Genomic DNA, 71,417 nt, shown 5'->3' on the forward strand with positions numbered 1-71,417 from the left:
GACGCTTTTAGCAGTGGCATCATCCAGCGCTTCACCCCTGGCTGCCCCAACCTAGTCACCAACTTCTCCAACTACTTCACCAATGGAAGCCTCAAAAGTAAAAGCAAGCAAGTCTTCCGGAGAAATAGAGAAGGTCTCAAAACCTCGAGCCCATTATTTTCACCCTTTAATTGTTCATCCTCCTTGAGCAAACCAACACGGACGCGTTACAGCTCAACCACTTCCTTCTTCAGACTTTCGTTGATCTTCAGTACACCTTAAAGTTCCAACACTTGGGATTCAAGCCTATCGATGATTCTTTTGAAGAGGATCACTTGGTTATAAGCAGCAATTAACTCTTCATCCTTTGCATAAGCAACAGAACGAAGCTTAAAAATGGCACCCTCAAGATCTTGAATCTAAGGTATGTGACATCCGATCGCATTCCCTGCACTTTCATACTTAACTTGGATTGCGTTAAACCTAGTCTTCAAGTCAACAATCTTTTGGCGAGTGGTCTCAAGTTGCAGAGAAGTGGGGGCAGAGATATTAGACCCATTCAAAGTGACGAGCTTATATTTCAACCTCTTGATCTTTTTGGCAGAAGAATAAACTTTAGCTACCACAGCCTTTGCCACCTCATCGGCAGCCTTGGTATCTTCTTGGTCAAGGAGCATAGACTCGGCTGCCAGAATAGCCATCTTCTGTATCATTGCAAATAGAGTAATCTTCATATACTCGGCTGTATGCTTCGCAAAGAAACTTGGGCAAACAACCTTTTTAACGCCATCAACAAACTTGGCACAAACATCCATGTCTTCAACCAGATTTGGTTTCAAAAGCACACAGATCTTAGCAGCCTTCCCAAAAGCAGGCTTAGTGGATTTCTCACAACTGCCCACGCGAGCAGTCTTCTTCTTCCCAGCAAACAAATCAATCTCAGTAGCAGAGGAAGTGGGCCTTAGTGCCATTTTAGCAGCAGAGTCCACCTTATCGCTTTTCATAATAGAAAGCTTTTCCGAATGAGAACCGGACTTTGCTCCCAACGGACGTCTTGGTGCAAACTTCGGCACTGGGGGCATGACAAGACCTTTACACTGAGCAATACTATCATCAATCATACAAGCCATTCTCGACATGGCAGGCGCCACATGCTCAGATCTAGCAGCCTCATTTTCCTTCCCATTGGAAGAAGTCATGTTAATCATAGGATTCTCGGCAATAGGCAGACCCATACAAGTAGCGGATGAAGTCTTCAATTTCCTCAACCAGTATCTCTTGAGTAGGCGGGGAAGATATCTTCTTTCCACCTTCATTCATAATAGGCTCAACGACAGTGTTCAGACGAGCCAATGCATTCGCCTCGATCCTCTTTACCTTATCTCTCGGAAGCAGCCCACCTTTCTCCCGGCGAAGAGAACTAAGCAGCCAACGCCATTCACGGTACTCAGCAGGGGAGCTCAACCTAGCATTCTAGCAGGTAGGCCTGCATGCCCAACATTCCAGCAGCTCATAAGGCATGCGACCTCCTTATTTCTCTCAATCGTCGGCCTGGCCTGCATCAGGTCCAAGAGCCCAAAGGACATGAGCCATGTGGTTCACCTAGCACTACATTTCAAAGCTTCAATCTGCGGTCCCAACAACGCAAGTTGCCCATGGCTTTAGCCAAGTTAAGCAGCCTAAAGCAGTGGTCCCTGCCACAACACCTCATCGGCCCATGCTGAGCTGACTTTTGGCCCCTGCCAGCCGACGTGCTGCACCACCCCAACGGCTGCCCCGCGATAGCACTATCCAAGAAGAAGAATTTTTCTTACATCGGTGCGACACGGAGAAGACGAAGAAATCAACGAAAGACGATCCTTTGCACATGCAAGATGTAGAAGATTGCTAGAAGAGGGGGAACAAATATCCTCTAAGCTCTCTCTCTCTTGTAGGGTAGGTAAATCGCTCTCCAAAGTTGATTTAATAACCCACTTAAGGTGGACTTAAATAGACTTTGAGAGAAATTTATTTCCTTTTCTTAGAAGGATCTAATTTCCTATTAAAGAGGGAATCTATATCAATATAGGAAGCAATCATACGTTTCCTAAAGCAAGATGATCTCTAGACTTGTTGCCCTTTCCTACGAGCAGCCCAACAGGTGTGGGGGCATTTGTGGAGCCAAAAATAATTACAAGGCGACACGTGGATTTTTGGACAAAAGATGACAAAATTACCCTTGAGGTACAACGGGATTCCTACGTGCGAGTAGCAAGCAATCATCCTTCAACCAAATCAAAAGTGCCCAAAATAGGTAACAAATTCAAAGTTATTTCATCCATCCTCATCCTATATTTTCCACAAGATAATTATTTCATAACCTTCAAAACATCCCATATAAATTACATAACCCCCAAAATATTTATTCCAAAAATGTGTTGATTAACCAATTAATGGATTAATTGCCTAATTAATCCATTAAATCACACATTAAACCATAAGTTACACCCTATCCCTATAAATAGGCTCCCATTTTCACCAAAAGATCATTTCAAGACACTTGCAAAATTCCCAATACCCTCCAAACACTTTTCTCTCTAAATTCTAACTTTGGCATTGGAGGTTCTTCGGCCAAAGCCCCTCCCCTCAATTCATCGTGGGCGCGTGAGGCTCTTGGCCTTAACCCTAAGGTGTTAATTGTTTTGTAGGTGCAATTTTGTCCAAAATTAAGGAGGAAGAAATTTGCATCCACAACGGTCTAGGAGTATTCCTCGTCATTTGTAAGTAAGAGCTTTTATGTTCGATTATTGCCAAATGTGATTTTGAACCACATTATTATTAGCCCACCATTTCCCCCTTAGTATAAGATAATATCGTTTGTTCAAAAAAAAAAAATTGACCACCTTGCAAAAAGAGGAAGAACAAAATTGAACAAGATGAAAAAAGACATCTCTTGATTGCTGCTTGCTACTTTCACTGAGGAGAATAAACAATTCTACAAGTATTCAATTTGACAAGCAAACAAGAATTCCGTCACCATCGTCGAACAAAGAACAAAACGTTAAACGATTTCATATTACGTTTATAGATTGCATTGAGGATTACAACACTAACAGTAACAGAAACTTTGACGGAAACTTAATACTTATTAAACTATATCAACAATATTAATATTTCTAATGCTTTTCATGCAACGTTCAACTCAACGGAAGCAAAACAAAAGCAAAACGCATGCTTTAACATAACACAAGGCCACTTTTGTGGGACCCAATGCATCATTAGTTTCAAGATGTGGAACAAGGACGAGTACTTTTGTCTAGGGTTTGGAAGGCTTCTTTCATGGTTGGTCTTTTTTGTGGGCTAAAACTAGCACAACTAAACCCTAATTTCAAACAAGCCAGCAAGGCATCTTCTCTCCCCTCCACCTCAGCCCTAATCGCCACGTCAACCATTACTAGAATCTGAATTTTCTCTTCCGTCAGCGAACCGGGTGTCCATTGGGTAATCAACTCTCGTTCTGAAGGTATCCTTCCCATGAGAAGCTCAAGCAAGACTATACCAAATGAATACACATCCCACTTGGGGTTTGGCTTCAAGTTCTTTAGGGACTCCGGCGCTTGATAAGGCGAAGATGCATTCCCTGCGGATGACATTGCCGTGGGGCTGCTGCCTATTGGGAGCGCGTCATGTGTACCTTCACGAGTGGCCGTGGATTTTAGGCTTCCGAAGTACCCCCGAGCTGACCCGCTAGCTTTATGACTAATCATGTTGCCTAACATCAGCTTATCAAGGCCGAAATCACTAATTATGGGCTCCATATCAGGATTTAAAAGGATGTTGCTAGGTTTGATGTTTCCGTGAACATGTTTCTTCTCATGGATGTAAGCCAGCCCCTTCGCAACCCCTCTTGCGATCTTCATCCGAGTTTGGAGAGGTAGATGACACGGCGACAACCCAGCTCTTCCTACAAAATTTTCATATATGTTTGAGATCAATGACACTTCTATAAGAATTGACACACCGAAAACACAAGGGATAAGTAACACTAAATAAGCAAAGTTCCACACTGGAACATATAACAATTGAACTATTGACTACAAATACAGAAATTTTTCAATGTGACCATAAGACACGAGTAATTGCCACATTATCTACCTTGTATATAGTTTGGTCCCTCTGGGCTCTACTATTTCAACACTTTGTAGCAGGATTTCCATGAATCTTTGTATATCATGGTTCACTAATTTGGAATTTGGAACTTGTGATTAAACAGAGTGTATGGTGATTAAGAAACTGACAACAGAGATTGATACAAATTTTTTTAATTTATTTTAATAAAAGATTAGCTAATAAAGCTAGAAAATGGACATTGGATTTACATAAAACACTCCAAAACAAGTTGATTAGTTTAGGAAAACAGAGGTACAAGACAACAAAGAATCATGACAATTTATTTATATAAAATTGTTCTTATAAAACATTAAGTTGTTGGCTTAATTTTCAATTAAACTTGGAAGGCAACTTGCTAGCTCCTAGCAAAACAATATATAATTTAACTAACATACGCCAAAAAACAGAGAGGAAACAGAGCTTACCGTTGGTGGTGGTGGCAAGGCTGCCATTGGAGACATAGTCATAGATAACAAGCTTCTCATCGTCCCCCCAGTAAAACCCACGAACCCTAACCAGATTCGGATGTCTCACCTTTGCAATGGCACGCACTTGGCTCTCGAAATCCCTCATCTTCAAAACCCTACACTCTCCTATCCTCCTCACTGCAAGCTCAGTCTTGTTCTCCAGCACTGCCTTGTACACAATGCTTGGGCCGCTGGCTCCCAATATATAAGCTGATGCTTTCAGCAGTGTCTCGAGTTCCAGCTCCAGTTGGTCCCCGCCTTCTATGGTCACTAAGATGCCACTTTTCTGAGACTCCCCGTTCTGATTCTGCAGACAACCCATTTGTTCATTTTTATCATCATGGTCACTGTCTGAGCTTGTTGCCTCTGATGTTTCTTCCCCTTTGATTGTTAGGCATGACCATGCCGCAGATTTTGCTGCGTTGTGTCAAACGTATTAAGTAGCGGTGTTCACAGAACTATCAAGAGTTCGAAAATACAGAACTACACACAATATTGATTTGGAGAAAAATTAAGGGAAAATTTTGTGTAAAATGTACTAGATTGTATCCAAAATCGTATATTTCAATGTCAACAGAAATATCGACTGTCTGAAAATAAAAAATTGCGCAAAATATTGAAATGCACTAAATTGTATCTAATGTCGTTAGTACTGATGTGAGGGGAAGGGAAGTGATTTTCGCACTGCTTTCTCTGCTCATGCTTTTTTTTTTCCTAGGCTTAATTTTCATAAATTAAAGGAGAAACCGAGAGTGTGACGATCACTACGCCTAACGAAAATATACAATATATCAAATATTGAGAGAAATCATATGAGAATTTTGAGTAAAATGTACTAAATTAAATTGTATCTATCTAATATCAATTCCAAAACTGAAAGTGCATACCTTTTTCATCTGGGTCTAGTTTTGTGACAATTTCTGGCTTATTTTCCAGGTCTTTGGCACTACCACCCTTTGACTTGAGACTTTTTCTCTTCCTAACTTGGTAGACATAGAGAATCACCAATCCTAGTACAGCTATTCCGGCCAAGTCTCCGACGGCAATGCCGGCGATCGTGCCAGGTTTCAACCCGCTCTGCGACTGATTCCGATTCCCATTTGCTCCCCCAGAAGTGTTCGTTTCCGGGCCGGTATCAAACGTTCTGGGAATGGCAGCAATCGCCGGAGAAGAACTGGTACTAGTTGTCATATTCGGCGGTGTGGACAGAGTAGAAGGAATGGGACAGAGGGTCTTCAATGGCTTCCCACAAAGCTCACTGTTTCCAGCAAACTGCTCTGTTTTCTGACTGAGCAGAGCCCGCGAGTCCGGTATCGGTCCGGTCAAATTGTTGAAGGAGAGATCAATAGTCGAGTTCTCCGAAACCCTTTTCGCGAAACCAACTGGAAATTTCCCAGAGATTTTGTTGTAGGAGAGGTTCAAGTAGCGCAGGTTTTCACCGCCGAAGTCGAGAGGCAGAGTCCCGTTGAGGAGGTTGGAGGAGAGATCCAAAACCTCAATGGACTTAAAACCAGTGGGTAGATTCCCAGAAAAGTAGTTACTCCTTAGAGAAATTACAGTGAGGTTTTGTAAAGAAGTGAGAATTTCTGGGATTCTTCCGGCCAATGCATTGTCGGAGACGTTGAGAAACTGGAGGCCTTTGAGGCCGGAGACCAACTGATCCGGCAGGTCGCCGGAGATCACATTGCTGGAGAGAGAGAGGACCTGAAGCTCCGAGGCATTGAAGAGGGCGACAGGCAGAGACCCATTGAAGAAATTGTTGGAAAGATCGAGTCTTTGAAGGTGTTGGAGTGAACCCAGCTCGGGTGAGATTGAACCCAGCAGCTGGCTGTTGGGGAGGACTAAGCTGGTGACTCTGAACATGTCTGGGGTCCCTGGGCTTCCCAGCTGGGTGCACGTGACGCCAGTCCAGGAACATGGGGTTTCGTCTTCGTAGTTCCAGGAGTCGAGGACTGAGAGCGGATCGCTGAGGATTGAGTATTTGAAGGAAAGCAGAAGGACCCCATCTGAGTTGAGAGCAAATGTTGTAGGAAGAAGAAGAAGAAGAAAATTGAAGGCAACCCTCCACCAGGTCATGATTGCTTCTTGAGCTGGGTGAAGACGAGATGCTGGGTTTACAGGTTCATGGGGTAGAAAAAGGTTTAGAGAGAGAGAGAGAGAGAGAGAGAGAGATGGTGACCAACTACAGATTGTTGTTTTGGTGAACAAATCTAAGAGGAGTAATTAAGGAAGCTGAGGTTGGGGGTTTGAGCAGAAGAGATGGTTTCTTTCTGCCAACTCTGAGTGAGGAGTTTAGGTGGAGTTTGTGAAAATTGGAAATAATTAGGAAGGGAAAGGAGGGAGGGGGAATATTGTTTCTGGTGATTACGGGAGAGTGTAGGGCAGAGGACACGGAAGTGAGTTGGAGCCCATAACGTGTTTTGCAGGGGCCTTAAATTCTACCATCCTGTTTGGGCATTCACATGGAAATTTGATCCATCTGTACTGGCTTCCCACTTTTTAACTGACGTAGGGATATCAATAATTTGTATGAAACGAGAATGTTAAGTGTTGTATTGTATTCACAACCAATCAGGTCATCATTTTCTGAAAATTTTAATTCACGTATAGTAATAGTGTTATCGGTATAAAATATCACGGTGTTATCATAGTGTCGTCTGGTAAAGAAAAGCGATAACTACATTTGTTTAATTATATTCGTTGTTCTATTCAATTGTTTCAATACCAGAAATAAAAAAAATAAAAAATGTGCAATAAGGAGAAAAATTATGTGCGGCTATCATATCCGGTTAATAAATCCTTTTTGTGGGAAACTGATTTTATTGGGATTTCATTTTTTTTCTCTCTTTCTTGACCCTTTTTCTTTGCCCAGTTGTATTATTTTTGCAGTGTAGACTACTCTTGCAGTCTGGCTTGTCTGGTGACTTGACCAAAAGTTTGTTGCACAATTTATGCACACTACATAAAAATCCATGAGTGACCGCAGGGCACAAGTCTAACATGACAGATGCTCAATGAATTATAAACTGTACTATTGAGGTCCGGTGTAAAACGAGAGAAAATCAATTCTATCATCAAGTGTAACATTCATAAATCTCATCACGTGACGAGAGAGATAAACTCATTAACATACATATTAAGCTTATACAACTTGTAACATCTAATAATCTCTGCAAAATTGATAATTGGACAATTATTCACTATGAGAATGGACCAATATCACTATTTTTTTTTTTTTTGGAGGGCATTGGTATTAGCTAAGCTTTAAAGACGAGACTTGAGCCACTGCAACAAACCTTTGTTCTCACCAGAAATGTAGCATCCCAATCCCAATAGCTAATCCACTGCTCCCAACTTTGCCCTTTATTGACTAATCTACTCCTCTCATTCTCCAACTTCCCTTTTAATAATAGGCTCACCTCACCTCATGTTTCCCCTTTATTCTAATTATACATTGTTATTGGAAAAAGGTAGAGTTTTGGTACTTAATTCTAAATGAAACATAACAATGTACTTAATCCTAAAAAATCAGGCCAGACTGATCTGGTTTGTTGCTTTGTTGGGTCATATGACCTTGAAGCAAATCCTCTCTAGATCTATACATTCGGAGTCCAATGATCAAATAATTATGGTCTTAAAAATTTGATCTCATGGTCAAAAGCAAAGAACTTATTAAAAACTTTTGAAAGCTAGAATAGTTTTTTACTATAAAATAAAATTTTAAAGGCTTGAATTATTTGATCCTTGAGCTTCAGATGTTACTCATATGACCTCTAAACTTATGTTACTCATATGCTCTTTTCATATGTGCTTATATTAATTATATAAATTACGAGGAAAGGCACAAGAGACTCAATGTATTTATTTATTAATTAAAGAGTTTCTTATAGGGATGTTGTTTAAGAGGGAATAGTTAGTCAAACAAGGTCAGAAGGTGGTTCCTGCAGGTCATTATGAAGTATTTTAGTTTCTCAAACAAACAAAAAACAAAACAATTTCATGTCACGCGTTAGAATAAGAGCATTCAATCTAAAATTAATTGATAATTAGTAGAATATATGCTTAACATGATGCACAAGCTTAGAGGATTGTAAACCAACCGAGTAAAAAAAAGTACACATAATTCTCTAAAAGCAAAATTTCTAACATGAATTTTCATTTCAAGCGAATAAAATCTAGTTAGAGTTGTCTTGTGAAAAAAATACCAACGTGCAAGATTGGTTGTTTCTTTCATGAACCCTAACAAAACAGAACACAAGATTTAATTGTTTTGAACCGACTTACAATCCTAGTTTTTGTTTTATATATACAAAAAATAGGCAAGCCGGGGATGCACAACTAAATGCATAAAGCGTTATAGTTAAAGTGTTGAAGCGACTTAAGTAGCATACTCTATCAACCTAACAGAAAAACAAATATTCTCATAATTGTGAAAGCGCTTTCTAAATTTAGAACCACTAAACGCATTAGAGGCTAGAGCTAACAAACATGGAACACAACGCGTTGGATGGTAATATGAATTTGTTGATAGGGTTGTGAAATGATTGAATGGTCTTAGTTCGTAAAGAATCTCAGATGGCAACATATCATAACTGAAATAATAGATTGTAGGACTCACTGCACCACTCAGAGGCAGTTGTCCTTCCTTCTCCCTATCAGAGTCAGATCCATGCACTGATCAATACATCATATGTAATGTACAAAAGTTAGTTGGACTATTGGAAGTTGATCGATCAAACTCGAGAGAGGTACACAAGAATATATGGGGCCATTGCAAATACTCTCATGAGGGGACCCTAAACTTAAATTGTAATGCTTCCAAGACCCAAAACAAGATACGTTCAAGATAGTGTCAAATTCGATCCACCCAAACTGCTACTTGTTTCCCATTTTTGTTGTTTGCCTATTTATCTTAATATTTTTTACTCACTATTCCGTATCAATCCACGTGTACATAACTTTTAAGACCTTGCAGAATAAGCCATTCATCCTTAAAATCATTAAGATCGATTATGAAAATAAAATTTATATGCATATGTCCGTCTGCAAGAAAGATAACTCGTTACATATGTGAGGAAGTATTTTATAGAAAGAACTCAGAATCCCCTCACCAGAAAAAGAGATGAAAAGAAAATGCCTAATAAAATGCTGATTGCCATTGCACTTTGTATTCCTTTTCCTCATATATCTTCTTTGTCAAAAGAATGGTCAGAGAGAAGTTGTAGAGTGAATCTACCTTTAAACTATGAGAGTTCTACCTTATTCTCATTCACGTTTCTCTTTAATTAAGGAAGCTTTCCTTTTGATTTACTTTATGAGTTCAGATGTTGATACCTTTGACAGATCCAACAAATAGGGGAAACTTATAATAAGACCATCAAGTTAATTAACCTGGTTTAGCTTAATTCAGTCTCATGTTTGGTATTAATCTCACCATAATCCCATGACCATGTGCCTTTTTTATTTCTAGTAAGAAAAAGTTGAGATACTGTTTGGGCCCAAAATATCAGCTTGGGCCGAGTAGAGAATCATTCTCGGCCTAGAAGGCCTTACGACAAGGTTATCAGGGATCGTTTAGTTCTAGATCGGTTAGGTCGTGGGCTTCCAAACCTGGGTCGGTTAAGTCATGCTGCAAGACGAGTCGAATCCTGGTGCAATGAGGAGTCTCGGTGAGATTAACAACCCGGAAGTGAATCCGGCTTGATATAGGACTGAGTTCAAAAGTATAGTGAAAAAGGATTGGTCAAGTTGGAGTTTGATTGGGAGAAGAAGTCCTAATCCGGGTAGGTTTTTAACTCAACCTTGAAGGTATCCGGTGCTATAAACAGAGGAGGCTGTGCATCGTTCGAGCCCCTTCCAATTCAACATACAACTGCCCTGCGCAAACTTTCTCAACAACTTTGAGATTTTTATTTTCTCCTTTCACTGACACATCTTTCGTTGGCATCAACAGCACTGTGAAAGCAACCGGTGACATCTTTAGTCGGCATAGATAGCTCTATCGCCGTAAAATCAGCCGATCTCATAGTATCTTCCGTTGGCATCAACAGCACCGCAGCGAGGACGGTTGGTTACCTATCCAAGTCTCGGTCAAGAAGGATTTCTGAATCCTTATTGATTGAGGTCATCTCATTAGCCTTCTCGGCGAAGCGAGGTGTTACAGCCTACTGAGCTCGGCGTATTGCACGCTAAGTTATTTTATGATTGGATACTCTCAAGTAGGATTCAAAGTTCGGCATTCAGACGGCCGAACCACGTTCATTATTAAGACTCATATCTGCTTTGAGTATTTGTGCCCTTACACTTTGGTGTCGATTCGGCGTGAGTTTACTCTGACGAATACCATCACTGTGATCGAATCCAACGACGGCGATTCGTGAACTTCGTAAGAATAGTAGCCTTGTCTTCAAGTTCGAGAACCCAAGAGGCCGAGACGTGTTCCTTCCTCGGTCACAATCGCGAGATGCAGAAGTCAGTTGCGCACCCAACGCAACATCAACAAATTTACTCCTCGGCCGAGCTCGGCCGACGAGTTGGCACGCCCCGCATTCATCGAATGACGTAGTTAGCTTATAGATTACTCAGCTTGCGCGCCACGTAGGCTTGGTAGTTTTTAGGGTCAACATTTTGGCACGCCCAGTGGGACCCAATGCTAAACTACGAAGTTCATGCCAATTGAAACGCGATCGGTAAAAAAGAAAACAGTTATGGGAAAATCAATAGCCGATTTGCCAATTCAGAACATAGAACAAAGTGTGCCGCAGGTGCAGAATCCCATTAGCGCCGTGACACCTGAGTCCACGAGCGCGACTCGTCGAGAAAGGGAAGTTAATCTCGGCGATCAGTTTCGCAGTCTTGAAATCCCTAATAGGAACACCTGCGTTCTTAATGAAGGGATAATGGAGGATTGTGACGAGGATGGTGGCGAGGGATCTGATCCACCAACAAGATCGTTTCTTCGAAAACGACTTGATGAGCAATCTCAGACGGTTGAACAGATGTTTAGTTGAGGAATCGATAAACTTCATGACGTGATACGCAATACCAGTGAGGCACAAACTAGATTACTCGAAATACTGGTTAGTAAGGTTAGCGACAGTAGGTCTTTCGATCTTGCCCAGCACTTGCCACCAAGAAATAATCTATTACCAATTGCACCAGCCGAGTCAATCCCTGCTCATCTCAAACCAATTAACTTGGAAAAATGAGGAGGATCAAATAGTAGGTCAGACGGATCCGACCAGAGAGTGGAAGCAACACCCGTCGATATGACCGAGGTCTAACGGATGATCGATTCGGCCATGAAGAAAAGGTCGAAGTTCCCTAAATTTATACATCTGTATCCAGCTTATGTGGAACAGTTCGAATACCCTAGAGGTTTCAAAATCCTAGATTTTAGCCTTTTCGCCGGAGAATCATCTTTATCCTCGTTAGAACATGTGGCTCGTTTCACCGCGCAATGCGGAGATGTCAATAGCGACTTTCACAAGCTGCGACTTTTCAACTTTTCGCTGACCAGTTCAGCATTTGCTTGGTATATCAACCTCCCACCGAATTCTGTCCAGAGCTGGGAGAAGTTGGTCGAGAAATTTCATGAGCAGTTTTATCGGCCAGGGATGGAAATGTTAGTGTCCTCATTAGCAAGGATGGCTCAAGCATCTGACAAGTCACCAATGGATTATCTTACCAGATTTAAATCAGCCAGGAATTGGTGCCGAGTACCTCTCCCCGAAGTCAAATTCGTCAGACTTGCTCTGAACGGTCTTGACGTAGAATACAAAAAGAAATTCTTGGGGGCAAACTTTCGGGATATGTATGAACTAGCCCAGCATGTCGAGCAATATGATTATTTGCTCCACGAAGAGAAGATTTCGAAAGCTCCATCTTGAGGGACGATCTACAAAAATCCCACTGTTAGTTACGCATCGACCGAAGGTGAATGCGTCAGCGTGGACGCGGCTGAGATAGTAATAGATAAGCCATATGTTTGCAAGGCACTGACTCAAATTGACTCTAAGGAAGTCAAAACCAGCTCGGCCACTGAAGAAACAATGAAAACCTCAAAAGTTTATACTTTTAATATTACAAAGGCCGATGTAATTTTTGATCAATTGTTATCAGTGAAGATCATCAAACTTCGGCCTGGGCATAACATTCCCAAGGCCGAAGAGCTTAAAGGAAAGATATATTGCAAATACCATAATTCAAGCAAACATACGACAAATAATTGCGTTGTGTTTCGAGACAACGTCCAAAGCTGGATTGATAATGGCAAACTCAGATTTCCAGAGAAGAAGATGAGTGTTGATACTGACCCATTTCCCACGGCAACAGTAAATATGGTAGATGCACGCCTACCTAAGGACAAAGGAAAAGGGAAGGCAGAAACCGTTACAACGCAACGCTTTGTGAATCAGAATTCTCGGCCACGTTTCACTGCTAATTTTCGTTCAAACAAACCACCTACAGCTCTAACGGGACTCGCTATTGTCAAGCCCATGACAGAATACAACATTGACGAAGAAGGTGGGTTGGCGCTTTTATGCAGAAATTGTAAAGCAAATGTCAACGTCGAGCCAAAGGAAAAGTTATCTCCAGCTATAATGGAACAACCTACAGCCGCAACACGGCAAAAAGTGCTCAACACAGGCCAACATCAAGGGGTTTTTGATAGGTTCGGCCCTAAAGTGCGGGTGGAAGAAACACCTTCGGTCAGACGGCGCCTCGATTTTAATGCTCCATTTTATGACGAAGATTATTACATACGCAATTCTAGCAGCTCGGAATCATCGCAGAGCCAAAAAACTTTCAAACCTCCCGAACCTCGAGACCAGCATTGGTATACATATCAATCTTCAAAAGGTGTCTACACTGCACTGTCCAAATCCCAGAAACGTTGGCACCAAATAATAGACAGCATGGCCCGCCGACGAGCAGCCCAAGAAACTTCAGTCCCTAAATGGCGGCCGAAGGAAACAGTTGCCAATGATGATGAACGACCATCTCCAACTATTATGACAGAGCTGGTTCAAGGGAAACGGCTAGTCAATCGAGATGTTGAAACCACATTTGAAGAGGCTGATAAATGGATCAAACTTCTTCTTTGGCCCGGAGAAATAAAGGCATGCTTCGAGCATTTCAGGCAAGAAGCTGAAAGCACACTGTCCCCGCCAACCACACAAGAACCTTTGATCAAAATTCGACGAAATTTACATCCACCATTTCTCAGGAAGGCTTTGGAATATATGCGAGAGTTTCATAAAAAACATTCCGCCAACGATCTATATGGTTTGCCGAAAGCATGTCAAGATACAATCGATCTCGTCCTAACTTGCCCAGATGCCGAGCGAATTATTCAGAATACCTCAGACCCAGGATTGAAAGCTAGGTTCCAGCACATACGAGAAGCTCGAGTCCTTGGCTTTGAAGTCGACCCATATACTGATATCGATGCAGCCGACCTTCCTTTCTCAATGAAGGACCTTTAGTATTTACGATACCACTTCGAAGTCTTTTCGACCGTTTCTCTCTTCGGCCTTACGGTCGATTAAATAACATGAGTTACACGGTTGGATGCCTATCTCAACACCAGGGATGCCCGTATAATGTACCAAGAGCAAGCTCGTATCCTGGCATCAATCCCAGGGACAATTCCGATTTCAGACGCACCTGAGGCATCTACACAGAACAAACAGGCTTCCGAAGAGACACCGCGGGAACAAACCATTGAAGAATGAGCAGATGAGTCTCTTAGTACAACTCCGACGGAAGCAGATGCCGCAGTCGGTAACCAGGAAAGAGAAGAGGCTGAAGAGGATGATCGTAACCCGATGGGCCCGTCGGTCCTGGATAACATGGAAATCAGTATAGTCCATGTTTTGCTCGTTGATTTTCAATCGAGCACACCTCAACCGAATTTCCTTAATGGCGACGTAATTACCGAGGAAGCCGGTCATATTGATTTTGTAACTGTTGCTGAAGTCGAGTCGATAACAAAAGATGACAACCTCAAGGCAGCTTTAGCCGAATTGTTTCCTCACTCATCATCAGCCAAACTTCATCATTTTAAGCCATTGTATGTAACGACCCATATCGAAGGGTATCCAGTCTCCAAAGTTTTTGTCGACTGTGGAGCCACTGTCAATATCATGCCTGTAAACTTCATGAAGGCATTACGTCACTCCAATGATGAACTTATTCCCTCCGGGATCACGATGACCAGTTTCGTCGGAGACAAATCCCAAACCAATGGGGTACTTCCTTTAGCGGTAAACATTACCGGTCGTAATCACATGACCGCCTTTTTCATCGTCGACTCCAAGACCGAGTATAATGCACTGCTCGGTCGAGATTGGATTCATCAAACCAGCTGTATTCCTTCATCATTGTATCAAGTGCTCGTTTTTTGGGACGGTAAATCGGTCATTGTTCACCTGGCCGATAGTTAGCCCTTCGAAGCTAACATGATCCAAGCACGGTATTATGATGACCACGTCGGCTACATCACCCTATAGAGTTTCAATGATGAAGGACGGCCGACTTAGATTTCTGTTCAAAAAGCTATCGAGGTTGGTGCCGAAACTGTCCACCAGGATTCGGCGAAACTCGGTTTAGCTAACTTCATCCCCGACCCCGATGTTTGATACCCATCAGGAAAAATGTCGGGCCATGGTTTCATCTACTATGGAACGACTGCTGGCTCATTGGTATACTATATCTAAGCAACCAAATTCAGGCATTAACCTCGTCGAGTTCCTCGCCGAATGAGATAATGGTCCTGTCTTATCTCTTGACAAAATTCAAGCTGCCCCGGCCGAGCTCGAAGACAATCGGCCCTAAGTTAAGGACCCCTTGGAAGAAATTAATGTTGGGGCGGTCGATGACCCACGACCTTTATTTATTAGTGCTTTGCTTCCCCAACCTATGAAAGATGAACTTCGTGCCCTGCTTGAGGAGTTCAAAGATTGTTTTGCTTGGAGCTACCATGAAATGCCTGGCTTAGATCGCACTCTCTGAAGGGAATTCTATGAGATTCATGTGGGATTTCTAGTGACTAGCATGCATATACAATTCAAAATTTATATACGAAAGCATGTTATCAAATAATATCAAAGCTCTAGTCATGAAAATCCCCTTCAAGATGCATAGGTTTATGTAAGATGCATAAAAAACAAATTTATATAAGAACAAAGTTTAGGAGTAGTTTTATACCTCTTGATCTAGATCTTAGACCAATGATGGACCACCTCCAAGCCCTTTGCTCCTTGAAGTCCTTGAGCCTAGCCTCCTTCCTTGCCTCCTCCACTTTGTTTAGTATGAGTGCTCCTAGGTTCTCTTCAAGTTTCCAAAATTGAAAACCTCTAAAGATCCTCATCCACTAGTGTAGTGAGAAGGATGAAGGAATAACCAAAGGGGTGAAAAGATGATTAGCTAAATCCCCCTAAGGTGGCCGGCCCTTTGAGTGTTAGAGAGATATTTTTCTTTTTCTCTTTGGTTCTTTTAACACTTCAAAAAACCCTAATGAAACATTTGCTATAAAGTTCCTTTTATAGCAAAAAGGAAACAAGTCAACATTTGACATTTCTCTCCCTCCTTTGGCCGGCCCCCTTTGTGTTGTTTGGGCTTTGGGCTTTTATTTATTTCAAGTCATCCAATGCTTGAATAAAAGCCCAATGGGTTTAGGCCCAATGGGCCCAATTAAACCCGAACGTTTCTTTAAGCCCAAAACGATCTTATATCGCTTTTATGATTTCTTTAGACTTTCTAATTAATCACAACACTTAATTAATCCAATTAATTATTTCCATCATCCATTAGTTACTCACTACAAGAGTGTATTGGTGAACAATCGTTTTAGGTTCTAATTAGCAAGGCAGTGAGGTGATTGGCACCAATCCAATGATTATATTTAATCCAATCACTTAGTGAATTAAAACTTACTTTTAATTCACCTTCTTCTTTGATGACTACATTTAATCATCTAGAAGAACTCACAAGCCATGAGTGACATCTAACCATATATCATGGCTACCCAAGCTAATGTAGAAGTTGTTCGGAGAACCTATTCAGTTGGAATTACAATGCAATTCGATCCTTCTCTAAAACAATACTCTCAATCACATCACTAGGGTATGGATATATTATGTTAAACCCCTAATGTGATTATTCCTTCTTATATGATTCAATTGAGTCGTATAGGAACGCTTTCCTTTATTACGCTCGATATTTCGACCGAAGATTCCAGAATCATATCTTAGAGTATTCATCCTCTCTTAACGAGGATTAGAGATTCCTTGTTGCGCATTCACTTGCCTTCATGACTAAGTGGCTTAACCCCGACTATGCCGTGGACACCCGCGGATGGAGTGACTTTGACATAATCAAAGATCAAGTACTTAACCACAAGATAACGATGATGCCTCAGGTCAAAAGACTACTTACATTATTCCAACTATTAGAGTTACTTGCTTGACATGTGAGTAGACCTCCATGCAAGTACTCTCGTTCGATTGTGTTCAGTGAACTCATTCCCTTAATGAGCACCTACATACTTGTCTTAGTGTCACTACATGAATGGGATGAGACTTTCCATCCTTCTAATCGAAGCGGACATAGTATGTACCGGTCTATGCATTGTCAGTATCCCTCCGACAATCCTATGACCAGGAACCTTTTGGACATGATGGTTATGTGAAGAAGGTCTCTGTAGTCTAACTTCATTAGATTACTTCTTCAATCGATCCATTGTCCATGGATTCACCATTTAGGACATATATCGTTTATAGAGATAGTCCTAAATAGTATCTTTGCCATTTGATGTATAAGAGTCATCTATACATCCATTTATTGTTCTGAAAGGTTTCTTCCAAATATTGACTTTCAGGGTATATTTCCAACAATCTCCCACTTGCACTAAAGTCAATTACTAGTGTATCTTATACATGCTAGTTGAGAGAGCTTATGCTCGTAGGTTAACTTGGTTATGTATTAATCCTTTTTATTTAAAAGGGATTCACTTATCAAATGTTTCCAAAACATTTGATGATGTCTCTTTCTTGTGTTCGAATACTTTGATGAGACATTGATTCCATGGCTTGAGCTATCGCCCCATTACGTCGTAGTGTCCTACTAACGACCTTATGGTTTGGATTCAATCATTGGTTCTAAAAGAACCCCTTCCATTCTAAACACCTTTTGAAGCAGTTTCTAAAACAATATATCGTCATATATTTCGTTTGTATACTTTATACAAACTTTGCTCCAACCTTGAGACCATTGTAGTACAATACTTACAATACATTCATATGATTAGTACTTCATCCATTATGAAGTTCCATTTGTTAAAATGGGTTATTTTCACTTTGGTTAATAACCTAAGTGAATGCACGCTTCCAGAGTCCTACTCTGATGTTCCTTTCTTAAAGGCAATAATACTTTATCAGTTGCTTTGGTTCTGATCCTGGGATATAGTAATATCTTAAAGTGACAACCCCTGTGGTTCCTCACTTTTGGATATCTACTCACAAGTCCATACATGTGTCCCTTTTGTGATTTTGTGACACATTCATTATAAGGGTTACGAAAGTGATTTTTCTATCATATAGGAAAATGCTTTCTTAAATCTTCAACATTTGAGATTTAATCTCCCCAAATAACATCCTTGAGATAGCCTTGCTATATCAATAAGTCCAATTTCACTATATCAATAAGTCCAATTTCAAGTCTATACTTCAAAATTGACCGTGTCATGTTTTGTCAATTTTCGAGTAACATCTATGTTCTATCAAGTATATCAAATAGACTTTATTCATATATTGTTGCTCAAATTATGACATCACTCCCACTGGCCTTGTTGTAACTTAGCAGTCATTCAAAAACTTAACAATTATATTTTCTTGATTTGAATGCATATTGCTCCCACTAACTTGTCTTGGATCTATTGACAATCATTAAGATCCATTAGCTTATTGATGATGTCTCAACTATTTTGAGACTATCAACAACTCTAGCTAACACAAGTTATTTAAACGAATCATACACAAAAGAATTCCTTCTCAAGTAATTCCTTTTGAAATGTGTGACTTGCTTTGTCAAGTCTATTCATTTAAATTATATGGTGTCATACACCATACTACAAGTTTTAGTCATACTAAGACCTTTAATGTAGTCATATAAGAATTATCCAAATCTTTAGTGGAAGCATGGCTCCTACTAAGGATATAGAAACTCAACCATTCCTTCTAGGTGGTTGATATAATTCTTTATCAAAACTACATAGAGCGTTATAGTTACATAAGATGTTGAATTTGGATTGTCTTGTTGTTAAACTATATGTTGTGACTCATTTTCCCTTTGTTTCATCAAATTTGTCCATGGGCTTTGTTATTAGCTTGTTCTCATAAAAGAGAATGATGGACAACTCCCAACATATAACCATTTTATGTTAGGTTGACGAAACCAACATTCAAAGACTATTCTTTAGAATGTTACACAACATAGAAATTTAACGTTTGAAGAGCTTGAGTCCTTTAACAATTAAAATTACAAACTCTTAATAATAGTCAAGTACTATTATTCTTTAGACAACTATAAACCAATCATATTTAAGTTTATATCCATTTTCACACCTCCCACTATTTCTCATGACTTTAATGAGAAATCACTTCATACATTCAAAATGTATAAACGTGGAGTATACGGGTAGAGGACATTGTGTAGTAGCTTTAAAACCTTTCAAGCTCGTTTGTTTCAATCTTCACTAAGTTAATGTCTCGTTATTAAGTGACTAAAGTCTTTAAACATTTTATAGATTTAGACACTTCTTTCTTGGTTTAATCACTAACACAATTGACATTTTAAAACAATTTAAAGAATGCCCAATTAGTTGTTCAAAACTACTAATTGAATCAAGAATGATCTTGATTATTGTGGTTTAAGTGATAACCATATAAGAAACATTTTTCTTATTACTTATATCATTATAATGTGATCTTCCTTTTCTTCAAGAAAGGAATCTCTAGATCTTTGTCAATTCTTATAGGACTCATAGGTAGACAATTGGAACCAAATCTAAAGATTCATTGTATCCTTCTATGTCCTACATGTGAGATCTATCCATAATTGATAAGCCTAAAGTTTGGTTATCACATTACAATAAGTGATATAAATCTTGTATCTCAACTAGGATACAACAAGACAATATTCAATTCATAACACTACTTTAAGGAAATAATATATTAGAAGGCATTCATCACATTACATTAATATGATAATTCAAACATTCATAATGTTTAATACAAAAAGAATTAGCTCTATACATTTAGAGACTAATTAAATACCTTCATACATTTAGGCATTAATAGTGGTCTTCCATCATATGAAGCCACTTAATAAGTTCTTAACAAAATAAGAAAGTTTAAAGACTCTTTAAATGCCTAACAAACTTCCTAAGTAGTAAGCAAAAAACATGGTGGCCGAACCCTTCTCCACACTTTTCTTTGCTTGTTCCTCTTCTACTTGGCTCCTCCACCTATATACAATTATACAAGTAATTAGCCCTTTATATCAAATATAAATTTTAGAAGATCTAACAATTAGAATTGACAATAAGAACATAAACCATACCTTGTGGCTTGTCCTTAAGAGTTGCAAGGTATAACCTGCAATTCCTCTTCCAATGCCCCTCCTTTCCACAGTGGTGGCAAGTCCCCTTGGGCTCCTTTGCCTTCTTTTTCCTCACTCCTCCTTGCGGCTTAGGAGTGGGAGACTTCTTCTCCTTCCCTTTGCCTTTGCCTTGCGGCTTGGCCTTGGAAGATGATGGCTTGTTGTAGGCTACTGCAGCAGTCCCTACAACGTTCTCTTTCTTCATAGTCTTCTCGGCAGTTACTAACATGTTTAGTAACTCAGAGAGAGTACTATCCATCTTATTCATATTGTAGTTCATTACGAACTGCGAGAATGAATCAGAAAGAGAAGCCAATATGAAGTCCTGGGCCAATTCCCCGTCAAGTGGAGTACCTAGGTTCTCCAATTGTTCAATGAGTCCTATCATTTTCAGTACATGTTGATGCACTGGAGCCCCTTTGACCATCTTGGTCTTCACAAGTTCACTGATAGTGCTAAAGCGACGGTTGCGCGTCCTTTCACCATATAACTCCGTAAGATGGAGTATGATGGAAGATGCACTGTCCATGCCCTCGTGCTGTCTCTGTAGCTCCTCATTCATGGAAGCCAACAGATAGCACTTGGCTTGTGTATCATCCTCAACGTGTTTATCATACTTAGCACGTTCATCCTCAGTGGCCTCAGGGCCGAGAGGTATGTGAGGTGGGGCATTGTCTAGCACGTAAACAATCTTCTCCAATGTTAGGAGAATCTTGACATTACGATACCATGATGGGAAATTGTGCCCCTCTAGGCAATGTTTGTCGAGTATTTTCGTGAGTGTGCTTCCAACCATATCTAAATACATAAACAATAAAATAATTAGTTTGATTGTTGATTAAGTCAAACGATTCGGGTCTTTAAACCGAATGACACCACCCACCATTTTTGGCAAATTCCATATCCCTCAAGATGGAATCTGGGAGATTTCAAAGAAAGCTCCTAGCGGGTTATGGGAGGCTCACTATTACCAAGCCCACCTCACGATGATACGATGTCGGCTAGCAAAAATAATAATGAGAGGGTATTATTACCCATTCACAACAACCTCTTGTGATTACCCATCTTTTTGGCCTCTAGAGAACCATGCCTCACGATGATACGATGTTGGCACAATTTCTCTTAGTTAAGTTTCGACCCACCATGCCGGTTTAGATAGGGGTTCAAGTATGACCTCACGATGATACGATGTTGGCCACACTCGTTGCCTACCTTCACCTCATCAAATGTTTATATAGACTCCTCCTGAGTATAAGCATGCATTTTGCACTCCCCCATGATAGGGTGAAGGCGGTGTACAAGTCATAAACGATTGGAGCCTACCACGGTGGAAGGCCACGAAAAAGTGTTCAAAGCACTCTTACGCTTTCAACTTAATATTGTATGTTGGTTGAGGGATTTTAAGGTCTCATCAATTTTATTTATTTAATCACATTCAAATAAATTGTGTCCTATTATAACTACTAGTCCAATAGTTAATGAAATTAGTAGCATATGATATCCCCACTATTCGTTTTCATAAAACAAATCAATATCAAAACATTTTTCAAAATATTGGAGATATATATAACTACTAATTGTATTCATTATAGTTTAGTAGCGTATGATACTCCCACTATTTGTTGTAAGAAAAACAAATCAATATCAAAAACGAACTTTTCAAATATTGGAAGTAACTACTACTACTACGGTTTTTGCATTCCTTTCAATTTGGACTTTATAGTTATCTTAGGCTCTTGGATGACCATGGACTTATTAGGTTATTGCAACAACGAGCCAACATTGTTAAATAAGAACTCGGGGAGGTTGTGTCAATTTAATTACGTGCTTTTCAATCCAATTAAAACATTTTCATTGAGCCATTAGAAATGAAAGACGGTCATTCATTGCTAATTAGGGCGTTGGACCCAATTAATCGTTAATCTCATGACAAAACCCTCTTTTAATCATGTCACCTTACCAATAGTTAAAGAAACTCTAGTCTAGCACTAGAGGGAATCAACTAACTAAAAGAGATTAAGAAGTAATAAGAATTACAAACCGATTTGTACAAATTCCTACAAATTACACATACTAAGAGGGAGAGATAGATTAATGTCCAAGGTGACAAGGTCCAATTGAAACAGTAATTAAAACACATTCTCAAGGTTCAAACAATTTGAGTTTAGCACCTTATCTCATAGCTCAATTATCGTTTAAGGCATAAGTCCATAGTCACCCATTTTTCTAACTATTTAATCACATTAAATAATCATATGGAATGCAACATAAACATTTAGATTTAGTGCATATGGGCATAATATTATTATGAGTTTAAACAACTAATAAAATTAAAATCAAATATTTTAACTTTTCAAAATAGTAGGGGCCTAAATGCAAATATGAAAAGTTAGGGGTCAAACCGTAAATACTTGAAAGTAAATATCAACTTTTCAAAAATTACAAAATAACCCCACAAGTGGGTAATCCACTAGGGGAGGCCGGCCACATTAAGGGGAGATGGGAAGTCTCACCCATCTTGCATTAAACCAAGTTAAAGTAGAAAAAATTAAATTTTGCTTGTCACTTAGTTTTGCTTTAAAGACTTTAGAGAAAAAGGTGATGAAAATTCTCCTAGTCAAGTCTAGGATTTAATAAATTTTGAGATGGCTATGGATGGTATGTACATCATCCAAAACCACAAAACAATGCATAAAATCCAAATAAAACCATTTTCACCAAAACCCAAACCATGAACACCAAGAACAAAACCATGAACACATTTTCAAGATTTGTATATTCTTGGTGACTTTTCAAACCCAAAACAAAAGTGACAAGAACTCTACCTTCTAACTTTAAAGTGTGTGTGTGTGATTCAAAATAAAAACACAAACACATAGCCAAAATCCCCTTTTTGCCGTGCCCCCCCAATGACTCAAAACCCCAAAAATTGTTCTAAACTCATTCTTCATTCATGCATACAAAACACCTTTTTGCATACATATATTTCTCAACTATTGATTCATATTTTTCAACTATTGAAAAACAAAAGATAAACATACTTTGAATGAAGCAATAACATGTCATACATAAAATTAAAACCCATATACATAAAATCCAAAAGGACACATCATACATAAACCTTTGGCTCTGATACCACTTGAAGGGAATTCTATGAGATTCATGTGGGATTTCTAGTGACTAGCATGCATATACAATTCAAAATTTATATACGAAAGCAACGGAAGCATGTTATCAAATAATATCAAAGCTCTAGTCATGAAAGTCCCCTTCAAGATGCATAGGTTTATGTAAGATGCATCAAAAACAAATTTATATAAGAACAAAGTTTAGGAGTAGTTTTATACCTCTTGATCTAGATCTTAGACCAAGGATGGACCACCTCCAAGCCCTTTGCTCCTTGAAGTCCTTGAGCCTAGCCTCCTTCCTTGCCTCATCCACTTTGTTTAGTATGAGTGCTCCTAGGTTCTCTTCAAGTTTCCAAAATTAAAAACCTCTAAAGATCCTCACCCACTAGTGTAGTGAGAAGGATGAAGGAATAACCAAAGGGGTGAAAAGATGATTAGCTAAATCCCCCTAAGGTGGCCGGCCCTTTGAGTGTTAGAGAGATATTTTTCTTTTTCTCTTTGGTTCTTTTAACACTTCAAAAAACCCTAATGAAACATTTGCTATAAAGTTCCTTTTATAGCCAAAAAGAAACAAGTCAACATTTGACCTTTCTCTCCCTCCTTTGGCCGGCCCCCTTTGTGTTGTTTGGGCTTTGGGCTTTTATTTATTTCAAGTCATCCAATGCTTGAATAAAAGCCCAATGGGTTTAGACCCAATGGGCCCAATTAAACCCGAATGTTTCTTTAAGCCCAAAACGATCTTATATCGCTTTTATGATTTCTTTAGACTTTCTAATTAATCACAACACTTAATTAATCCAATTAATTATTTCCATCATCCATTAGTTACTCACTACAAGAGTGTATTGGTGAACAATCGTTTTAGGTTCTAATTAGCAAGGCAGTGAGGTGATTGGCACCAATCCAATGATTATATTTAATCCAATCACTTAGTGAATTAAAACTTACTTTTAATTCACCTTCTTCTTTGATGACTACATTTAATCATCTAGAAGAACTCACAAGCCATGAGTGACATCTAACCATATATCATGGCTACCCAAGCTAATGTAGAAGTTGTTCGGAGAACCTATTCAGTTGGAATTACAATGCAATTCGATCCTTCTCTAAAACAATACTCTCAATCACATCACTAGGGTATGGATATATTATGTCAAACCCCTAATGTGATTATTCCTTCTTATATGATTCCATTGAGTCGTATAGGAACGCTTTCCTTTATTACGCTCGATACTTCGGCCGAAGATTCCAGAATCATATCTTAGAGTATTCATCCTCTCTTAACGAGGATTAGAGATTCCTTGTTGCGTATTCACTTGCCTTCATGACTAAGTGGCTTAACCCCGACTATGCCATGGACACCCGCGGATGGAGTGACTTTGACATAATCAAAGATCAAGTACTTAACCACAAGACAACGATGATGCCTCAGGTCAAAGGACTACTTACATTATTCCAACTATTAGAGTTACTTGCTTGACATGTGAGTAGACCTCTATGCAAGTACTCTCGTTCGATTGTGTTCAGTGAACTCATTCCCTTAATGAGCACCTACATACTTGTCTTAGTGTCACTACACGAATGGGATGAGACTTTCTATCCTTCTAATCGAAGCGGACATAGTATGTACCGGTCTATGCATTGTCAGTATCCCTCCGACAATTCTATGACCAGGAACCTTTTGGACATGATGGTTATGTGAAGAAGGTCTCTGTAGTCTAACTTCATTAGATTCCTTCTTCAATCGATCCATTGTCCATGGATTCACCATTTAGGACATATATCGTTTATAGAGATAGTCTTAAATAGTATCTTTGCCATTTGATGTATAAGAGTCATCTATACATCCATTTATTGTTCTGAAAGGTTTCTTCCAAAGATTGACTTTCAGGGCATATTTCTAACACTCTCGTCAAGCATGAGTTACGTATTAAACCTGGATGTAAACCTTTCCGTTAACCACCTCGACGATTCTCGATCGAAGTGCAACTCGGTATCAAGGATGAACTGGTTCAGCTTTTGAAAGCAGAGTTCATTCGGACAGCTCAATATGTTGAATGGTTGGCCAATATCGTTTCTGTTTTAAAGAAAAGTGGTGCATTGCGCATTTGCATTGACTTCAGAAATCTGAATCTGGCAACTCCCAAAGATGAGTATACAATGTCGATTTCGGATTTGTTAATCGATGCCGCGACGAATCACGCGATCTTATCTTTTATGGATGGACATGCCGGGTACAACCAAATTTTCATTACCGAAGCCGATGTGCACAAGACTGTTTTTCGCTACCCGGGGGCACTCGGTACTTACGAATGGGTTGTCATGCCGTTCGGCCTCAAGAACACCGGCGCTACATACCAACGAGCAATGAACACCATATTTCATGATTTAATTGAAACCATCGTTGAAGTCTACATCGATGATGTTGTAATTAAATCTAAACACCGGAAGACACATCTGGATGATCTCCGATTGGCTTTCCTCCGTATGCGTCAACACAACCTCAAAACGAATCCTGCCAAATGTGCCTTCGGTGTGTCGGCCGGTACTTTTCTCGGCTTCTTCGTGCATCACCGTGGGATTGAAGTGGATGAAAATAAAGCACGCACAATCATCAATGCTCTACCCCCAACGACGAAGAAACAACTACAGTCCTTACTCGGTAAGATAAATTTTCTTCGCCGATTTATAGCTAACTCGGCTGGTAAAATGAAAGCGTTCTCTACGCTTTTGAAACTTAAGAACTCAGATAAATTTGAGTGGAAAGACGAGCATCAGGCGGCGTTTACGCAAATCAAAGTCTCCCTCATGACACCACATGTCCTTGTCCCACCCCGGCATGGTAAGCCTCTCAAGCTATATATCTCGGCGGTCGAAAAGTCCATCGGCTGCCTCCTCGCGCAAGACAACGATGCCAGATGAAAGCAGGCTATTTTCTACCTCAGTCGAAATCTCAATCAACCGGAGATCAATTATTCTGCCATTGAGAAGCTCTGTCTCGCCGTATTTTTCACCACCTCCAAGCTTCGGCATTACATGCTCCCATCGGTCACACAAGTCATTGCCCAGACCGACATCATCCACTACATGCTTACCCGACCAATCGTAAAAGGCCGAATTGGGAAGTGGACAATGGCGTTGTCTGAGTTTAGGTTGCAATACGTACCCCAGAAAGCTGTCAAAGGCCAAGCACTGGCTGATTTCCTTGCTCAACACCCTTCCCCCTATGGTTTTGGGGGCATCGACGTCGAAATCGACATGGTTAAAACGCGCGATAACTACTGGACGATGTACTTTGATGGCTCAAGTACTTCATGTTGGAAATGTGCCCTAAAACCAATCATATGATGATACTTTACGGACATTTCACATGTTAAACTAATCTAGTTTAATATCAAGGGCAAAGATTATTGTTTAAGCCGTCTCATATAAATGTTATATGCTTAAACGATAAGTCCAAGGAATATGTAATTAGGAGAATGTAATTTAAACAAGTTAGATTCATGAGACCATTCTCTTTCATATACATATCCTAAACGTTCCTGATCATAGGATTGCCAATTGGGCATTGACAGTCCGTTAAGATCAATACATGCTATGTCTTCTCTTAGTGAGAGTGACTAGTCTCTAGTCATTGGTGTGATTGACACCAAGACAAGCATGTAGGTGCTCAATAACGAATGAGTCCACTGAAAACGATCAACGAGGAGTTCTCATACTCATGTCACATGAGAACTCATGGTTAGGATAATGCAAAGTAGTCCTTTGACCTGAGGCATCATAGTTGTCTTGTGGTTAAGTCCTTGATCTTTGATTACGTCAAAGTCACTCCATTCGAGGGTGTCCACGGCATCGTCGGGGTTAAGCCACTTAGCCATGGAGGCAAGTGAATGCGCAACAAAGGATCTCTAACCTTCAAACCGTTTGGGGGAGAATACTCTATGATATGATTAAGAATCTCTGGCCAAAGTATGAATGAGATTTAGGAAGTCGTTCCAAATCACATTCAAGGTAATCATATAAGCACACGAATCACATTGGATAGTAGACATGAATAAACTATCAAACTAAACAATGTGGTCAAGAGTATTGTATTAGAGAAAGACCGTATTGCATTTGTAATCCTAAACTGAATAGGTTATCCACCTCTTCTGATTAGCTTGGGTAACCATGATATGCTGCTAGGTGTCACTCATGGTTTGTGGAAGCCCTAAACGTGTATAATCACTAAAGGGAGAATTGAAAGTAAGTTTCAATTCACAATCGATTTGAAATGGTTTTAATCGCCCACTGCCTCGCTAAAAGGAACCTAATGGATCGTACACCGTGTAAGGTGGAGATTGAAGAAACAATGGAGATGAGTAAGAATAATTAAATGGTTTAATTATTTATGGCAAGGATTAATTAATATGTTAATTAATCAAACGAATAAGTTCGTTAAAGACCTCAGGATAGTTTTGGACCTTAAGGCCCAATGGGCTTCGAACGTCAAGCCCATTGACTTAAGTTGTATGACAACTTAATGAATAATGATCACAAAGGCCCAATTAGCCCAATAATACCCTAAGGCCGGCCATTTAGAGATGGAGTGAGTTTTGGAGTTATTTACAAGTTTGCCACTCCAATGAATTAAGGTATAAATATGACTTTATAGCCAAAATTCATTTAAGGTTTTCTTTTGGGGAAAGGATGAGAACATAAGCTCTCCTTTCTCTCTAAAGTGGCCGGCCTCCATGGAGGGTTTAGCTAGCAATCCTACTACTCCAAGGTCACTCATTTCTTCTCCAATCTAACCTTGGTGAGGAGACTTAGAGGTTCTCTATTTTGAAAACTTGGAGAAACATATTCTTCCATCCAAATCTATGGATCTAAGAAGCAAGGAATGAAGGCCCTCTCCTTGGGTGATTAGCCTTTGCTTATGCTAAGAGGAATCTACAAAGGTATAAATTTCTCAACTCACTTTGATTTGAGTTGAGTCTTGGTTCACCAATCTACTAGGCTTTGAATTTCATGGTTAATGTTTTGTTTTTAAGTGCATACAAGCATGATTCCGTCTTTTAATTGTTAATTGCATGCTATAGATGTTGCTTAAATGAACATGTTTTTCATAAAATTTCCTTTACTTCATTCTCGGCTGGCGTCGGAATTGTCATTCAATCCCCAAACCATGATCGTTGGTATTTTTCGCTCAAGCTGGATTTTGAATGCACAAATAATCAGCTCGAATACGAAGCCCTTATCATCGGCCTTGGCATCCTTCATGACTTGCGGGCAACCCATGCCCTCATCCTCGGTGACTCCGAACTTATGATTAACCAACTTAATGGGTCTTTTCGATGCATGAGTTGTACCCTGGCACCGTACCACATGGTCGCCAGCTATTTGGCTGAATCCTTCGACGGTATTACATTTGAACATATTTCCCGAATCTATAATACCGACGTAGACGAATTGGCTCAAATCGCCTCTGGTGCACAACTCCTGAGAAGCAAGCTAGGCCGAGAAATACTCGTGTTACGACAGCTATACCCGGCCTTGGTTAACCAGCAAGTCCTCCGATGCGACAACGTTACGCATCAGAGTCATGTCCTTACCTTCGTTGTTAGACCGACAAGACCTTATATATGTTTACGTCGTCGAGGCAATACCAGATGATTGGAGAAAGCCCATTATGCAGTATCTTGACAATCCCAATGGAAAACACAGTCGCAAGACAAGAGTTCACGCCACAAACTATGTCACGTATCAAAACGAGTTATACCGAAAGGGTGAGGATGGTCTATTACTGCTATGCCTCGGCCCCCAAGAGGGTGCTCAAGCAATCACAGAAGTCCATTAAGGGGTTTGCAGAGCTCATCAGTCCGAACGTAAAATGCGGTGGTTGCTTCGACAACACGGTTATTTTTGGCCAAGAATATTAAAGGATTGTATCGAGTTCGCACGAGGGTGCATACAGTGTCAGATTCATGATCCTATACAACGGGTCTCGGCCGAGTCATTACATTCGGTCACTAAACCATGGTCATTTAGAGGATGGGCCATGGACGTAATCGGCAAAATCACAACATCTTCCGGGGCTGCCAAGCATGCATGGATACTGGTAGCAACCGATTACTTCACTAAGTGGGTCGAAGCAAAATCATATGCCGAGCTAACGTCTAAAGAAGTTTGCGACTTTGTGGAAGAACACATTGTGACCAGATTCGGCGTACTAGAAACGATTATAATTGACAATGGCATAATCTTTATAGCCGAGAGGTTTAAAGAATATACGGCAAGTTTGAAAATTCGGCTTGAACAGTCTACACCATATTATCCACAAGCAAATGGGCATGCCGAGGTAAGTAACAAAGTGTTGATCGGCATTCTCGAGAAAATAATAAAAGAGAGGCCTGGCATGTGGCATTTAAAGTTAAATGAGGCTGTATGGGCATATCAAACATCGCTCCGATCGGCGACTGGGACAACCCCGTATGCACTAACCTACGGACACGACGCAATGTTACCAGTTGAGCTAAGCATAAATTCGTTACGAATAATTGAACAAAGTAGTCTGTTTAGCGCCGAATATAATCAGTCCATGAGACAGGAGTTAGAAGACTTAGAAAAAGCGCGACTCGATGCTTATAACTTGCTGGTGGCACAAAAACAGATTGCCGAGCAAGCATACAATCAAAAGGTCCGACAGAAAACATTTGGCCAAGGAGAATTAGTTTGGTAAACGGTGTTGCCCATAGGAATAAAAGACCCTAGGTTCGGCAAATGGTCGCCAACTTGGGAAAGGTCTTTCGTCATACATAAGGTTCTCGGCAAAGGCGCATATCATCTTAGAGATCGAACTGGTTTAGTTCACAAATTGCCAATCAATAGGAAGTTTTTAAAGAAGTACTATCCGGTCACATGGGAAATGCGGGAATAGAAATTCATTTCATTAAGGTCAATAGAAGAATACACAAATTGAGTTGGTCGATCAGTTTACATTTAAAAAAATTCAGGGCGAAGAAGGAAGAATAGTGCCGAGAAGAGCCTTAAGCTCCAACCACCGCACCTCGCCCATTATGACATCGGTCTGCCGGTTCTTCTTGTCCATCTTCAACTGCTCGATTCATTTCATGCTCGCCGCATACTCGGTCAAACAATCTTTACCGCCCGACCCGAAGTCTTTCGCAAGCTCAGAAGCAATAGCCGACATTCATTTTGCCAGTTCGGCTATTTGACGATCGAGGTCGGCCAAGGCTTCCCCTTTCACCTTTAAAGCAAAAATCTTCGGACGAAGAGCGTCTTAGACGGCCATGGCAGCTTTCAGATCTTGTTCAGCCCGAAGAGCGTTCTCAAGGACACTAAAAGTCTCCCGAACTCACTCTAAGGCAGACGACGCCTAAACGATGGCCTCAGCGCTCATTTGACCATCTGCGCCGAGGTCGTTTAGGCAAGTACCCAATAAATCGAGGCCTTTGCGTTCAAGGACTTGGGACGCAGAGAGAGACAAAATTTCTTGCACCCGAACCAGAGCAGTTGAATCGGCAGGGTCAGTTGTAGGGGCCGAAGAGCCAGCCGCTCCAGTAGTACTTGACATGAGGGCTTTAAACTCGACTTCCCATGAAGGCTGCACACGAAACTCAGCTTAAGCTCAAATATATCACAAAAGAACATAACAAGAAGGTTTTGTTTTAAACCTGCCGAGATGAGACTTCGGCCATGTCTTCAGGTTCATTGCTCGAACCTAAAGAACTTAATGGCTGAGCCCAGTGCCTTAGACTGTTCCTCAATTCACGTGGCCGATGAAGGTTATCTACATTCGATGGCCACGAAGGCGGCCAAGAAATATAGATAACACCCTTCAGCGCATAAAATTTTTGATGAAAATAGTGGGCAGGCACCTGACATTTAATATTTTCTTGGTTTAGAGCTCTAAGAGAAAAATAACCAAGGAAAGCAGTAGGATTGCTTACGAAGGTCGAAGTGGCTTCTTAGGGATGAATGGTGAATTCCTGGTCCTGCAGATGAACGGGCATTTCCGCCGTCGCTTCTGGCTCTACGGTAGGTCATTTGCCACGATCGACCGCAGAAGGGCCGATTGGGACAGCTGCCTCGGACACAGGGAGAGGTTGACTGCAAGGTTGAGGGTGACCCATCAGTGGAATCTCGTCGCTCCTATCGCTCTCCTCTGGTTCTACGATAGGTCGTTTGCCACGGTCGGCCGTAGAAGGGCCGACTTGGACGGCTGCCTCGGATGCCGGAGAAGGTTGATTGCGTGGTTGGAGGTGACCCACCAGTGAAATCTCGTCGTTCCCATCGCTCTCTTCTAGAACGACTGCCGCGTGTTTTGGATTTTTAAGGGGAGTTGTCTCGGCCAAGGGGGCCACCTCTTCCACGACAGGTGCAACGGCCAACCCCGAAACTACAGATAGCTTGACCAATGGAGCAGCCCTTGGCCCAGTCACGACTGGAGGGTCAGGACGAGCTTTGGGAGCCTGACTTATCGGAGTCGGCTGCACGACCGTTGAGATGCATACAGTTGGGACGGAAGGGGAAACATCGGGAGTGGCTGTTCCCGACGTTTGACTAAAGATGAAGTGAATTTCTCGTTGCCCTTTGTTTGCCAATTTCTTGATGCGTTTTATAGGACGAGAGATTGCGACGGCCGTCTCAGTCTCCTGTCGGGGTCGTTTGCTCGGCTTGGAAGAGTGGATTGTCTTTTTCTTGGCTGCAATTGCAGCCACCGCTTTTACCTTTTTCGGCGTTCGGCTACCTGAAAATTGAGAGCCAAGTCAATAACAGTAAGGATATATATATATCTCAATATGTAAAGGAAACTACATACCATAGGTAGCCTCTTTAGGTTGGGGAGCAGAAGCCTTGTGAGGACGATTGCCGAAGGTTTTGTTAATGACATATTCGACCGATATGCTGAAGAAGCTATGAGTGTATTCTTCCCACCAGTCGCTGAAGGTATCGGTGCTAAGAGATTCTTGAGTGACCGATCGAAGGAGAAATTTTTGGCATCACTCCTGGAACTCTTTTTTAGCGTCATTACATTCTTTCTCTAAAGAACTAGGTTCGCGTTCGCGGCTTAGGACGGACCGTGAGGAGAGAATAGGGACCGGGCAACCTTGAAGGTAGCCAAGCTGCCGAGCGAGGAAGTTGGGATGATACACTTCCCAACCCGCTCGGCGACCATCACAGCTTAGAGGCAGGTCGCGGGTAAGCACAAAAGACCCCCAAGATTGACGAAGGTTAGCATCTTCATCCGCGCCCCACGCTGATGAAGGAAGCCTGATCGACGAAGGGTATTCTCGATGACGACAAATCAAGAACTAGTCATTAGAGAGATCGTCGAGAGCAAAAAAGTATTTGAACACCTCTTCAGCTTGGTGAGGAGGTGTTGGCCGAGAAGCCAGCTGAGGGCCGAGCGCTTCCGTAGGCAAGAAATCGGTAATCTCTGGCCGAAGAGAGGCAAAGTAGACCTGCAGCCAGAGTTGGAATACCCAGAGGGGACCAGTCTGGTACGGATCGACCTTATCTAGGGTCATTTCGGCCAAGTAGTGTAAGAGATGAGCTAGAATGGCCGGGCTAAGTGCCAGAGTGTGACCGCTAGCTAGGGTTTCGGCCACTGGTATGTTCTTGACCAGACACTTGTTAGATTTGGCACAACAGATAAATTTGTTGTACCAATAGAAGAGGAAAGCCTCGTGTTCCCTTTCTCGTAGAGCCTCTTCTCCTCGACCGGCAAAATAGAGATAGAGGGTGTTATAGTTGAAGAAGTTCTTGTAAAGTTTGTGAACCTCTTCTTTTGAGGGCGATTGGCCTTCGCCCCTCAGCGTCTCAAGGGCCCGTTTGTTGAAAAGCGCCTTCAGGTCAAGGTTCGACGGGTATCCAGAGAGGGCGGCGTCGACTGGGATTCCGGTAGGGGAAGTCCCCAAGATGGCAGTAATGTCAAGGATGGTGGGACCAATGGGGCCAAGAGGGATGACCATGGTGTTGGTGGCCGAACACCAGAAGCATAAGGCCGCTAGGAGAAGCTCCTTGTCCAGGATGACTTCCATGGATGAAAAGTGAATGGCGTCGTAAATGCCTAAGGCTTTCCATTGCTCGCCGAAGATTTTTTCCATTCGTACGACCCAAGCTGCCCAGGTTGTAGTGGTCGAGGGCCACGAACCTTGAGGCCTTACCAAGTCCCACTTCGACCATTCAAACCCTTGCAACAAGGGTGATAGGCAATGCTCCTTGAGAAATCCAATGATGGTTGGTGGTACTGTCGCTTTGAAGAGAGCACCCAGGATTTGATGAGGGGTCCTCATGTCACTTTCAAAACGTATGGTTTTGATCGAACTTCGATCAATAATCTTCTGGCATTGGTCACATTCCTTGGAAAGCTTGGAGATGAAGGAGGTCATTGGAGATGCGACACGAGAGAAATTTTATGGGTTAGGGGGTTTGAAGACGAAGCTCTAGAAGGAGTTGATTCACTGGAGAGCGATGGCAAGAATTTCAGAGAGTTTGAAAGCGTAAAGTACAAATGAGAGAATTTCAGTATTTATAGAATGGTGGAAGGAAGGGCAATCGTTCGAAATTCAAAATGAAGGGTAAAATCAACCGAGAAATTCGCTAATCATTATGAACATTTAGAAAATCCAGTTGAGAAGACCGAGGGTTTCGTGTTTCGGGGGACACACGATTGCGTGTGGTGGCGAGATTTATGGTGAAAGACGTTTTGGCATCTGCACGATGTTGAATGGTTCGCAGATCAAGGCAGTAAGGTTGTGCTCAGCAACAAGGTCATGATGGTATGACGGTTCAGGGAGCCGCACGCTTTAAACATCATTATTAGGGATTAGCCGTATAACAGGATGCCACGTAGTGTATTGGTTAGTAGGATCAAGATCGTGCAATCGTGCTCAATAAATGCGCCTTGGAAATAGAGTATTTAGATTTTGAGTATTAATTTCGCTTCTTCAAGGTCGGAGCTCGACCAGAGGATTCAGGCCGAGGACCTCAGAAGCGAGGGGGCAATGTTTGGGCCCAAAATATCAGCTTGGGCCGAGTAGAGAATCATTCTCGGCCCAGAAAGCCTCACGACAAGGTTATCAGGGATCATTTAGTTCTGGATCGGTTAGGTCGTGGGCTTCCAAACCTGGGTCGGTTAAGTCATGCTGCAAGACGAGTCGAATCCTGGTGCAATGAGGAGTCTCGGCGAGATTAACAACCCGGAAGTGAATCCAGGTCGATATAGGACTGGGTTCAAAAGTATAGTGAAAAATGACTGGTCGAGTTGGAGTTTGATTGGGAGAAGAAGTCCTAATCCGGGTAGGTTTTTAACTCGACCTTGAAGGTATCCGGTGCTATAAATAGAGGAGGCTGTGCATCGTTCGAGCCCCTTCCAATTCAACATACAACTCCCCTGCGCAAACTCGCTCAACAACTTTGAGATTTTTATTTTCTCTTTTTGCTGACACATCTTTCGTTGGCATCAACAGCATTGTGAAAGCAACTGGTGACATCTTCAGTCGGCATAAATAACTCTGTCGCCGTAGAATCAGCCGATCTCACAGTATCTTCCGTTGGCATCAACAGCACTGCGGCGATTACGGTTGGTTACTTATCCAAGTCTCGGTCGAGAAGGATTTCTGAATCCTTATTTATTGAGGTCATCTCGTTAGCCTTCTCGACGAAGCGAGGTGTTATAGCCTACTGAGCTCGGCGCATTGCACGCCGAGTTATTTTATGATTGGATACTCTCAAGTAGGATTCAGAGTTCGGCATTCAGACGATCGAACCACGTTCATTATTAAGACTCATATCTGCTTTGAGTATTTGTGCCCTTACACTTTGGTGTCGATTCGGCGTGAGTTTACTCTGACGAATACAATCACTGTGACCGAATCCAACAACGACGATTCGTGAACTTCGTAAGAATAGTAGCCTTGTCTTCAAGTTCGAGAACCCAAGAGGCCGAGACGTGTTCCTTCCTCAGTCATAATCGCGAGATGCAGAAGTCAGCCGCGCACCCAACGTAACATCAACAAATTTACTCCTCAGCTGAGCTCGGCCAACGAGTTGGCACGCCCCGCATTCATCGAATGTCGTAGTTAGCTTATAGATTACTCGGCCTGTGCGCCAGGTAGGCTTGGTAGTTTTTAGGGTCAACAGATACTTAATCCTACACTTGGTGGAACCAACGTTGAGCTGAGAGAGACTAGAATACATGAAGTTTCATGTTGTTGTAAAATTTTACAAATAGCATGGATATCCTTACTCAAGTTTTCCCCTCATTCTCAAGATATGGTTGCTGAGAAAAAAAAATGGTAGATTAGGTTTCAAGATTTCGAGATTATGATAAACTGAAAAAAAAGTCACAATAGAATTAAGCTCTACTCAGAAAAGCCGCACAGAGAATGCCATGCAATCCCTTTCAACCATGCGGGTAAGCATTAATCACTACTATTCCGGGTGGGTAGGGGACTAAGGGTAAAGGACCTAGCTTCTCTGCCCTTCCAGTTCCCATACACTTCCATCCCCTCATATTTGTGCGGTCACGGTTAAGTCACGTCAACATTTTATATTACTATTTCTTTTTGTCTTATTATCTCGATAAAAAAATCAATATAAAATGTTGATGTGGCTTAACCGTGACCGCACAAAATAGGAGGGGATAGGAGTGTATGGGAACTGGGAGGGCAAAGAAGCCGTGTCCAAGGGTAAAAGGGCCCTTAACTCGTCGGTCGGTGCAAGTTCATGCAATTTGGGGTAGGTACATCATACATGGTGGGTCTAAAAATTCTAAACACAAAATGGGACGAGCGGGGCAGGTCCACGAAAATAGCGAGGCAGGGCATTCCAAAAATCCGCGGAAAAGGGGTCCGGCACGGACCGTTTTCACCGTTGATTTAGTCTCACCTCCACATTTGAATCTCACCCCTATCACACACACACACACACACACACTCTCTCTCTCTCTCTTAGGGTCAGACTCACATCACCTTTGCAACGATGCAGCCAACTTCGTGTTCGTGACTTCATTAGTCATTTCTCTCGCTCCCAAGTCCCAACTCTATCGAGCTACTTCTTTCGTCCCCGTATCTCCTAATCCCAAATTGAGGTCTCTCTCTCGACTTCGAACACCACCAACATCTCCTCTCAACTCGCAAGGTCCCTCCCACCATCTTTGTCTCTATCCCAACTTAAGGTAATTTACTAACTTTTAAGGTATGCTAAACAATCTATCTTCAGTTCTGGGGATTTAGGAATGAAGAAAAAAAAAATAGGGGTTTCTAGATTTAGGGATTAAGTTTTTTTTTTTTTTTAGATTTAGGTATTTAGTGAATTTCTAGGACCCTATTTTTCATTTCCGTCTTTTGTCTCTCATTTCCCTCTTTCTCGACCCCGGCGATCTTCAATCATTTATGACGATCTCTCCAAACAAGCACAAGTGTATCATGTCTCTTCTATTACGAAGACCGCTAGGCTCCGAAGCTTATCCGATAGATGTTTTCTATTTACATTCACACCTTTTGGAAAAAGCCATTAAATCAAGTTCTCGTTTAGGTGAAGGAAGTATGACTGCTTTACCAATAGTTAAGACACAATCAGAAGATGTTTCAGCTTATATTTCTACTAATATAATTTCCATTACAAATGGACAAATATTCTTATCTGCCGATTTATTCAATTCTAGAATCAGATTGGCCATTAATGTGGGTATTTCAGTTTGAAGAGTAGGATCCGCTGCTCAAATTAAAGCCATAAACCAAGTAGCTGCAAGTGGATTTTGGACAGCGAGACATTCTCGATGCCCTGAACCCATATCTAAGGTTCGTTTGTTGAAACTCGATGTGATGGTTTTGTTCTTCAATTTTGAGGATAATTATACTACCACTCGTTTTTCGTAATTAACAACAATCTGATTGTTGGATCCTCCTGCACTTTTGTTTGCATGATATTTATTGATTGGCGAACCTTTGAGAACTTGTGGATCGAAAAACTTCATTTGTATCTTCTGAATTGAAAAATCTAGTGTTGTTGACCCTAGTAGGGTTACTTTGACTAATTGTTGACTTTTTAGTCAACGTGGCCCGGATTATACTGGTGTCTCATAATTTATTGGATTCTAAAATACGACTTGTGTATTTTCTTAGGCGTTGATCATGTCTGAGTACTTCGATCTTTGTGCTAGTTCGTAGTAGTCTGGAAGGGTTAGCATGTTTGTAAAGTTTGCAAATTGAAATGGGCTCTTGTTGGATCCAATCTAGAAGAGGTGGGTATGGGTTTTGATCTCGATCTGGTCTACTGGTGCAACATTTGCTTAGTTAACTCATGGTAGTGCTATTGATGTCGGTTCCTGAACAGCTGCTGGACCAAGTTAATCGATAGGATCTACCCTTCCAAATGGAATTGGTAGGAATGCTCGTTCAAATGGAATCGGAATAGTGACTCGCTCCAACTAGGACAACTAGTAGAGGACCATTACGTCGGAATACTTCTTTCTCGTTTCATGTGTAGATATGAATTTCTTTGAGTATTTCCTTTCTTTTTTATTCCATGAAGTGAGTTTAGAATCCTACTTCTTATATTTCTGCATCATTTCTATCTGATTCCATGACTGCATCTGGAATGCCGAACATTGTACTTTGTGTTAGCCTACTAGCTATACTATTTTATTATATATGAAAGAGATGATTAAATGCATGTGTGGATTCAATTAAGTTTTGTGATTTGGGTTCTCTTTTATATGCAAAGGATTTGTGAAATGTTTTATAGATGAGATGGACTGACTTTATTAAATCACATATGTCCTTATTGTCTTACACGAGCTTCGCATCTTATTCGGGTTTTTGTTTTGCTCAGTGCACCATTCTCTCGGTGTGGGACAATTTCTTGCATAGTACAGTTTGCAGTTAGAGAAGAGGATTTCAAGTGATTTAGCTGGTGTGGGCGGTGCACTCAAGAGAGTGGGGTTGCCTACTTTTATTGTACTATTATTTCCATTGAACATCTGAGCTATATTGTGTATGATTGGAACATTGACACATGTCAATTTTAAGTGTATCTAGGGATCGGGGTGTGACATGAGAATTTGGAGGGCACCATATTTCTTTACAGGAGAAGAAAAGTGATTAGGTGTGGTTACTTTGATTAATGGAATCGACCCTCTCATTAATAATAGGGAACTTTAACAAAAAAACTCCCGGTATTGTTTACTTTAACGAAAAACTACATTTTTACATTAAAAAATCAATCATGGTACTATTCACTTTACCCTTTATTTTGTTCTTATCGTTAAAACTCAAAATTTTCAAGCATTTTTCTTTAGTTTTCCTTTAATATTATGCTGTGGAAAGTACTTGGTACTAAACCAAATTAAAATCATTGTTAACCAAATAATATTATATGGGTAATTGTACAGTTAACCACTTTTGTTTCTGCTAATAAATTGTTATAAAAACAGCTATTATTCGTCGGGACTTGTTTGTCCTGAATATGTTGGGAGAGATTAAAGAACCAAGTTTTTCATAGGACCAAAAATTAGACTCAAATCAGTGTGAGCATTTTGTTTTGAAGTGACACGAGAGTTTGGACATTTCTTATGAGGACAAAACTTCTTTTGAGTGAATAAAAAGGTCAGCATTTCAACCGCAGATTTGATTATTGGGGTTGCATGTGTGTCATGTGTCTTGTCCAAATAAAACTTTCCCGTGATTCGGTTACTGGAGCTGATTTTTTTTTAAATTTTATAATTAAAGAGAGTACGAGGAAATTAAAAGCATTAGTAAATTCCTAATTACTTAAGTTATTTGATAATTACTTGGCCTCAAAATCTCTGAGTTATTAAAAAATGAATTAACAATATATATCAAGCTAACATGTCTTTATAACATGTTGCCCAATCATGAACGGAGAGAGACAGTCTAAAGTGCAACGGATTAAGTGCAATCCTACCTTATGTAAAATAACTGTAACTATGTGAGGATGAACATTTTGACCACATGATATCTTTGAATCAAAGACTGATAACATATTAGACAAACGCTAAATATTAAAAACTTAACCCATGTTAGAGAGAGAGAATTACCTATCACACAAGTATATTTTCATGTCTATCTCACTCCTCCTCCCTCAACGAGTGAAGCATAGACATGAGGGAATACACACGCGCGCGCACACATGTATGTATGTGTAATATTCCAACTCATGTATGCAAGCATATTTGCAGATGGGAGTTTTTCCCTTTCCTTTAAGCGAACCCCCAATAAATCAGTCACATTTGGTACAAAGTTAGAAACTCATGATTGCTAGAAATTCATGCTCAACCTGCAGGCTCCTTAAATTTTAATATTATATATGCTCATGTTTCCTCCTAGTTCACAACATATATACACTTTAAAACGATCATTACAGCTCCAACGTTATCTTTTATTATCATTCATGGCCATTTTTGTTATAATGCAAACTTCAAAGTTGCACTTCATTTTCATTTTACTTCACAGGATATTGTAAGAACTTTACAAGGGTATGGTGGCTCGTGTATATATAACTGTCTTATATTTTGGTACATATATGACGTATCAACTGAATATCTATATTTCATTTGTTTAGTTTGGTTTGATTATTTGAACCAAATAAAGTCAGTTTAGAACACAAAACCAAAGTGTTATGATGGACGAAAACCTTGTTTACTTGAGTTTACTTTTCCCTAAACCAAGGTGTTTGTTCTTTAAAAAGACCTTGTTTTAGCTTGATTTTCTTCAGCTTTGATATGATTTATTGACATGATTGATTGTTTTAGGGTGTAAAATCGTCATTTAGAACTTAAGTATCTTGGTCTCAAATCAGTTAACGAATCTCTAAAGGGATATATGTACCCTAAATATTCAGTCAAGTCAATAAACATGATCAAAGTCGAACAAATTAATTATAAGTGAAATTTTCTTAAACGCTTGTCCTTCAAGAACAAATATCGAAAGTCTGTGGAGGATCATATACATGGAGAAGTAGAGTGCATGAGTTGCTAACTAAAGTACCCTTTGCCAAAGACTCTGGGTAAATAACCACGATTACATGTTCGTCATAACTGTTGCCCATCCCGGCCACAGCCTTGAACATAATTTCTTGTCCAATTATTGAGCTGAGCAATCCATCAACCTGGTTCAACATTTTCAACTTTTGGGCTCTTCTGCCCAAAGTTTTCGAAATTAGGATGTCAAATATTTATGGCCCCGAAGCCCAACAGAAAAGCCCATGACCATTAATAGCCTCACTAGCTAGAAGCTCCCCAAACCAAAAGCTACCAGGTCACCAGCGGAGCTGAGTCACTCCCTCTCCCACTCTCTCTTTCTACTAACCGTTTAATTATGCAAACTCTACTATCGCCCGCGGCTCGCGCCGGCTACTTCACGGCGGCGCCACCTGCAGCTGTCACGACTCGGCCCCTAGCTTATCACCTTCCTCTTCGGTCAATCTCCGACCGCCACGTGCCCGGCCTCCCTCTCTCTTCTTCTTCTTCGTTTTCTTCTCCGTCTCTTGCCTCATACGCTGCTCCCACCCACAGAGGATCAAAGCTCTCCTTCAGCACCATAAGGGCTTCTTCCACTCCAATTTCTCAGACCTTCACCTCCCCAAACGACGACACCGAAAAGGCCAAGCTCCTTCAGGTTCTCCTTCAACTTTGCCCAATTTATTCTATTTTCTGTTTGGTTACCGAGAAAATGTAGGAAAATGTAAGAGCATAAATTGAAATTACAGCAATTGTTACTAAATTGACCCCGATTCGAATCCATTGGTTTTGAAATTTGGAATTTTGCATTGCATTGTTGGTGATTTGATTGAAAAGTGAAGTGCTTTGGGTGGTTTGTGCTGTGTAGGTAGCCAAAAGGTTAGAGAGCACAGCGAGGTATTTCAAGAGGTTGGGCAGTTTAGGGTTTTGGGGGCAGCTGGTGAGCACCGTTGTGGCGGCAGTGATTCTTTCGTTTTCTGTTGTTATCACCGGCAAGGTTTCTTCACCGCCTACTTTTTATGCCACTGCCGGTGGGATTGTGGCGGGTTTCATCTCCGTGTTTTGGTCATTTGGGTACATTCGCCTCTCGGATAAGCTTCGAAGAACTGCAAGTGACCCTGCAAAGGTATTGTGATATTTTGAATTTTGGAAAAGCTAATGTGCTTGTGATTGTATTGTACGTGCTTCTTGAAATTGATTCCATATAAGCGATTTTACTGTCTTCGGACAAATGATGTTGCCTGGACTTTGTACTTGATGTGAAGTTCCATGGGATGTTGATATGCTCAACTTTTAACACAATGCTTGACTGATTCCAATGACTGTTTTGGTCTATCCCATTATCCCGTATCAAATCAATTATCTACACTTTGATAGTAAATTACGAGGAAAAGTCAGGCGGAACTTATTTCAAATATCCTAGTAAGTGTTTCCTTCACCAGGATAAGATAACAATGCAGTTGTCTGCCAGTCACCCAAATGGAATCCTTGTAACTATAATTGCCTGTGAGCACTTAATCTGTTTTCGTTCTTCTTTATCTTCTTCCGTCATTAGCATCCCGTCATGGGGCATCTTGTTGAAATTAGCTTAGATTCTACTCAAATGCTTTGAAAGATGTGTACGCATCTGGTAATTATCTGTGATTTTCCTCCGAAGGCACCTTTTATTTTACCTATAACATCTGTGTTTCACTGCTTATAATAAACAGGCTCCTCCGCGCGCTGATGTTATAAAAAGCTTAAAGAATGGCATCATTCTGAACCTTTTGGGTATGGGTGCTGCTGTCCTTGGCATGCAAGCAACGGTGGGACTGTTGGTTGCAAAGGCTCTTACTACCTCTGCGAATCCGTATCAGGGTCTCACTCCTGGTTACAGTCCTGTTCTTGCCTTGGATGTGTTCTTGGTTCAGGTATATTCCTATGTCTCGCTTTAGTTCTCATTCTATTCTGGAACTCTCTAGATTACTGTTTTCTGGAAAAGAATCTGTAACTCAGAGAAAACTGACGTTTGTATTCATCTGTTGGGCGTTTCTGTTGCAGGCATCGGCGAACACTATCCTCTCTCACTTCTTGGGACTTGTTTTCTCGCTAGAGCTGTTGCGCTCAGTAACATTGCCACCTTCGGAAGGCATTCCCATTCCCAGATTCGCATAAGTTTCATCTCTACCGTTGGTGTATCTTGTTGAAGACGCTTTGAAGCCGCAGTTTTGGAAGTGTTTTTCTCATCTCCCTGATGTTATAGGACAAACGTGTTTCTGTATTATTTTCGTAGGTTTTGCTGCCTCTTTCCAATTGCGTGTTTGCTTACAAGAATTATGGTAGGGCATCGGGTGTTGGTACTGAATGCAAATAAAATGATATCGCACGGTCAGCATTCAGTCCAGAGCATCGACTGTAGCAAGTGCCACACGTTTTGCAATTTCCGTAACGAAAATAACGAAATGAAATTTCACGCACCAACAATGAAACGTGTATAGGTTGGCAAGGCAAGCAAAAACATTCTATATTTCATTAGAATGATTTAAGTTTCTCTTTCATCCCATAGAGACGTAAAGTTTTAACCACCAAGATCCACCCAACAATATAATAAGGTCCAGAGCCAGAAACAATGTAGACACTCACAGGATCCACCCAAATCTTGTCAACTATGCCGTTATCACACTTTTCGTCGCTCCATGTCAACAAAAATATAACCCAAGTACGCTACTCGGAATGTTCGAAACCATCTATAAAAGGCCGTCATCACACTTTTCGTCGCTCCATAATACCCTGCATCGTATATACATGTGTTTTAGTAAAAATCAGCAGCAACTAATAGAATCGAACACAGGTAACATCTGGATTCAGATGATTTGAGTAAAGCGCAAAAATCAACCAAAACTACACCAATTTGGATTCCAGTGTACACAGATAGACCGAAGAAAATGAACGGGTAATCCATTCAAAGAGAAACCAGAAAACTTCAGAGAGAGGGATAATGCCATACGAAATCAGGCTGATCGGCATAAGAAAAGCTAAGTTGTTTAGATCCTGGTGTATATTAGATAATGCAATATAAGAAATTACATTCATTAAATTTAAATGAACTAATTCTGTTGCCACCAAATACATTTTAAAGGCAATATCCTATGAATAACACAGATTTCGTTATAGGTATCCAGGGACTATCAAACAAAAATTTATAGTTAAAGTATTTCATACGCAGATGCATGTCATACAATCAAAACCACAGGTAAAATATCATCTCAGTTTTTTCAAACAATAGAGATTTCGTGCTTTCTAAATCAATACCATAGGTAAGAAGCTTTCTCATACAAAGGAGATTTCTTACTTCAAAATGAGTTTCACTTTATTCATCAAAGTGAAAACAAACTAAAACAATAATACTCTGTTTGAAATACGTACAGTTTACTAATTACCCAAAACTAATCCCAGTGAAAACATGGTATCTAAAACAATTCTTTCGTGCGAGAGAGTTTTCTTCTGTTTTAGATAGACAGGTGCAATTTTTTATTTTAGAAAGATTAACAAAAGGATAGAGAGCCAGAATGACAATGAGAGAAAGGGAAGTATTGTTTTATCTTCACCAGAAAAAAAAAAGGGCTAGTTTAAATGTCTTAAAGGTGTAAATAAATGTCAGAAATTATTATGGAGTAAAGATTTCCCCACGCAATTGCCCAAGAAATGTCTGGGTTCTGCCCTTGTGTCTATTCAGACTTTCATTAGACAAAATTTTCAATCAAAACAATACAGTTTCTAAAAACAGACGCCACAACATAAGACACGTATTCGTTCAATCATCACATCTAAATAAGACACCCATTCATTCGACACAAACCCATACCCAGAAATCAATTATACATACTCGCTCCACCCATTTTAAAGATTATCCTCCATTCCTCTCCAGCCACTTAAAGTTCTGTCCTTCCCAGCTGGGAGGAACATCAAAAGAGTCAAGGCAGAGAGCACACTACTACACTACTTTTCTTTACTAGTATGTTTTGCTTATAATTTCCTACCAAAGACCATATCAGTAAACTTGGTTACGCAATATTATAGCTTCATTTCTCAATAAAAAACATCCTAAAGCATAATGAAGCAAGAGATTTTCACACTTCAATAGTTCACAAGATGCTTTACCTGAAAACACTAATCACATCCTTCAAATCCACTGTGCACATAGATTCAGCAAACCAGCATATATAACAAATATGGCCTGAATTAATTCCACCAGTGCCTTGACGATGAGGAAGAAGAAATAATATGAATAGATAAACAGAAGTATATCGGAGGCGAAAATCGTCACGCTTACCTACTGTAGCTTCTTCTCCTTGTTTGACCGCAAAGGAATTTTCTTTAGGATGCTACCATCAATTTTCCTGTACTGTGCTTGTATTACTCTGTTTGCTACATGCAGCTTATCATCAATGTGGTCCTGATACTTATCATACAACATGGGCACTGAAAGACTTAGGAGAACCCCTGCATAAGAGTTAAAGAAATTTCCATGCATAAATATCATTAATCTTTCAAGAACATGCACCCAAACATAAATAGATACAATGTGCAGTAAAGGGCTTACCAATGTAGACAAGAGTAAGGAAGTTGAAGAAACTTCCGATGTAAGAAGCTAGCCACAAGCAGAAAGCGACCTGCAGAAGCAGATCAAAACTTCCAATTAGTAATATTAATAAAGTCCTGTTCTATGTATTCTACAAAACCTATTCACCTCATTCAAATCATAAACCTAGAATGAAGCAACTACACCTTACCTGAAGGAAGAGTTTCCAATTTCTCCCAATAGCAATGTCTCGTGCAATAGACAATCCACGATTAATCCCAGCATGCAGTGCATCAGCAGCCTTCACTACATTAGCCTCTGAGATTTCCATATCGGGGAGAGGAGGCAAAGGTCTGAATGACCGCATACGCCGTTTTTCATTAGAATCACCTCAAAACTAAAACCAATGTGCCAAACTGTATAATCATCACGAATCTTTCCCAGAAACATCAATTCTATTCTCCCAACTGATCTTGTGTTCTTACTTCTTACTTCTTAGTTACTTTGTTTGCAACACATTTGGGAAAAAAAAGTTCAATGATCAAATATAAAATTTTCCAAGTAAATGTACTTCTAATCGAAGCTAAAAGAACCCGGAAATTCTCGGTGGGATAACAAGATCAGTTAAAAGTATACCAGAAACGCAGCGAAAAATTGCCAAGAATTAGAGGGTTACCTGTTGAGAAGAGAAGCCGATTTGGCCCAGAGGAAGAGGATGACTACAAGTAGCAGTAGAACATTAGCCACAAAGGACAAGAGATTGTAGCCAGCTCGCTCAAACAGCAACCACGACGCCGTCGTAGAGGTCAGCAGTAAAACTCCTCCACTCCATTTCTTCCACAGCAGCACATCAGCAACTACCATTAAACCCCAAAATTAACATAATTAATTACAAAATTAAGATCAAGAACAATGTAGTGATTATTCCATAATTCAAATCTACCGAATGTTAAAAACGAGATTATTGTTTAGCCGTCGACAATGGAAGTAGAATCGATCCATACCACAGCGGAATCGCAAATAATTCTATGGAATTACAAATCAATCTGTGTAAAGTATGTGTGTGCATGTATGTGTGTGCATGTGTGAGATAGAGAGTACCCTGGCCACCTCCGAGAGCTTGATGAACGGAATTGCGACGAGGAGGCATAGATTCTCCCATGGTGATTTAGGGTTTCAAAGAGAAGAGAGATGGAATTTGATAGGGAGGGAGATGGGAATTACAAAATGAAACGAAATGTTAACAAGAAGACGAAACGGCAATGATTCCCTTAAATTTTTTTTTGTACTGTAATTAACTCGTACTAAGACAAAAGCCCAAAATTGCTGGGCCTCTCTCTGTATTTTATTACCTGCCCTCCCATAAAATAATGCACTTTAATTTAAGGCTCATTTTTTTCGTATGAATCCGAATCCTTTTTGTAAGAATCCTAGAGATTTGTGAATCTTTTTCGTTTATCGTACATCGTCCGGTTATAAATCATTTTAAATATTTTTATTTAAAATTAAATACAAACAATACTTGACAAAAACTGATTGCACAATGTATGATGAATAAATACGATTTACGAACTCTAGGATTCTCATCAAAAGGATTCGGAGAGTATCTTGTTGGTTTTTGTATGCACCTAGAACTTGAATTTATTTTTATTTTTTAAATAAAATATCGTCACTTTGTACTTAAACTCAATATTCACTTTACTTTGCTAATATTCTTGAAAAAAATGCTAAAGTGGAAGGAATTTTGCTAATTTCATTGTTCACTTGTCATAAGGGAGGGAGAAGGGTATAATGATCAAATCAGTAAGTTGCCTTCCTTCTTGTAAGGACTCAGGTACTTGAAAACTAGAGTAAATTGTAGCAATAGTCCCTCAACTTTAATCAAATTAGAGCAATGGTTACTCAACTAAAAACTCATTATCATTGGTCCCTAAACTCATCAAAACATACAACTATGGTCATTTTCGTTAACTTCGTCAAAATTTTATCAAAATGAGTTATGTTGGAATGACCATTGCTACAATTGGGTTAAAGTTGAGAGACTGTCACATCCCGGCCCGAGCCCACACCACATCCCGGGCTCGACTCCGCCGTAACACGATATTGTCCGCTTTGGGCCCCGACTATGCCCTCACGGTTTTGTTTCTGGGAACTCACATGGAACTTCCCAATGGGTCACCCATCCTAGGAATGCTCTCCCGTGAACTCGCTTAACTTCAGAGTTCCTACAGAATCCGATGCCAATGAGCTCCCAAAAGGCCTCGTGCTAGGTAGAGATGGAAATATACATATAAGGCTTACAAGATCCTCACCCCCTAGGCGATGTGGGATCTTACAATCCACCCCTCGCCTTAGGGGCCGACGTCTTCGTTAGCACACTTCCGGCTAGGGATTGACTTTGATACCAAATTGTCACATCCTGCTCGAGCCCCCACCACATCCCAAGCTTGACTATACTGTAGCATGATATTGTTCGCTTTGGGCCCCGACCACGCCCTCACGTTTTTGTTTCTAGGAACTCACATGAGAACTTCCCAATAGGTCACTTGTTTATACCATATTTAGGTTGTGCATTAACATCACTCATCCTGGGAATGCTCTCGCGCCGCGCGAACTCGCTTAACTTCGGAGTTCCTACGAAATCCGAAGCCAATAAGCTCCCAAAATGTCTCGTGCTAGGTAGAGATGGAAATATACATATAAGGCTTATACGATCCTCACCCCTGGGCGATGTGGGATCTTATAGAGACCATTGCTCTAATTTGGTTAAAGTTGATGGACTATTTCTCTAGTTGGATTAAAGTTGAGGAACCATTGATACAATTTTTCTGATATGATTTCCATATTTGCTCCCTGATTTAGCGTCATGTGCAAGGCACATGACTCATTTTGATTGAAGTTCTAACGGAGTTGACGAAAAGGACCATAGCTGCACGTTTTGATGAGTTGAGGGATCAATGGTAATAAAGTTTTAGTTAAGGGACCATTGCTCCAATTGAGTTAAAGTTGAGGGGTCATTGCTCAAATTGAGTTAAAGTTGAGGAATCATTGCTACAATTTACTCTGAAAACAAAATACCAATACCATTGAATTAGACATCTCTGCCCTCAATCGTCAATTGGGTTCATACAAGGACTAAAGAAGAATTAAAGCCCCGTTTGGTGGGTTGGATATGATAGGTTGTGATCAATCAAAATGGACTTGAGTCTAATCCTTTTTTTTTTTGGTGTCAAAATGTGAGATGTGTATGGCTAGACATAATAGGTTATGAATTCACAATAAAGTAGGTTATCTAACATATCCTTATAAGTCATGTCGTACAAGTCTTTGCCAATCCAATCCTATCTCTAAAGCTCAATCTCATCCAGCCCACCAAATGTTACCTTGAAAGGTTATACCTTAAAGGATTTAGGAACTTTGTGTTCAAAGGGTTTAATTTTGACTCCAACACAAGTGGAAGTGGAATCTGTCGAGTATTGAGTTTCATGGTGCAAAATGACACATCTTTGTTCCAGAAGAGAAAGTCGAATAAAGTTCAAGTTTTAGGATATACCAAAAACTAAGCCTTAATTCAATTGTCCTTTACAAGTAAATAAGTATCCTCCTCCTAACAATTTTGTTGAGGGCGACATGTGGTCTTAACTCTCTAACTCTAATCTTACGTACTTATCATAAAGATGGGTTTCCAAATAAGTTGGATTAAGTTCAATACGCTATTCATCATGTTTTTTTTTTCTTTTTTGTGAAACAACTATTTTGAAATTGTTTTCTATTTTTTAGTTTTTCATTTCATTCACAATGTCATATGCATTTCTTGCGCATCTCTTTGGCTATTGTTGGAGAATGAATTCCACATTGATGAGAATGACATAGGCTTATAAGTAGTTAAACTACTTTCTATATTTTCGATTGGTCTTATAGTATAACCTCAACTTTTTTCATCTATTGTTCTGACGCCATTTTTTAATACCCTCCGACCCCATATTTCATTGCTCAATCCCCCCTAAATTTAACTACAAAAACAAAAAATTAAAAACGAAATGAAGAACTCTAGAAAATGAAGATGACGATAGAATCTTGTGTTTTAAGTTTCCACTAGGATCTATCGCTTTGTAGTGCATTAGTTGAAACTTGAAATTCACAGGGTTATGTGATGTGGATCAACTGCCAAATTATCAAACATGAAGTTTTGGTGCAGTGCGTAGCCAACCCTTTCACAAGCATGATGCAATTGCAAGCAAGCAAACAAATGCCACATGCCATTCTAGAGGAGAACAGAGCACCCGATCACGACGTATACTACATCGTTCGTGTTCAACATTGCATTTTTATATCAAGAAAATAGTTGAACCAAATCAAAATTTAATTTGTTCTAACCCCTTGGGTTGTTACATCTCGGATTATATACAATCGAACTTAGGTCGCAAACATGACAAAGTCTAGAATTCAGAAAAATAAAATCCCAATTACGTTGGTCCATACTTGCTCCTTGACTTTGCAATGCCCATGGATACCAGGCCTTGAACCGATGCATCAAGAATTAAAACTTGGTACAAGCTTGTTCAGTTTGATCATCAGAGTTCCCCTCTTCGTCCGAGGGCTCTTCTTTCTGTTTTTCTTCGCCACCTGAATTTGTTTTCATCTTCTTCTCATTTTTTCTCTGCTTTTTCTTTTGACGTTTCAAACGCTTCTTTGCTGTCTTTTCTTCAGCCTGTCTCAGTCTTTCCTCCCTTCTCATATTGAACTCAGCCTCTTCTTTCCTTCTTTGATAGTCCACGTCCATCCTAGCAATCCTGTCTTGCTCTTTCCGTCTCATTTGCCGATACTGTGGATGTACGACTTGGGGTGAGAAAAAAGTTTACATGAAATTTAGCGGCCACTTAATGAGTCCAACGGATCATAACCAATCAAATATTCCAATGTCACTAAAGCAGGTGTATGAAAAGGCAATTATATTTTTTAACGTATTCAGAACTTCAGTCCTTATCTAATTGGTATTAACTATTTATCATCTAAGATTGCTTCAACATCAAACTCAAACTCAAAATCATAGAGAAAAATAGCAGTTTCAGCTTGCACCTGGCTACATTGTATTGCAGTACGTGAAAATCCGGGCACTTTGTTTTTGTTGAGAAAGAAGCTATTTTATTGCAGCAAGACAAACAAGACAATTCCGGGCATCTCTTGTCCCAAAGTTTAAACTTGAAAGGAGACAACACTGCATTCTATTTCACTGCTCAAGATCGAAGGTTTCGCTATCCTTATGCGTATAATATCAAGCTACAGTTTTTCAAAGAATACTACATTGTTTAATTATAAATGAACCCCAAGTTCAAGCAGAAAAAAACCAATTCAATGTAGAGAAATGGACAGAGATTCATCAAGAAGAGATACAACTCTGCTAACTGAAGGATTAGTTAGTCAATATCTATCAAGTACTGCAATCCGCATAATCCGTATAAGAGAGCAACCATACTCCATATCCATTAAGCCAACATGGGTACCAAAATGTTCCCACCAATTCCAAAATAACAGTAAATAAGAAAAATCGCTAGACTTCCTTGCAAAATCTCACAAACCAAAAAGACGGGAACAACTCAGTTATAGTGCTTGACTCTTATTAACACATTCTTCTACTTTATGGTACACAGTTGGCCCTAACGTAGGCATACACAAATCGACTAACCCCCTCCACATTCTAGCAATCTAGCATTGAGTCTGACTAACAAAAGAAAAGACTTGCTCAACCCCAAACTTGAATATCCCTAATCCCCGGCAAGCTCATATACCACCTTATCGAAATGAATTCCTTTCTTTTTCCTGCTAATTGTAAGTTATCGTTCTCTTGCCATGGGCATAGGTAAGTGTTTTAGTATTGGAATTATATGCCCAACAAGTAAATTCAAATTTAAAAATTCATGTTCTTGTCGAGATCAAAACCAAGGGCCCCTAACTACTGTACTACTCATGTTCTACCCTCAGCTGTCTAAGTTCTGAATACCCTAATTTCTATAGACACCCTAAGATAATCAACCCTATATGGCTATATCCTCACTCAATCTACTCCAATTTATCCCGTCATTTACTCAAATACGCATCATTATCCAATAACTACAATCCCAAGAAAATCAGAGTCACCATTGTGATATTGCATCCAAATATAATACCTGATGGAAGTCGCCAGAGCCCGAACCGGCGGAGCTACCGGAGGTGTTACTGACGCGAACCGGTACATTTTCGAGAATCCTCCGGAGCTTGATCTCGAGGTCCTCTTCCTCCTCCTTGAACACCGGCGGCGTATACTCCACAAGCGCCGTCGAGCCGGCTGCCGTCGGTGGCCTTGGCGGTAGCATTAGTTTCCTGTCAGGCGGCTGGGCTAGTTTCCTCTCCGGCGCCGCCACTAGTTGCATGTCCCCGTCTTTGGGTCTTCCCAACGACATTTCGTGCAAGAGAAGCCCTAATTTCGGATTCGGAGGTATGAAGTGTGGTATCGGAATTTGTAGATTTGAGATTCGGAAAACCCTAATGGCGGAAACAGTGTTGAAATTTGGGGTTTATTTTGCCCCAGTCGCAGATTCGAGGAGGATTTTATATGTTGCGATTTGCTTCCTTGTACAAATGTTCAGATTTGGGCCGGGGCTGGTGCTGCGGCTTGGGCTCTACAGACAGTTTTTTACTTTTCTCTTTTGAGATTTATACTATGACCGTTTTGTTCAAGTGTGCCAAGTAGTTTTGCAATTCTCTTATGCAATAGAGAAATCCTTCAACATAATTTTTTTTTTTTTTTTATAGATTTGAATACTTCTCGCCTATAAGTGAAAGAGAAATACTATTAAACCGTAAAATTACTTTGAATTTTTCTTATTGACAAAAGAGATAGAGTGTTTCATTACAACAACAATAAGTAAAAGAGACATCTGATGAATATATATTCTCCAGTAACTAATTTCATGATCTGAAGATGATTTGCACAAAATGCCAATAATTTTAACCCCTAAGGCTACCACAAAAGACCACTAGAACTAAGAGTGTCCCAGAACAAATTTATCACAAAAGACGATAAACATGATACACCTTGCATTAAGACTCTTATAAAAATCATCGTAAACATTGAGGCCATAATAGATCACCTAGGCAACACAATCCCGACTTAGGCGGTACAAACACGAAACATAGAAACTAAACTAAATTAAAAAGCTAAAGTCGATGACAGTTCCGTAGAGGAGACAACGGGTACGTATCTGTGGAGGAGACCACCGGTGCAGAGGTGGCAGACGGTGTGAGTAGGAGGGGAACGTAGGTTGTCAATTTTAACAAGAACAACGCACAAAGAGGTGGGTGGTAGGGGAAACTGCTGCTTGAGTCACTGCTATCGACCTCAATACAACGCTACCACCATGAACCATTGACCTATATAAAATTAAATTATGTTGCGCCATAAGCCGTCGAGAGTTTCTGTTGGCCGACATGGTTCACATTTGTAGCAAGGACAATAACAGTGGCATGTATGGTAGAGAGGTTGCCAAGCCGAAGCTGTCGACGATGCTGTATTCCCGTTGTCTGCCGCTACTACGAACCCATAAGCAGAGGACTTAATGATAACTTCCAAGGGGAACCCCCATGTCAGCCCAAGCCGCTGAGAGGAAGTCTTGACATCAAACCACCTCGAGCACCTAATCGAACCATCGTTGGTATAACCTCATGGCCAACACCCTCGATAGATTAGGAGCGAAAAAAAAAATTGGCCCATTATCATTTAGAATGAAATTGTAAACATGGATGGATCAATGTTAAACGTAATATGCAGGATTGATATGTGATTCAATCTTGATACTTCATAGCAAAAATCAAAACACAACAAACTAAGAAAATAGATGAAGACAGAGTATTTGTACGAAATCTTGCACGAGGAAAAAACCCTCCACACATGAGAGAAAAACCTCAAGGCACATAGCTAGGGATGGGCAAAGGTTATGGCGGGCGGGTAACCGCGATTATTTACCCATAACCGTTTATGTTCATACCCGCATAACCGTTTACCCGTTGGGTAACTGCATAAACGGTTATACCCCATACCCATAACCGTTTATAAACGGTTAACCATATCTATAACCATGTACCCATTTAACCATAATTGTTTACCCATTTAACCATAACCATTTACCCATTTTTGAATCCGTTTATCCTTTTTTTACCTATTTACACATTTTTTCACCCGTCTACATGTTTTTTTTAACAACTTGAAAATTACAAAACAAGAATATGCTCTGCATCGTACTGATCAACCATCAGGATGAATGTAGGCAACTATAATTTGTCCGCACTATTGAAATATTACTGTTCTTTTGAACTTCAGGGTTGGGGAGACACAATTATGGTAGGTGTCGACAAGCCAGGGTCAGAGCCTCAGAGGTGAGCCTTCGCTCTCATGATATCCTTCATAGTGGCAAAACCCTGATGGGATCCTTTTTTGGAGGACTCGAACCTAAATCAGATATCCCTGCTCTCATCAATCGTTACATAGACAAGGTGATTTAGCACTTAACTGTTTATTTAAATTGTTTTCGCCTTACAACGGCAAAGATGAGACAAAGGGCAGCGAGGAGGGAGAGATGAGCGGGGGACGGGGTGTTTAAGACTGAGTTCGGTGGAGAAATTGAAAATTTAGGGTTTTTAATTTTACATATATTAAATTAAATGGGTAAATGGATACCTGTTATAACCGCGGGTAATACCCATAATCGATGGATACCCATTATAACCGTGGGTAATACCCATAACCGCCCATTTAAATTTCATGGATCCATTTGTTCGTCTAAACGGTTACCCATAACCGTAACCGTGAACTTTAAATGGGCGAGTAACCGCGGTTACCCAAACCCATGGGTACTTTGCCCATCCCTACACACAGCCAATTTCACTAAAAACTTAAGGACTTATACAAGACTCAATTGATACTTTCTTACACCACAAAAGAAGATTGATCAAATACTCTTGTCTTGTATGAACACGTCCTCTTCACTTTCTCTTGGATGAACATTGATTCACGCAAGTTGATGATCTTCCTCACAAGCAAAGCTTACACAAAGTTCCATGATAAATGAATGATGTGTTATGCTCTCAGACTATCACCTAGATAAATCTAAGAACCAAACAGCCTTTTATCTCCCCCCTTGATCTTATAAAACAATCTCACGATTTTGATTAGAGTGTAAATGGGTCTCTTAAAAACTTCCAACACAACCCTTTATATACTAGGTGAACTCTTTTACCTAATAAACAAAGAGATTGGCCTTATTTAAACCTCTTCCTTATTTAAAGATTGATTTGCCGTGTAATTTTGGTCAATCATGCTCCTCATTTAACGCAAGCTCCAACCTTTGCAAGTTACAATTAATCCTAAGACTAGGAATAACCAACTTACAGACTCTTTACATTTGCTAGGAAATTGCCAACTTAATTACACTTTCAAAAGTGTTTGAGACACCCTTAGACCGGGGAAAGAGAAAATGGGAAGTGAGGGAGTGGCGGCAAGAAAGCTAACAGGGGATGGAGGAAACAGAAAGGGTAGAGAAGTGGAGGGGAGGGGCAAAGGGGAGGACAAAAGGAGACTAGGAGGAAGGTGGGAAGGGCAACCATCGGCCCCAAGCTGGAGCAAGGGATCGATGGTTGTGAAATTTCTAAAGCTAAGGATTTATTATTACTATTGTTTTCAAGAAGAAGATAGGGGCTTAGAGATGTGGCCTTGACGATTAACGAGGGCCCAAATATGTTCTTGAAAATGATCCTTACCCATGCATGGATGTAAACTCGTAGCTATCATGGGCACTGTTCTAAAAATTCCCACATAGGTGCTAAGCGGCTAGTCACTACCCCAATTAATGCCTAGACATTTGAAAATTAAGAAAGGGCACCTAGACTAGTTGAGGCGCCCGCCCAGACCCACCTAGGCACCTGCCTAGGTTGCAACTTACTTAGACAGAAAATAGATAACTTTCAATTTGCATTAAATTTTTTCTATAAATTGTAAGAGACTTGTTGAATACTTAAATGAGCACACACTATATGTTTGTTTCCCATGTTTTCATTATGTTTCAATACTTCATAATACATATGTCATTCTATTTGGTAGTTTTATGATGAAATCATATATATTTTAAGTATAAACAAACACTTATTTACAGGAAATATAATGGATTTACTTAAATCTGTCTAGCCCGCCTATACCCTCCTAGCCGCCCAACTAGAACCTAGCGTCTTTTAGAACCTTGATCATGGGTAAGGATTGTGACATCCCATCTCAAAATTTAATATATTTTATTTTCGATAGCAATGAAATTCCTAAAATATCCTGAGATGCCACACAAGCCTTCTACGTGGATCTCAATCTTCCTTTCACATTTTTCACATCACTACACTATATGGCTTCGTTATCTTCCAGGTGTTGCCCATCACATTCGATTCGGGTGTTTTCGTGAACACTCTGGATCGGGGTGTGTCAAGGATAGTTTTCAAGATCATACTATGAAATAAAAAAAAAGTCATTTTCAACAGAGACATAGAAAAGTTTAAAATATCATTAATAATCTCATTCTATTATTATATTATTTTATTTTTAACTTAAATGTTCATGTTGAATAATAAGAAAATAGGATATAAGAGTATTTTTGTTGTATAGAAAACTTAAACTACCATTACACAAAAGTATAAATAATATAAAAATTAAATAATAAGTTATATTAAGTCGGATCAGATCATTATCAAATTGGATCAACCTCAACACATATTTGGATCTATTTATAATCAGATTATCAGATTAAGATCTTCTTCGGATAATCGGATTGAAAGTCATGATCCATATCCTATTAGTTACACTAGATCCGGGTCAAAATTCAATCCGTCAACAGGTTTACCGCACACTCTCTCTCTCTCTTTACATACTCATGTTTATCTCTATACATTAATTCCTTCTTGCCTTAAATTTATCATGCCAACATGCTAAAAATGAATAAGGTGTCCATGCAGAAAAAATAAAAATAGTGTGAAAATCGTCTCTCTTTTTCTTCTCAAGGTTTGCAAATATGCCAATTTTTAAATCCAACCTGTTAATAAACGACCAAAAAACAAAGTGAAGAATGCAAATGTACAAAACCAGAGTGTGAAAACAACGATTCGAAAAAGGAGAAAACATAGCACAATTCAAAACTATTTCCATTAAGCCATCAAAAGAAGGAGAATATTTTGAAGACCTTTTTCAGATGGGGGTTGGATCTATCATCTAGTTGAACGTTAAAATAATGCAGCAAAAACCCTTTTTTTTTATATTTTCTCACATATCAAGGGAATATTAAGCCATAAATTAACTAAAAATATTGGCTAAATCTTTAAGCATTATTTTCCCTTTTGGAGGTGCAGACGGCAGAGCATATAAAAATAGTAAAGGAAACATCCTGGAGTCTTCCAACCACGTGCAAATCGTTGTTGAAATATAAAATAACACATGCTTAAATGCGAAGTTGCAAACCCATAATAATCCAATGCTAATATTAAAATGATGAAAAATTATACCTAATTAACATGTTTTCTGCCAAAGGATATGGTCTGGTCTGCTGGTTCAGACCTTGTAGCCCATTAAACAAAAAGGACAGAGTTTGATTTTGGTTTTTTCGTTACTTTTTTTTTTAGAGCTGATTTTCACACACCTTTTATAGTTTTTTCCACACCCTTCTTTATTTCAGGCCATCGGATTGAATAAATCAAACGAAAACAACGGACACGATTAGCTAGGGGTGTGTAGGAAGCTATAAAATGTGTGTGTTTATCATTTCCCTTTTTTTTAGTCATCTGCGTATCAAACATTTATAGGAAAACTAATGAAAAACACTTTAAAATTTTGAGTTTTAACGATAAAGACTGTTGTAGACATAATTTACTGAACAATTAAGGAGGCCATAGAGAGAGGGGGTGCAGCACACAGAGAGAAAGAGATAGATGTGTAATTGTGGGTATGTTCTATTACATCATATTGTGCCTTTATTTATTGTAGTAGGATAGGTAAAGACCTTTCCCTTTAGGATTACAACATTTAATAGCTAATCAACTCCTAATAGGAATATAAGAGATATTATAAGATATACTAGGATTTACACAATCACATTCCTATTCTAATAGGACTGCAACACTCCCCCTTGAGTGTGTAAATACTCAAGTAAATGACGCATCATGTTTTCAGTGATGATGCAAGTATAGTTGATGAAGTCGTCGGTACAATGAGCGAATGCGAGTCTCAAATCAATGGAAGAATGCATAAAAAGTAAAGGGGTGTGATATCCACACACCTCATTTTACTTCTCACACACCATTCTAATTTTCGGCCGTCGGATCGGATGAATTGAAGAAGATCAACGGATAGAAATTAACAAGGGTGTGTGAGAAGTAATTTGGGGTGTGTGGATAGCACACCCCAAAGTAAAACTCACAAAACCTCGTTATAGTAAAACCCAAGGTGAGAAAAACCCATAGTCTAAAGAGAAAAGTGAGAAGTTGCATTAAGTAAAAAATATACGTCTTTTGGACGCAAGAAGAAAAGCTCACAAGGGTATGATCAACCCAAGATGGGTGCCTCGTTAAAACCTAGTTAGGTAGCAAAAACCCAGTGGGAAAAATGCTCCTAATCGTAGGGAAAAAGAGTACATTAAGATCAAGTGAGTATACTTCTAGATACCCCCCTGAGTTTAATATAACTTCCAAAAGAGAACTACAAGCATTGCATATGATAGTTAGGCATACCAATTCCTCGGACAAGCTTCTAGAAGGTTGACTTCGGCAGTGACGTCGTGTAGAGGTCAACAAGGTTGTCTGGGATCGGCTTGCATGACTTCAATCTCCTGATGCTTTGCTGATGTAGATGTAGATGTAATATGTCTTGGTGTTGACTTTGTTGATGTATCATGGCTTGGTCAGGTTGATACATGCGACATAATCTTCATGGATCGTCATTAAGACTCAACGATGGATGAAAACACAGCAAGTACTTCGAATATTCTCAACAAGAACTCCTAACCATGTCTCACTTGTGGCGTAGTGAAGTGAGGTGAGTCTTGGAACGATTTGAAGATTTCGCAACTAAGGTCATATCGTGGACCTCCAAGATATTGTGAAATCCCTAACGGTAAAGACATAACCATTTGGGGATTTTGCCTTGTGCTGGTTTAATAAGTAACCTGTGTCAGCATAACTACAAGGCAAGCATCATTTCAAGGATCAGGGGGATTGGATCCGCTGAGATGCTTTGGGATTTGCCCTCGTAGTACCTTAAGGGTATGTCTTTAATACCAATTTAGTGGATGCGTGTAGGCGCGGTGCTGCATCTTTACTAAGATCAACAACGAATGAGATGTCCTGTTTAAATACAATGAGCTAAGTACAACGAAGCGCAGAGTTGAACTTAGATATGGAATTTCAGATTCCATAACCTCTTCAAGGGTCTCATTTGCATATAACGTATGGACGATCAAAGGTATACTCAAAAGTGACACCTTTAGGGTGTAGTTCGACTAGTAGACCAAAATACCGTCAGAACAATGCTTCAACTTCAGGTCAAGGCATAAAAGAGTTTTCCCAAGATCCTTCATCTCAAATTCCGTCTTCAGGTGCGAGGTAGTTTTCTTAAGCTCTTCTAGAGTCTTAGTGAGATTCGTGTCATTAACATAAACTGTAACTCTAGCAATTTGAAATAAGACTTCATAGTTTAACACGCAAAGGCATAATTCATATCCTTGACTGATCAAATAATCACTTAGACAGGTATACCACATTTGTCGGATTGTAAGTGAACGCTTCAAGCAAGTTAAGAGGGTGTTCCGTGGTTTTGGAACTATTTGAACCAGTCTATGTAATTCTTGGGAACTTACATGTAAATCTCTGTATCTATATATCCCCATGGAGAAAACACTAACCACATTTCATAATGCTACTATCAATCACAAGACGTTTGAGAGAAACCTTGCGTCGTAAGGCGTGTATCATATTGCACTATTTCATTCATCTCATAACACTTTATTTCAACTTGTAATACAACAGGGTTATCTTGGGCAGTGTAGGGACAACAGGTCCAATACACACTTTGGTAAGGAATTTGACCTGGATTGTAATTTCGGTTGTCCAATCAGTTCCACGTTGTCACTTAATCAACGGAACACAGTTCGATATCGTCGCTTTTCATTTATGTCGGTAGCTACCATATAAGTGAAAACATCATCGATGATAATCTCATTTCAATTCCATTTAGCTAATCCAAACTAGTATACTGGACCAAGAACTTTAAGTCTCGGGAGAAATTCGGATTAATCTTATGAGATGGAAATGATTTGAGACAGCGATCGAGTTTAGATTCATTGTTGTGCCGTGTCTTCCTCTTCCAGGGAAGTGAATCGTACGAACCGAATGATCTGTCATGTTCCAGGCCAAGATAGATTGATTGGCTATCCGCCGGTGTATCGGACCGTCCAACAGGGGCGGCACACCCTCCAGGTATGTTGACTCGACGTCCGTTAAGTACGTCTATCATTGCGGGCATGTTTGCAGTTGGTATATGATCTCGTCGCTTTAGCTAGATCAGAGGAATGCATCTGGAGTAACATTTTGAAATCTAGAATTCATCGCACTTACTTATCATACATGTGTGGTACGGGGATCGAGATGAGACATAGTGGGCAACGTTCACGCAAATTCGCGTTGTTCTACAGGAACGTTGACGTTCTTATCTCCCCTGAACGCCAGGAAGACCGTTTCATTAAAGTGACAACCCGTAAATAAGCGGTAAGAGATCGCATGCAAGGGCTCGAAGAGAGCTAGTGTGAAGGAGAATCATGATCGACAAAAGATACACATCTTTCTTTAAGGACCCATGGTGGTACGTTGTGGCGACGCAACTTGGCACATGGAATGCACACACCCAAATGCGTAAATACGAAAATCGTCAGGTTCGTACCCAGTAACCAACTGTAACGTCATATAGGTTGGGTGGCAATGGGCCTCAAGGCAAACCAACATAACTGCGTTCAAGATTACATAGCCCTAGGCAAAAACCAAAAACTTTGGTACGTTCACCAAAATTCGGGCAATCATTTAAATTGCGCTTTATGATCGCTAGGCAAGGCTATTTGGGGTGAACATGGGAATTCAATGTTCGATTATAAACCTAAAATACATGCAATACTTTATCGAAAACCGTCGATATAAACTCTCTGGCATTATCCAATCTCACGGACTTTAAGGGATAAGTAGGGTGGTAAACCCTTAATCGGCCATGAGGTTTAGCAGCAATGTGTGTAGACAAACATGAGACTAGTTTGTCGATTCATCAACCAAAACCATAAGTATTTATATGGTCCACATTTTGGTTGGATTAGTCCACGTATATTCCCTTGAATCAACTGTGAAAAAAAAAGGTGATTTCGTATCTTTGTGAAGGATGATATAGAAAGTCGATTTCCTTAATAAGCAGGCTTGACAAATTATGCTTGTAGGCACAAGATCTTTACTTCGGGTAAGGAGATGCGTTGTAGCATCATTGTTCGACCTAAGTGTCCCAAATAGCCGTGCCAAAACAAGTAAACTGCTCAATCACCTAGCTCCAGGCTGGCCACATGTGGTGTGTTCCTAGTTGGGAGACAACCCATTGGCCCTAAATCAAAGCTTCTGGCTCATTTTTGGAGGTGGTGCAAAGAGATTTCACTCTATTTTCTTCAGTGGTTCATTGATGATCATTGTTCTCTCGAATATCCTTAAAAACTCAACGTCAGGGAGAATTTAAGGTCCCTTATATGGTGATGCAGTACAATTCATACAACGAGAAGCGTGCCAATACTCTTAATCAGGTTGGATAGACCTGAAGTCGTTGTTAGAGATGTGATTTAGGTGTAAAGTTAGTATGCGTAGTACGCATTCATCCAGACAACTAACTTTCCCACATTCCTACCTAGTCACATGTTTAATTGAATCGGTCACATGTATTAAGAAACATGATTCAATTAACTCATATTCGAGGACAATATCAATAAGATTATCCATAAGTAAAACATACATCAAACTTGAATCCAGGAACATGGAAAAATGTTCACAAAGTAAATGGTTTACTAAGGGGATTCGGCCAACAAGGCCATCGATGTCAAAATTATGCTTTTTCCAATGATGTTTGGTGGAGCAAAATTAGTCTCACGTATTAACTACTAGAATGGTACTCCTTAACAACATTGGTAGGGGCACGAACAGGTGCATAACCAATGGTTTATTCCATCGAGACAGAAATAGATTTTGTAGGGTTAAGGTTCGGGAATATTATCCTTTATTCTTGAAGTTTTAGGTCTTAGGTACCAAGGATCATGCTTTGGGCATGATGCCACACCTTGGCAGGCCCTGATTCTACCATATGTTGTAAAAACAAACTCGAAATTGGATTTTAAGAGAATATGCCATTCGATGTATCCTTGCCGAAGCAGTGTATTGCCATTCGGTGTATCCCTGCAGAAGCAGTGCATCACCATGCCATTGTTGGCTTCAATGGTTTCTCAGCTTCTTGATAGTCAAGTGGAGATTCACGTCTTGTACCCCACATAAAGTGATTTATATTAGAAACGTCAAAATCAGAAAAATCAAACTTGTGACGGTTCGACAATCCACTGAATTGGATGGAACAAGATTATGATTGGTGCTATGGGAATGAATCATCCATAAACATCAAAGTTAGAATATTCGAGTTCCAAGACATGGTTTTCATGGGTGTATTGTTTTATGAAATCTTCGGGTTTCAAAGGCACTAAATTTGAAACTACATGTTCAATTTAGTTTATGAACGCTTAGTTCATAAAAGAGAGGTTCCTGCAATGAAACACATAATGCAATATACAACTAAGTGTAGCGGATTTGAGTTTCTTCGGGAACTCAAGTGTGAGTACTTCGGGACTACGAAAGTGAGTCAACGGTTCAAAGAGAAGAAATAAAATATTGAATCGTTAATGTCCAAAAGTGATATTCAGGTCAATAATTTTGGATTCATTATCAGATTAATGGACTCAATGTCACTTTTAATTAATTCAATTGATCGGGACCATTCGAGGTCGATCGTAGAAGCAAATATTACAAAGTTTTAGGCCATATTTGTGGGCTAGACGGCTACGGGCCATACAAAAGAAACAACCTAAAATTGGTTAAGGCCATGAAATTGGGCACCAAAAATAAAAAATTTATGAGTGAGGGTTGAAAAAAAAAAAACAAGCCCAAAGAATGGCTTTGGGCCGAGAACTAAAGGCATCCCAACAAAGGATTGCTAGCTGCTGTCCAAAATAGGGTCCTGCAGCAAAGGCTGCTTGTTGGGCTCATGACCAGGCGGCACGGAGCAGCCCATGCAAGTTAGGCGATCTGTAATTGCAACAAGGAGTGGGCTAGTTAGCTGCTGGCTGATAGAAGGTGGGCTGAGAAGGCCCAGTAATGCGAAAAGGGTTGCTGGTATGCAAACCGAGACCTAAATGCGGTCAGATGCAGAAGCCCATATTGTTTTGGGTACGCCCCTTGGCTTGGCTTCAGGCCAGCGAGGCGCAGCACAACAACTTTCCCCTTATTTTTTTTCTTCAGATTTCTAGGGTTTTAGAACCCCAAAAAAAATCATGCTTCTATTTTATTTCAATTCTTTAACTCACAAATTCCACATAGTGATTTTATAATTACGTAATGCATGAAACAAATATATATATTGACAAATATATGAACATATACAATATATGTGTGTGTGTGTATATATATATATATATATATCGGAAGGAAAATATAAACATAGGGAGATTCATGAATCATGGGGAATGGTTTCGTGCTTCAAGGTCGTTTCAAATATCTTACTTTATTTTAAGCGTACCTGATTGCAGAAAACAACAAGAACCTTTGAATTTGTAGAAGATCCTTCTCATAAAGCCAGAATTGCATCTCCAATGCATTGTTTCACGTTCAACACAGAAAAAATTAAATTGAATCAATAGTATGTAGATCAATTCAATAAAATAAGAATTAATCATAAAAATAATGATTAAAATGTAATACTCCCCAGATTGAGGATCAAACTCTCTTTAGCGCAACGTCAAGAGTGTGCTGATAACGTGTTGTAGACATAATTTATTGAACAATTAAGGAGGCCATAGAGAGAGGGGGTGCGGCACATAGAGAGAAAGAGAGAGATGTGTAACTGTAGGTGTGTTCTATTCCACCTTATTGTGCCTTTAGTTATAGTAGTAGGATAGGTAAAAACCTTTCCCTTTAAGATTACAACATTTAATAGGTAATCAACTCCTAATAGGAATATAAGAGATATTCCAAGATATACTAAGATTTACACAATCACATTCCTATTCTAATAGGACTGCAACAAAGACAAAATAAAAAGTAAAGTGAATAGCACCAGAATTGATTTTTTAGTGTAAAAATGTGGTTTTTCGTTAAAGTGAACAGTACTAGGAGCTTATGGTTAAAATTCCCAACATTTATTATTACTCTACATTGAGTTTAATTTTATGGTTTTTTTTATTGTGGTGAATATTATGGTTTACCTGTCAATAATAGTAAACAAGAGTTTCTTCACAGTTAAAAATGATAGACTATGTATTCGTAAATCATCCGATGACCGGGCGAACATAATTAAATATATTAAATGAAAATATAGGAAGTAAAGGAAATAGGTGGTGATGATGATGCATTGTGTTGGATAATCAAGGCAATCATGTGCAATGCCTGGGAAAAGCAGCATTCATTTCACTGTTCATGATGCACTTACCTCAGACGAAACATCCTCGATTGCCCACAAAGATTTCAAACCACATGTACTGATTTTGTACATCAACTTTCCCTTTATTAAATTCTATTTACTTTGCCTTCCCTTAGTTTATGTAAATGATCATTTCAAGGTGGTTAAATATCAAAAGATCTGATCCATCAACTTGTGCGTCGGACAATCTTTGGCCGGTACGGTGGTACCGCTTATGCTCAAAGCTGATTATTAACTTACAAGTTGTTCCAACAAGTAAGATTCATGTATTATAGGTTCTACGTTCAAATATCAAAAGGTTCATCTTTGTTAAAATTGTAAAAATAAAACCGAACAATGTCACTGGTTCGACTTGATTTCGTTCGTTTTGATTGTTTCTATTTGATTTTTTAGGCTTGCCTCATCAATCACTTGCGGCCCAAAGCTTAAATCCAAACCCTCTTGCATGAATTCATCAACGAATTCAAAGAGAAATACTAAGAAGATAATGATGGAAAAAAGAATTGAAAAAAGGACCAAAAGTTGAAATGCTTATTCTCTTTTTAGTCAAAGCCATATATATACTTGTTTCCATTTTTCTTCAACATTAAACTATTATTTTTATACACAAGATCAACCAAACTTCAACACACAGTTTATCATATTGATTTCCCCTTTTTTTGGCAACAAGTATTTTATTTTGAATATGCTAAATTATTTTAATTTAACATTAATGTAGATAGACACACATAAACCGAATGATTCTTTTCTTAAACAATTTAATGAATGAGAAGGCGAGTGTGCAATGAGCTTGCATCTAGGGGTGGACATAAAAACTGCAAAACTGCATCGAACTGCGACAAAATAAATTGTAAAAAACTGTGTTGACAAAAAAGTCAACTTAGGTTCAAGAACTGGACTGAGTCGTTCATATCGATTCTGATTACGGTTTTCATCTTGACAGAACTGCCATAATAGGATCGAACTGTTTATTTATTTATTTTTTAAATCTATTTCACTTAGCCCATTTTTTATATTTTCCCAAATGAACCTTAATGTTTAAAGCTCTCATTATTGTTTTTTTTTTCCTCATCTCTTCCTCTCTTCTTCTTTTGCACCACCCCACTTTTCCATTTTCTTCAGTTCTTCTTCTCATCAATTATCCCAACATGTAGCCTCCATCTCATAATATCCCAGGCATAAGTTTTCTTTCTTATAAGCTCTCCTTGATATTTTTCTAATGGTTTACCAAAATTAGAATTTATTTTATTTAAGAGCGTTGCAGGAAGTAGTATTGTTAGACATTAATTGAATTTATATTTCTTTCTAGCACAGATTTATGTATTTATGGCATGCTCTAGCTCAGTATTGGGGTGGAGTAAAATTAAATAGGGGTGGGCATAAAATCTGGAGAAGTAGAAGATTCGTCTAAATATGTATAATTTTGGTTATAACTGTAAACTGATATGAATCGAACCGGAATCATCGTGAATCAAATTGTATGATTTTATTAATAAATTTGAGTTGTTAATATTTTACGATTCCAATTCCTATTTGAAAGTGGAGCAAACCGAACTGGACCGTGCCCTCTCCAACCCACGGTCGGAAGGTAGCTGTATCAACTCAAATCTGGTACTAATCCCTTCATGCTTATCATCTTTTAAATGCTTAACCCATTAATTAATTAATTAATTAAATTCCCCATATTTGCACTGCCCCAACCCAATTCAAATTTTAAACACAGAAAAACGCCATGGTGTAGACTGTTAGAATTTAAATCATGACCGCCTGGTGTCGGTCGACAGTAAGGCCGTTGGCGTCTCACAATCTCATCCGAGCGCCAGGTATACAGCTGGACTGACAGCTTGTCAGTCACGACCCGATTTCCCATTTCGCGACCGCTCTTGTCGTTTTCTCCACATCAGCGGTTCCGTGCGCCCCAAAAGAACAATAAAAACAAAATAAAATAATAAAGTTTACGAAACGGAACCAAAAATCTTAAAATCTTTCTCACGTAAATGCTCTCCAGCCTGGCTCAGTCAAACTTATCCTCAACTGCCACTCCATTATCTCCCCAATTTGTCGCGATATTATGATAAATTTGTTTCCTTAAGTCAAAACGGGAAATGAACTCAAAACGCTGTCGCTGGAGAAATATCGTGGCGCCGATATTTTAGGGGAGGAGGGTTCTCAGCAATCCAGAGGGGTCGACGTGGCAACGCGTGGTGGTTATACAGCTGTAGAGTGATGTAACGGGTAACGGGTAACGCAGCAGTACCGGTTGCCATAACGCCTTTTACCCGATTCGGTTACCCTAGGCCCCTCCTTTATAAACCCCTCCTACTCGTCTCTGCCTCTCTCACAATTCTCCGAGCCTCCACGGCCGAGAGTCTCTCTCCCTCCCTCTCTCCTCCAATTGTGTAGATTATTTATCCCCTTTCAAATTTTGATTTCGTTTTTATCTAGGGTTAGGGTTTTTCATTCATTCATGGATCAACAAGAGTCGGCAGCAATGGAGTCTTCTGCGATGGTGCAGAGAGAACTGGATCGGGTTAAAGGTCCCTGGAGCCCCGACGAGGATGAGAAGCTACGGCAAATCGTTCAGCGTTACGGCGCTCGCAACTGGTCAGTGATAAGCAAGTCGGTGCCGGGGCGATCGGGCAAGTCCTGCCGGCTGCGGTGGTGCAATCAGCTATCGCCGGAGGTGGAGCACCGGGCGTTCACTCCCGAGGAGGATGAGATCATCGCCGGGGCCCACGCCAAGTACGGAAATAAGTGGGCCACCATCGCCAGACTCCTGAACGGCCGTACGGACAATGCGATCAAGAACCACTGGAACTCGACGTTGAAGCGGAAGTTCTCGGCTCTCTCGCCGAACGAAGACGGCGCGACGATCGACGAAGGTATACTTCGTCCGGAGAAGAAAACTGCCACGGCGGCGGTGTCGTTTTCTGGTCTCTGTTACAGTCCGGGGAGCCCGTCCGGATCCGACGTCAGCGAGTCTGACGTTCCCGCCAGCTCATCCTCTCAGGTATTCCGGCCCGTGGCAAGAACCGCCGCTATCGTAACTCGAGAGTCGCCTCCGAGTCAGACTGAGTGGTGCGAGCCGTCGACTCTGCTGACTCTGTCATTACCGGGAGCGGAGTCGGCGTTGCACGAGTTGCCAACCAATGAATCGGCCCCTCACCGAGGACAGAGAACGGCGTCGTTGCAGCCGGAGAAGGAGACGAATGTCAATAACAGCAATACGATGTCGTTTGGGCCGGAGTTTATGTCAGTGATGCAGGAGATGATTAGAAAGGAAGTGAGGAGTTACATGGAGGGAGCAGCGTGCTCACAGGGTGAGGGCGTGAGGAATGCTGGGGTTAAGCGCATTGGGATTAGCAGGCTCGATTGAAAGTATAAAGCCAGAAACGAAAACATGGGATTAGGAAGTCAAGTAATCAGGATTAGGGAGTTGATGAGAAAAAAGAAATAATTTTGAGGATGTACAGAAGGCTATCTATTATTTTTTTGAATGTACAGAAGGCTTTAGAAATTTGAATTTTATTTCGATTTGTTGGGCCCAAATTTCGGTTGTTGGTTTCGTAATGGCACTGTTCCGAAAACTTTTGCCCGTCCATAGCTCTCTTCGTTCCATCCCTCTCTCCCTCTCGTCGCACTCTCCCATCTCAATTGAATCCAAAATTCCAACAACTTTCTAGAATTCAAGAATTCTATTGGAACAAGTTGAAGGGGGAGCGTAGAGTCGAAGGGGAGCCGCGGGTTCACCATCGTCTTCCCCTTTGCCTCGACCTCTACACCAATCCCACCTCCTCCATTTTCTGCTCCGCTTTCTCCTCTTTGAGGTCAGCAACTCCAAGCTTGAGTATGCTTTGAAGTCTTTGTACATTATTTTTATGAGTTGATTTTGCTAACACTCAAAACTTGCAGGTTAACAAATTACAACAGTTAATCCTTGGTGGGCTTGGAATATGAATTGGAATAAAATGGACTTCAAATTTAAGTGGTTTGCCTCTTAAAATTTGGCTATATCCACTATGTTGCTCGAATTATATTGATTTCAAGATTACAAATAGCGCTCAACTTAACACAAGAAATCTCTCTTACATCAATCCTCCGATCCCCTTACAAGAGATTCCCACCCCTTTATATGCTCTCTATGAACCCATAAGTCTTGGGCTCACCTAACCTCACTTACTCTCTCATTTAATGCGCCATTTTTCTTGACTAACTTGCTGACAACTTTTTATCCATCAATTTGATATTGGGAGAGTGAAGTGATGTTTTCTCACTCAGGATTGCACGCCTTCTTAGAGTTATGCATGCCGCCTAACTTGCTTGGCCTCAGTTAACCAACCATGTCCTTTTGAGCAGCAATCCGACTACCTTTATGTCCCTCATAGACCCTTGATTTTGATCGTGGAATGACAAGTGGCAAATAGTTACTATCTGAGTAGGCCTGCTCCTGAAATTTGTGCCATAAAGATGTCAGCCTGTCCACGTGCATCTCGCGGTTGGAACGTACTTTATGTAACCTAGTTGGACTAAGCCATCAGGCGGTCAACTTTAGCTCTCAGAATATCTTCTTTTAACTCCTTTGGGCTTTGGGCTTTTTAATTTTCTCTGTCTTTAACTTCAAGTGTGCTTTTCGTGGCCTCTTTCCCAGCCTGCACCAGGAATTGAGTTTGCAGGTTGGTTCCACTGGAGCTCTCCAGAGCCTTCATTCTTTTCTCCACATCCACTAAGTTTGCGCAACTCTTCACGTAAAAAGCAGTATAGGCTTGTTGCAACTTGTCAACAGTAGAGTTGATCTTTAACAAAGTATCATACACATGTTCCATAACAGGAGGGGACCTATTAGCACTAGCCTCGCCACTCCATGGGGTGGTTGTGTCCTTAGAAGTTTGATTGATTCCTTCAAAAGTGGTAGTAATAGTATTGCAGGTATGATTACCGCTGACCTGCGCAACAAGTTATATGTGGCTAGGCCGCTATTGGGTGTTTAGTCAATGCCAGTGTTGACAAAGCTTTTTTCAAGGTTCATGGTTCATTGGTAGAGTGATATGGTCGAGAGGTTCTTAAGTTCAACTCTTAATGAAAATACCAATTGTTGGAACCAAATTCATGCATCACCATGAGTGATAGAGATGCTCGAATCTGTTTACCTATGAAAGAACGCATAACTGTGAGTAAGCCTAGGACCAGAGGAGGGGGGTTATGCTAGTCAAAGGCTTTTTGATGGTCAAGTAAGTATGAAATATTAAGACTTAAGCAATGGGCAAGAGATAAGTGTGGAGATATTGCATTACCAGAGTTTAACCTTAGAAAGGTGTATTTCTAATAGTCAAGGATATGACTTTTTAGGAAAGTAGAATCCGTATTAAAGTGGGAGAATCCATGAGGATATTTAAGAAGTAGATATTGCATCATCTTAGGAGTGACACACCAATCCTTATACTGTAAGGACTCCAAGATTATAGGTGTAGACATGTAAATTTTGTTGCATGCAAATGATGTGATAAGGATTTTACCACGCACGCAAAAGGGTTAAAATCTCCTATATTACTTGCAAGAATTACAAGGTTATAGTAGTATAAATGGATCTCGCAAGGTCGTTCTCCACATGAATTATTAAATAATTCAAAGCAAACCAAATTCCAATTAATTATTGTAAAGTAGAAATTGAGATGATTGATTTTACAAACTACTTAAATTAAAAACGAATTTAATTAATAAAAGTAAACTAATCTGCAATACTAAAGATGAAAGAAAAGGAGAAGTTTTGGAGAAATCAAATTAACAAAGCACTAGGGATCCACCATTACCTAGCAATCTTATGAACTTTTACCAATCACTTATGATCTACACATGCCACTTTGAAGGTTAGGTTTTCCTAATTTATATTCTACTTGGAACCTCCAACATAGAACGTATATCTAACATGCAACCCGTCCGGACGTTCGGATCAAATCTGAACATGAAAGACTCATTATGCTTTATGAAAACCCTTTGAAAAACCATGCAACCCTTAAGATGTGGTGTTCATCCTAAGGGAAATTACAATTATTAATCACAAGAAGCCAGAGTCAATTTCAGGGAACCTTCCGACCAAAATTGTATCAAATTACTTTTCTAAAGATCCTAATGGTGATCAGGCATTAAGACAATTAGATAATTTTAATCCTGGTGATTAATAATTCAAAGTAATCATGCAATCAATCATAAGCAATTAAATAAAAATCACATATTCATGCTAAGGCTCAAGGCTTCGCCCTAGCAAAAGGAATTAGTTATGCATATTCATAATTAAAATCATAGAAAATATTATTAAGAAAATGATTGAAAACACTTTAAAGTAGAAAATCTCCAAGAACCCTAGCAACTCTCTCTGTCTCCAAAGTTGCATAAAACAAAGCGTACCATAGACTAGGGCCGGCTAAACCTTTTTAAATCCCCCAAAAACCATCGCACACTCTCTAGAAAACAAAGTCTTCTTTTTCCAATAGGAAACTAAATAATAATAAAATATCTTAGAAAATAAAATCCTAATTAAGTTTGGAGAATCTGCAAAGTACTTGTCCAACCACATTTTAGCCTCAAATATCCTCAAAATCCGGCTCATAATAGCTTGTTTTGAAGATCGGGGCGTTTTGAACACATCTCCAGAAGGCCACGAACTCATCACGTCCTCCAATTTGAATCACTTTAAAATTCGTCCGTTTGATCATGTTTTTCTCTAGAGGAAGTCGGCTGTCCTATATTGAAAATATAAATCAAAATATCAAAATTCTACCAAAATAATTACCAAAACATACTAAGAATAGGGTAAAATATATAATATGAAATTGACTCATCATTATGCATCACAAAGCTCCACGTGGCATATAACTCATCACAAATGGACAAGTCATCAATGACATGTGGCACAATCAAGCAAATGAAGCTCAAAAGCATCCTAAAATGCAACAAAGGGAAAGAAATCTCCTTAAAATCGGCAAGGGGCCCAAATTGCTCCCAAAAACTAGAAAGAAAGCTAAAACATCTTCACAAAACAAGTAAGAATTGAAGATTTCTCACAAAATAGGCAAGAAAGCCCTATAAATTTCGGCCAAGCAAAGGAAAGTGGCTGAAATTAAGACACAAAACATGCCTAAATTCTCCCATGGATGAATCAAGACACAAATCAATACCAAATCCATCCAAAGGCAAGCTTTGAGAAGTCTATAAATACAAGGTCCTTATACAAGCATAAAGGTCTACAATTTCTACATTCAAAGGCCGAAATTCTCACGTTGAGAAGAACCTTTGCCAAATCTTTGAAGACTAATACGCTGCCAAAGATCTCTTCAAAGAACGCACAACCAAAGCCGAAACATTCCCATGAAGAATCTACAAGCACTTGTGCCGATTCCTTCAAGACTTTGTTGCAAGCTCAAAACTTGTAACGACGTTTGATTCAAAATCAAGTCGTCAAGACCCTTGAATCAATGAAATCCTACATCAACATCACCTTTGCCACAGGTCATACGCAAAGCTAGAAGTGAAGATTATCTACACATTGTTTCAAGCTCAAAACTTGAAGCAATCGTTCAATCGTTCGTCCGAGATCAAGTCATCACCACCCTTGAATCAACAACCTACGCATCTACATCAAATTTGAAGATTGAATCAGAGGAAAATTGTAAAC

General features: G+C 39.9%; 6 protein-coding genes across 12 annotated transcripts; 3 read left to right on the forward strand and 3 right to left on the reverse strand.

Annotated features, from left to right (window-relative positions):
- Positions 1 to 3,014: 3,014 nt before the first annotated feature.
- LOC103436437 (receptor protein kinase-like protein At4g34220) lies at positions 3,015 to 7,102 on the reverse strand. Its single transcript, XM_008374866.4, has 3 exons — positions 5,483 to 7,102; positions 4,554 to 5,012; positions 3,015 to 3,922 (listed from the first exon to the last, which is right to left on the reverse strand). The coding sequence occupies exons 1-3, from the start codon at positions 6,669 to 6,671 to the stop codon at positions 3,243 to 3,245; spliced, it is 2,328 nt and encodes a 775-aa protein (XP_008373088.3). The 5' UTR covers positions 6,672 to 7,102; the 3' UTR covers positions 3,015 to 3,242.
- A 4,200-nt stretch (positions 7,103 to 11,302) lies between these two features.
- Positions 11,303 to 12,484, forward strand: LOC139196108 (uncharacterized). Its single transcript, XM_070821769.1, has 2 exons — positions 11,303 to 11,584; positions 11,957 to 12,484. The coding sequence occupies exons 1-2, from the start codon at positions 11,303 to 11,305 to the stop codon at positions 12,482 to 12,484; spliced, it is 810 nt and encodes a 269-aa protein (XP_070677870.1).
- A 28,163-nt stretch (positions 12,485 to 40,647) lies between these two features.
- LOC103436436 (protein TIC 21, chloroplastic-like) lies at positions 40,648 to 42,759 on the forward strand. Its single transcript, XM_008374865.4, has 4 exons — positions 40,648 to 41,034; positions 41,245 to 41,502; positions 42,086 to 42,286; positions 42,417 to 42,759. Exons 1-4 carry the CDS (start codon positions 40,735 to 40,737, stop codon positions 42,528 to 42,530), a joined length of 873 nt encoding a protein of 290 aa, XP_008373087.3. The 5' UTR covers positions 40,648 to 40,734; the 3' UTR covers positions 42,531 to 42,759.
- A 95-nt stretch (positions 42,760 to 42,854) lies between these two features.
- LOC103436444 (reticulon-like protein B11) lies at positions 42,855 to 46,207 on the reverse strand. 7 transcript variants are annotated; one of them, XR_003773185.2, is made up of 7 exons: positions 46,039 to 46,199; positions 45,614 to 45,794; positions 45,149 to 45,290; positions 44,959 to 45,028; positions 44,689 to 44,858; positions 44,517 to 44,592; positions 42,855 to 43,145 (listed from the first exon to the last, which is right to left on the reverse strand). XR_003773185.2 is itself a non-coding variant. In XM_029102108.2 (7 exons), the coding sequence occupies exons 1-5, from the start codon at positions 46,097 to 46,099 to the stop codon at positions 44,689 to 44,691; spliced, it is 624 nt and encodes a 207-aa protein (XP_028957941.2). In that variant the 5' UTR covers positions 46,100 to 46,199; the 3' UTR covers positions 42,855 to 43,145; positions 44,517 to 44,547. The 7 variants fall into 7 exon arrangements, 4 of the variants coding, with proteins under 4 accessions (XP_028957941.2, XP_070679135.1, XP_028957940.2 ...); XR_003773186.2 differs by having other exon boundaries at positions 44,517 to 44,613; XR_003773187.2 differs by having other exon boundaries at positions 46,048 to 46,191.
- A 3,037-nt stretch (positions 46,208 to 49,244) lies between these two features.
- On the reverse strand, positions 49,245 to 51,626 carry LOC103436435 (uncharacterized). Its single transcript, XM_008374864.4, has 2 exons — positions 51,105 to 51,626; positions 49,245 to 49,762 (listed from the first exon to the last, which is right to left on the reverse strand). Exons 1-2 carry the CDS (start codon positions 51,375 to 51,377, stop codon positions 49,478 to 49,480), a joined length of 558 nt encoding a protein of 185 aa, XP_008373086.3. The 5' UTR covers positions 51,378 to 51,626; the 3' UTR covers positions 49,245 to 49,477.
- A 14,480-nt stretch (positions 51,627 to 66,106) lies between these two features.
- On the forward strand, positions 66,107 to 67,265 carry LOC103436434 (transcription factor MYB44-like). Its single transcript, NM_001328942.1, is given in 1 exon segment — positions 66,107 to 67,265. A coding segment is annotated over 1 exon segment (870 nt). The 5' UTR covers positions 66,107 to 66,254; the 3' UTR covers positions 67,125 to 67,265.
- Positions 67,266 to 71,417: the final 4,152 nt, after the last annotated feature.

The sequence above is a fragment of the Malus domestica genome, chromosome 05, assembly GCF_042453785.1.
Source record: "Malus domestica chromosome 05, GDT2T_hap1".
Lineage (NCBI taxonomy): Eukaryota > Viridiplantae > Streptophyta > Magnoliopsida > Rosales > Rosaceae > Malus > Malus domestica.

Excerpts from the sequence above, each read along its gene's own strand:
- LOC103436435 (XM_008374864.4), bottom strand. The coding sequence starts at position 51,377 with ATGTCGTTGGGAAGACCCAAAGACGGGGACATGCAACTAGTGGCGGCG. Across the intron at positions 49,763-51,104 it reads GCTCTGGCGACTTCCATCAG|TATCGGCAAATGAGACGGAA; the intron begins GTATTATATTTG and ends GTACATCCACAG.
- LOC103436436 (XM_008374865.4), top strand. The coding sequence starts at position 40,735 with ATGCAAACTCTACTATCGCCCGCGGCTCGCGCCGGCTACTTCACGGCG. Across the intron at positions 41,035-41,244 it reads AAAAGGCCAAGCTCCTTCAG|GTAGCCAAAAGGTTAGAGAG; the intron begins GTTCTCCTTCAA and ends TGTGCTGTGTAG. Across the intron at positions 42,287-42,416 it reads TGGATGTGTTCTTGGTTCAG|GCATCGGCGAACACTATCCT; the intron begins GTATATTCCTAT and ends TTTCTGTTGCAG.
- LOC103436444 (XM_029102107.2), bottom strand. The coding sequence starts at position 46,099 with ATGGGAGAATCTATGCCTCCTCGTCGCAATTCCGTTCATCAAGCTCTC. Across the intron at positions 45,795-46,038 it reads AGCTCTCGGAGGTGGCCAGG|TTGCTGATGTGCTGCTGTGG; the intron begins GTACTCTCTATC and ends GTTTAATGGTAG. Across the intron at positions 45,291-45,613 it reads TCGGCTTCTCTTCTCAACAG|ACCTTTGCCTCCTCTCCCCG; the intron begins GTAACCCTCTAA and ends GCGGTCATTCAG.
- LOC103436437 (XM_008374866.4), bottom strand. The coding sequence starts at position 6,671 with ATGACCTGGTGGAGGGTTGCCTTCAATTTTCTTCTTCTTCTTCTTCCT. Across the intron at positions 5,013-5,482 it reads ACTAGACCCAGATGAAAAAG|CAAAATCTGCGGCATGGTCA; the intron begins GTATGCACTTTC and ends GACACAACGCAG. Across the intron at positions 3,923-4,553 it reads CCTTGCCACCACCACCAACG|GAAGAGCTGGGTTGTCGCCG; the intron begins GTAAGCTCTGTT and ends AAAATTTTGTAG.
- LOC139196108 (XM_070821769.1), top strand. The coding sequence starts at position 11,303 with ATGGGAAAATCAATAGCCGATTTGCCAATTCAGAACATAGAACAAAGT. Across the intron at positions 11,585-11,956 it reads TTGATGAGCAATCTCAGACG|TTCGAATACCCTAGAGGTTT; the intron begins GTTGAACAGATG and ends TATGTGGAACAG.